We start from the raw sequence: 72,089 nt of genomic DNA, 5'->3' as shown, positions 1-72,089 counted from the left end.
TAGCATTTGAAGTTCTTCTGTTATTGGTTCATAATCATTAGCCATGAGTGCGGCTAACATTTCAGCTTTATCAATTGGTTCAGTCCCTTTTCCTAAAGAACATTCTCCTGTTCCTTGTAATTCTGGAAATTCTTCTAACAATTCTGCATGTGAATCTATAGTTTGAATATAATAACATGTATCATCTGCAGATTGTGGTTGTTGCATGGCTCTATCAACAGAAAAGGTAACACTCTCGTCCTCTATACTTAGGGTCAGTTTCTTACCAAACACGTCTATTATTGCTTTAGCCGTGTTTAAGAATGATCTTCCTAATATAAGAGGAACTCGAGAATCTTCTTCCATGTCTAGAATAACAAAGTCTACTGGAAATACTAAAGTACCAAGTTTAACTAGCATGGTCTCCATTATCCCTCTAGGATATTTTACTGATCGATCTGCTAGTTGTATGCTTATTCTTGTTGGTTTCAATTCTCCAAGGTCTAGTTTAGCGTATAGTGAATAAGGCATTAAATTTATACTAGCACCTAAGTCTGCCAATGCTTCTATTGAACTAAGACTTTCCAGAAAACATGGAATTGTGAAACTTCCTGGGTCAGAGAGTTTTTCTGGTAGTTTATTCAACAGCACTGCAGAACAATTAGTATTCATTGTGACAGCCGAGAGTTCTTCCATTTTCTTTCTATTTGTGATTAGATCTTTCAAGAATTTAGCATATTTAGGCATTCCTAAAATTACATCAATGAAAGGAAGATTGACATTTATTTGTTTAAACATATCCAAGAATTAGGATTGCTCGGCTTCAAGTCTTTCTTTTCTCATTTTACTCGGGTAAGGAAGCGGTGGTTGGTATGGTTTAACATAAGGTTTAGCCTTAACTGTGTTATCTTCATTAACCTTTTCAACTACCAGTTCTGTTTCCTTATCTTGCTCAGGCTGTGGTGCCTGTGTAGTAGGAATAGAGTCATCAGAAATTACAGGTATTTCAGGTGGTTTAAGTGTAATACCACTTCTTGTGGTAATGGCTTTAGCTGTTTCATTCTGGGGGTTAGCATTTGTATCGCTAGGTAGACTTCCCGATTTTCTTTCACCTATCAACCTTGCTAGGTTACTTACTTCTTGTTCCAGATTTTGAATAGAAGTTTGTTGATTTCTAAATGCTTGAGCATTTTGTTCATTAGTTTGTTTCTGAGATGTGAAGAAATGCGTTTGAGATTCAACTACCTTCGACATCATGTCTTCTAAATTTGGCTTTTTATCATCGGTTTGTGGTGGTTTATTTGGAAAAATAGGTCTTTGTTGGTTGTAAGTATTATTAGATACTTGTTGATTGCTAGGACCTTGTTGGTTGTTGTATGGAACATTTCGGTTATAATTCTGATTTTGATTGTAGTTTGGTCTTGGCGGTTGATAATTATTCTGATAATTATTTCCAGGCCTTTGGTTTATATATGAAACATTCTCTCTTTGTTCCATTGTTTGTTCAATACTGAGACAATCTTTTGTCAAATGTGGTCCTCCACACTGCTCACAACTAATTCATATTGCGTGAATATCCTTAGTCATCTTTTCCATTCGTCTCTCGAAAGCGTCTAACTTTGCGGAAATGGAATCAAAGTCATGGCTAGAATCGGCTCTAGCCGCTTTAGATGATCTAACGATATCTTTTTCTTGGTGCCACTCATGTGAGTGGGAAGCAGTGTTATCAATAATTTTGTAAGCTTCAGTTGCGGTTTTCTTCATAATGGAACCACCAGCTGCTATATCGATGTCTTTTCGTGTAGTAATATCGCATCCTTGGTAGAATATTTATACTATTTGATAAGTGTCTAAACCATGTTGAGGACATCCTCTCAACAACTTTCCAAATCTTGTCCATGCCTCATATAGAGTTTCATTTGGCTTTTGCGTGAACGTAACAATTTCTCCTTGAAGTCTCACAGCTTTAGATGCCGGAAAGAATTGTTTAAGAAATTTTTCAACTAAGACATCCCATGTATCAATCGCCCCTTCAGGTAACGATTCTAACCAATCTTTGACTTCTCCCTTTAAAGTCCAGGGAAATAACATGTGATAGATCTGTTCATTTTCAACTTCTCTGATTTTAAATAAAGTACAGATCCTATTAAAGGTACGAAGATGTTCGTTTGGATCTTCCTTCGGTGCACCACTAAATTAGCATTGATTAGTTACCATATGTAGGATTTGTCCTTTGATTTCATAATCTGGCGCATTAAAGTCTGGTTGAGTAATGGCATAACCTTGGCCAGTGCGTTTAGCTCTCATTCGGTCTTCCATACTTAGAGGTTCCAGATTTTCAATGATTGAAATTGTTGAATCTAAATCACTAGAGGATTCTGACTTAATGATTTCTTCCTCGACAATCTCTGATTGAATGATTTATGGTTCAGGAGGAATGATTAGTGGTTCAGGATCTCTGAATTGTCCCTGAATATCCTCCGGGTTCTCAATTGTGAGGTCGGGTTCAAAAAATGGATTATCGGAAATTTGAATTGGAGTACTTGGTCGACTAGATGACGATTCTAAAGAAAAATCAACGGCGACAATGTTGGCTAGATGTCTTGATTGAGTTACAGGTGGTAAACGTATGAAAGGTGGTGAACGTTTTGCTCGGTGCATTTACTGAATATCCTATTAGTTATAAAGATAAAAATTAATAGACTTTTCCGATTTTGCCCACATTTCGAATAGCCAATAGATGCAGCCGGTAGCCAGGTGTGACGACCCGAGAATTTCCGACTAAATTTAAACTTAATCTTTATATGATTTCGATACGATAAGCAATGTATGTAATGTTGAGTCTAGAAAATTTTGAAATGATGTTCATATATTCATTTGACCTTTGACTAATCCCGACGATTCACGAACAATTTTTTTGTAAATAAACATATGATTATATATATAAAAGTTTGTATTGAAAATGATAAAAGATAATTGAATTATTAGAAGTAAATATCAACAGTAATAAAACCAACATTATTAATATTATTATTTTAATAAATTGATATAAAACTTGAAACATGTAATTGATATATCTTTATTAGATATTATCATTTCTAATATCATTAAGAATCATTACTATTAAAATTTATTATTAAGATATAACTTAATATCATAATAAATTTTGTAGTGTCTATTTAATATTATCTTTATAAAAGAAAAACGAACCTGATGTCTGTGTTGTTTGTGATGTAGAGATTCATTATTATATTATTAAATGTTACATAATTAATAAATTGTAATATTAATATATGAGATTACAAGTTAAAATATAGTTATTATATTAACACAAAAAAATTGTTGTTACTACTTTCATTATTATTGATATTAATATCAATATTAAGATTATTAAAATTATTATTAGTATTAATGATGTAATTATAAATATCATTATAAGAATAATTAAAAATTATAAATTAGTTGTAAATAAAAAAAAAATTATTATTATGGTTATCATTATCATTATTATTATAAGAATAATACAAATGTATTATTATCATTAATGTAACTATTATTATTATTATTATTATTGTTATTATTATTATTATTATTATTATTATTATTATTATTATTATTATTATTATTATTATTATTATTATTATTATTAGTATTAAAAACATATTTAATAATTATTGATAGTAATTTAACATAAATTATAAAAATAAATAAAGGTACAAAATCTGTTCCCATATCTAATTAATTGAATTTTTTTCTGTCCTCTTCTACACCTACGAATCTTTTTGTCGATCATAAAACCTACCAATTTAACTTTGAGTGATTATTATTGAGGAATCAATCAATCAAACGCACATATACTCCAATACTGCTATTTGATAAAAATGGGTTCTTTATTAATTTTTATTTTTTTCTGTCATAACCGGCACTTTTAATCCTTCAAATGATTTTGATCGAATTGAAGAAAAGTATAATTGTAGATCTCTTCTCATTCATGTCGTGAAGATGTATGTGCAATCTCAAATACTAATTCAAAGAAACGATCAAGAATTTGTCGAGTCAAAGCTTAAAACAAGAAAAGTCAACGAGGTGTTCATCAAGAAATTAGCAATGGTTTTGATGTTATACATTAAATTAGTTATACAGAAAGTTTACCCGGATGATTTAAAGTCTTTTTCGTGTTGTAGCATTTTTCTAAAACATCACAAAAATTGAAAATCAAAATTTCTTTTTTTTTTTACATATCTGCGTCGAACAGCTTGTTGTTCTTTATTTTTTTATTTTTTTTTCGCTTTTTGATTAATCAAAAACACACTACATATGTTACTGGTTTTTATTAAGTCTTAAACGAAATATAATTTTGTTGTTGTAATACCTGTGATCGATTTTAAATTAGATGAAGAAGATGGGTTAGAGACGAAACGGAAATACAAGTTAAGTATATTAGAATCTGACTATAATCAGAAAATTGGTGATGGACGAATGGCAGAGGGTATAGTCGGGTGAGCGAGAGGTCTCGGGTTCGAACCTAGTCTGTGGTGTATTCTTTTTGAAAGCATGTTTCTTCAAAGGTTGTTACCCTTTATATTTACTATTATTGTTATTTGTATTATTATTATTATTATTACCAATTATTAGTTGTTATTATTATTAACACTAGTAATATGTTTATTAGGATAATTAAAAGTAATATCATTATGGTTGTTATTAAATATAACTATTATTATTATTAACATAATTAGGAATGATATTGTTATTATTATGAGTAGTTTGAAAATAATAAAATTTATTAATATTTTCCTTAAATACTAGTATTAGTGCCATTTTTTTAGTTATTAGTATTATTATTATCATTATTATTAACTTATCTATTATAAAGGGAATAAGTATTAGTATTAGTATTATTATTATTATTATTATTATTATTATTATTATTATTATTATTATTATTATTCTTATTCTTATTATTATTATCATTATTATTATTATTATTATTATCATTGTTATTATTATTAGTATTATTATTATGATTGTTATAAGTATTATTAATAGGTTGATTATTATTAAATTGTATCATTTACGAGATATAGATATTGTTACTAGTATATGTATTAATATTATTATGATTAAGGCTATTATTATTATGGAATATAATACATGTTATCATTTTTCTCATTAATATTAGTACTAGTATCACTTTTGTAACTCTTAGTATTATTAATATTATTATTAAACAAAGGTATCATTTTTATCAATATCTTTATTAATATTAGCATTGTTAGCAAAGTTATTATTATTATTAATAGTAAATCATTAATATCATAACCACCATAAACAGTAAAATTAATATTGTTACAAGTACTATTATTAATATCATTGTATTATCACTAATAGGGTTATTATTGACATATGTATATTATTAATGATATTATCATCATTTATCTTTACTAATATTAACTTTGTATAATAAAACTACTGTGTGATAAACAAACTAAATACATACATAAATATACATATTTAACACATATAACATAACAAAAATTTAATATCTTTATATACAAATGAACATATAAAATATATATATATATATATATATATATATTATTAATATAAAAATAATATAACTAATACATTATTATATATTTGTATTCAATTACAACTATGAATATTAATAAATATACAAATGATATAGGTTTGTGAATCCGAGGCCAACCCTGCATTGTTCAATATTGTCATATGTATTTTTACTACAAAATACATTAGGTGAGTTTCATTGATCCCCTTTTACTCTTTACATTTTTGGGGCTGAGAATACATGCAAATGCTTTATTAACTGTTTTACAATATTTATAAGCGTGAGTTTCATTATTCCCTTTTTACATATATTTTGGGCTGTGAATACTTGCAAATGCTTTATTAACTATTTTACAATATCTATATGAGTGAATTTCATTTGCCTTTTTACCCTTTATATTTTTGGGACTGAGAATACATGCGCTTTTATAAATGTTTGACGAAATAGACACAAGTAATTGAAACTACATTCTATGGTTGAATTATCGAAATCGAATATGCCCCTTTTTATTAAAGTCTGGTAATCTAAGAATTAGGGAACAGACACCCTAATTGACGCGAACTCTAAAGATAGATCTATCGGGCCCAACAAGCCCCATCCAAAGTACCGGATGCTTTAGTACTTCTAAATTTATATCATGTCTGAAGGAGGATCCCGGAATGATGGGGATATTCTTATATGCATATTGTGAATGTCGGTTACCAGGTGTTCAATCCATATGAATGATATTTTTGTCTCTATGCATGGGACGTATATTTATGAAGAATGAAAATCTTGTGGTCTATTAAAATTATGAAATGATTGTTTATGATAAACTAATGAACTCACCAACCTTTTGGTTGACTCTTTAAAGCATGTTTATTCTCAGGTATGAAAGAAATCTTCCGATGTGCATTTACTCATTTTAGAGATGTTACTTGGAATCATTCATGACATATTTCAAAAGACGTTGCATTCAAGTCGTTGAGTTCATCAAGATTATTATTAAGTCAATTATAGTTAGATATATTATGAAATGGTATGCATGCCGTCAACTTTCGATGTAATGAAAGTTTGCCTTTTCTAAAACGAATGCAATGTTTGTAAAATGTATCATATAGAGGTCAAGTACCTCGCGATGTAATCAACTGTTGTGAATCGTTTATAATCGATATGGACTTCATCTGGATGGATTAGGACGGATCTCTACAGTTGGTATCAGAGCGATGGTCTTAGCGAACCAGGTCTTGCATTAGCGTGTCTAACTGATAGCTGTTTAGATGCATTAGTGAGTCTGGACTTCGACCGTGTCTGCATGTCAAAAGTTTTGCTTATCATTTCGTGTCGAAAATTACCTGCTTATCATTTTTAGAGAATCACTTACTTATCATCCTTAGTCTAGACACATCTTATTGCATTGATTACATGATTAGTGTATAGACAAAATTCATATCTTAGCATATCTGCTAATTCATATCTTAGAGTATTTGTTATTGTAAGCTTTGCCTGTCATTTTCTGTAGATTCCTCCGTAATTTATGGGATTTTAGTATTATATATGCATATCTAAATTATGTATTGCAGGGTACTAATCTAGATCCTATAATTTATTTCTTATCGAAAATTCTTCATCTGATCGTACGAGATGAATCCCTCAACAAGTTCGAGTCCCTCAAAATTCGATAGCTATTCCGATAGTTATTCCGACAGCTATTCCGATATGGATATTCACCTAAGCTCCGAAAGCGGTGTCACCAGAATGAATCCATTAATCATCCACCCCCAATTCATCTAATGGGTTCGTAGTCAACTTAATTAATGGAAACGCGCAGAAGGCAATTCCTTCCACCAACCGAATTCACCTTTTGACAATGAACCTGAAGCGTTTACCGGCGAACCTGTTCGAGACACCATTTTCAGTCTCAGTTTCAGGGTAACTCAACAAGATTATATTCTATCCACAATTTTGAACCTTATTCATCCGCTCGTTCCGACCGACAATCTTCCTGGAGTAATGAGTCAACGAACTTCGCGCTCGAATAATCAATTCAGAGAATATGGTGCAAAATGTACCAGCTTCAGCAACATCACCGGCACAACAGTACAATCAATAACAGCACCAGTACCATCAACAATCCATGTTTCAATATCATCATCTGTACTTTGAGTATGATCTTCGTTCTATGTATCGTTCTACCTCATTTATCTTCGTTCGACATGGCGAATATGTAATCTCTAAAGTTTTAGAGATTATTTATTCTAGTTTCAACCGAAAAGCAAATGAGTTTAATATCATATTAACTCATTAAATCCATGAATACATCTGAAGAAAATATATATGTATATATGTTTTCATAAAGATTGTAATTAAAAATTCTCTTGTACAAACTGTTAATGGTGAAAATATTTTAACGGGTAGGTAATACCCTAGGAATATTTAGATTTCGCATTAATAAGTTACACTGTACATTCTTCGAATTTGATTCAACAGTCATTTACTATCCTACTTGCAACCACAGCTATATGAATCCGTTCATCACAGAATAACCATTTTCATTCAACTTCATATTTGGATTTTGACCTATCACAATCCGACAAGTGGCATAATGAAGAAAACATTGTACAAAATAAAATTTGTTAGAAACAAACAAATTAACTATGAGAAATTTTTTCTTAAGAATCCATGCTAACAAAAATCCTAGCTAACTGTTCCTAGCTAACTGATTACATTTTATTTATCGCAATTTATTTTATCGCAATTTACATTCTCGCAATTTTATTTATCGTCATTAAATTTCTGTTATTTACTTTACGCACTTTATTTATCGTTATTTAGTTTTCTGTTATTTAATTTACGCACTTTAAATATCGAGACACGTATACAAGGTTTTGACATATCATATCGACGCATCCATATATATTATTTGGAATCACCATGGACACTCTATATGCAGTAATGATCGAGTTCTCTATACAGGGTTGAGGTTGATTCTACAATAATATATATAGTTTGAGTTATGATCGAGTCTGAGACGTATACGGGTCACGACACGTATTAATTAATTCGAATATTATATATTAAACTATATATGAATTATTGGACTGTCAACTGTAGACTATCGACTGTGGACTAATAACATTGGACAATTAAAATGAATTAAAATATTGATTATAACATATGAAACTAAACAATTCTTCAAGTTGCCACTTGATTTCATCTTAAACATCATTTGTATCTTCACGATTACATTCTGCATTCAAATCTTTCATGATTCTTGAAAACACCTCAATCGAGAGGATGAACCAACCACACTTCATTTACGGGAGAAAATATTGATGCATATAGTTATGCACCTGAAAACACTCGGAACCTGAGTAAACATTTAACACGTAGCTGTGCTAATTCCTTTAGCGTTATTATTACCGAAAATAACTTTACATCTGCTGTTCGAGGTAGCCAGTTTTGTCACAGCTCCAGCAAGACAACTTTGACTTTTCGTAAGAAACATCCTTAATATAACGTGGATATATACGCATGCTCTTTTATTGTTACCAAGGAACCTTTCATATTCCACCATATTACCATCAGCGTTTAATCATCTAAAAACAAAATTCTCCTGAAACCACCTTGGATTAATAACCGATGATTCAGATATCATAGCATTAAATGCAGAAGAGACAGAAAAATGGTAGATGGTATAAACGGCCAAAAGTTTGATGATAAAGAAAGGAGTGTTAGGAACGCTCGATAGAAAATTGGGTATAAAAAAAACAGATTGAGCTACCCATGAAGGAGACCAAGGACAAATACAAGGACCAAACCCTATATTCAAAGAATTCAGGTAATTATGGATCCGTTGAAATCTTTAGAGAATATCTTGCTCCGAAGTCATGTTAAAATCTTGCGGAAAATTTTTCTCCATCAACCATTGAACTTAGAAATTCCAAAATATCATCATCAATATCTTCGATATTTCTGAGGATATTTTCATAAATATTCTTGTCCGAAATTATATACCTCTTCGTGCTTCCTGTGTATCATTATATTGGAAACATTCAATAGAAAATTTAGTACCGAAAACAGATTATGCGAAACTATGAAGAAAGTCGTGGACTAATCACAAAGAATAAGTTTGACTTCAAAGAATCCAAATGATTCAATGTCTGCTAAAGTCTTTAGTGAATATCTTGCTCCTTACTCTAAACCCTTGCAGACAATAGTTTCTATCATCCTCTGATCTTAGATATTCAAAGATATTATCTTATCTTTCATTATAAATATCCTCCATATTCTGAAGATATTTTCATAACTATTCTTATCTGAAATCATAAATCTCTTCATGCTATCAGTGTTACATCATATAGAAACTGTTAGTTTCTATATTCTGTAAACTTTTGAGCTTAAAATATGAATGTTATTGAAGTAATGTTGGGAACTGATGCATGAGTTAGTATAATATAATAACACTTGATCAACGTGATTATATTACAGTAAGTCATGCTGAGTTTCTAAATGGGAAATGATGATTCACAGATTATAACATCATCATGTGCCATGTTACACGACTCATACATTTTATCTGATATATAAACATATCAAGAACATATTTTCTTGATAGTTCTATCTTTCCTGGATATTCTGGTAATTTGATGAATCCAGATCGTGTTATTACCGTTTCCTTCTTAGAACATTAACTATGTTCATTTCAAAATTCATATATATAAATTCTGAACCGTTACTCATTTTACTAGAGATCGAGAGGAGATTAAAAAGACAAATAGCTCCAAAACATAAGAGAAGATATAAAACTCGACAACAACACTGTAATTACAATAATTAAAAATTAAAACATCACGACAATTAAAAATTAAAAGATTACGATAATTAAACTAAAAATACAAACTACTCGTCGTCGTCGTCATCTGCGATGTAGCGTTCACCAGTCATTTCACATCTGTGAGGTACTCTGGAGACATCGGTATTTCTCTTGATGCTTCAGCTGATTCATCGAGGTAACGATAACCCAACGTCTCTTCATCTTCAAGAACCAGATACAGAGAAATGCGTTTACCGCGATCTTCAATGGTATCTTTTATAAAGTACCAATGATCATCGGTACACAGAAAACTTGCCCTACAATCCACATCATAATAGTCTTTATAAAAGAACACAGACGTGAATGCACACGGAACTTTTTCCTTCAGAAAGGATGGAAAGTCTTGTAAACCAACATCACGAATGTCGATATCTTCAAACGAAATTCTGTCGCCCCACTTATATTCCTTCATTTGATTACGGAAATCACCTCCGTAACGAACATCGAATGAAACAATCATTGGGGGAAGTGTTAGCATTTTGCAGTCTGGGAGTGTTTGACTTTGATTTTGAGAAAGGTGGAAATATAAAAGAAATATATATTTGAGTGTATAAAATGAAGTCTATGGTTGGTGTTTATATAATGTAAAAGTAGCCGTTGGGATAGCCGTTGGGATTTTTTTTTATTTTATTTTTATTTTACTAACTACTAAAAATTTGGGCGAGTTTTTGGGCGGAGGTGGACGATGCCGTTGAGACCTCTCTTATGATAAGTTTCATTCGTACTCTTCGAATAATTGAATTATTTTATCTGTATTACTCCATAATGATAAAACTCAATTTATCAACTCATATTCGTCATGAAACCAATTTTATTGTTAACCATGACCACCTCACTCAAATTTTGGGACGAAATTTCTTTAACGGGTAGGTACTGTGACGACCCGAGAATTTCTGACTAAGTTTAAACTTAATCTTTATATGATTTCGATACGATAAGCAATGTATGTAATGTTGAGTCTAGAAAATTTTGAAATGATGTTCATATATTCATTTGACCTTTGACTAATCCCGACGATTCACGAACAATTTTTTTGTAAATAAACATATGATTATATATATAAAAGTTTGTATTGAAAATGATAAAAGATAATTGAATTATTAGAAGTAAATATCAACAGTAATAAAACCAACATTATTAATATTATTATTTTAATAAATTGATATAAAACTTGAAACATGTAATTGATATATCTTTATTAGATATTATCATTTCCAATATCATTAAGAATCATTACTATTAAAATTTATTATTAAGATATAACTTAATATCATAATAAATTTTGTAGTGTCTATTTAATATTATCTTTATAAAAGAAAAACGAACCTGATGGCTGTGTTGTTTGTGATGTAGAGATTCATTATTATATTATTAAATGTTACATAATTAATAAATTGTAATATTAATATATGAGATTACAAGTTAAAATATAGTTATTATATTAACACAAAAAAATTGTTATTACTACTTTCATTATTATTGATATTAATATCAATATTAAGATTATTAAAATTATTATTAGTATTAATGATGTAATTATAAATATCATTATAAGAATAATTAAAAATTATAAATTAGTTGTAAATAAAAAATAAAAAATAAATTATTATTATGGTTATCATTATCATTATTATTATAAGAATAATACAAATGTATTATTATCATTAATGTAACTATTATTATTATTATTATTATTATTATTATTATTATTATTATTATTATTATTATTATTATTATTATTATTATTAGTATTAGTATTAGTATTAAAAACATATTTAATAATTATTGATAGTACTTTAACATAAATTATAAAAATAAATAAAGGTACAAAATCTGTTCCCATATCTAATTAATTGAATTTTTTTTCTGTCCTCTTCTACACCTACGAATCTTTTTGTCGATCATAAAACCTACCAATTTAACTTTGAGTGATTATTATTGAGGAATCAATCAATCAAACGCACATATACTCCAATACTGCTATTTGATAAAAATGGGTTCTTTATTAATTTTTATTTTTTTTCTGTCATAACCGGCACTTTTAATCCTTCAAATGATTTTGATCAAATTGAAGAAAAGTATAATTGTAGATCTCTTCTCATTCATGTCGTGAAGATGTATGTGCAATCTCAAATACTAATTCAAAGAAACGATCAAGAATTTGTCGAGTCAAAGCTTAAAACAAGAAAAGTCAACGAGGTGTTCATCAAGAAATTAGCAATGGTTTTGATGTTATACATTAAATTAGTTATACAGAAAGTTTACCCGGATGATTTAAAGTCTTTTTCGTGTTGTAGCATTTTTCTAAAACATCACAAAAATCGAAAATCAAAATTTCTTTTTTTTTTACATATCTGCGTCGAACAGCTTGTTGTTCTTTATTTTTTTATTTTTATTTTTTGCTTTTTGATTAATCAAAAACACACTACATATGTTACTGGTTTTTATTAAGTCTTAAACGAAATATAATTTTGTTGTTGTAATACCTGTGATCGATTTTAAATTAGATGAAGAAGATGGGTTAGAGAGGAAACAGAAATACAAGTTAAGTATATTATAATCTGACTATAATCAGAAAATTGGTGATGGACGAATGGCAGAGGGTATAGTCGGGTGAGCGAGAGGTCTCGGGTTCGAACCTAGTCCGTGGCGTATTCTTTTTGAAAGCATGTTTCTTTAAAGGTTGTTACCCTTTATATTTACTATTATTGTTATTTGTATTATTATTATTATTATTATTAGCAATTATTAGTTGTTATTATTATTAACACTAGTAATATGTTTATTAGGATAATTAAAAGTAATATCATTATGGTTGTTATTAAATATAACTATTATTATTATTAACATAATTAGGAATGTTATTGTTATTATTATGAGTAGTTTGAAAATAATAAAATTTATTAATATTTTCCTTAAATACTAGTATTAGTGCCATTTTTTTTTAGTTATTAGTATTATTATTATCATTATTATTAACTTAGCTATTATAAAGGGAATAAGTATTAGTATTAGTATTATTATTATTATTATTATTATTATTATTATTATTATTATTATTATTATCATTATCATTATTATTATTATTATTATTATTATTATTATTATTATTATTATTATTATTATTATCATTGTTATTATTATTAGTATTATTATTATGATTGTTATAAGTATTATTAATAGGTTGATTATTATTAAATTGTATCATTTACGAGATATAGATATTGTTACTAGTATATGTATTAATATTATTATGATTAAGGCTATTATTATTATGAAATATAATACAAGTTATCATTTTTCTCATTAATATTAGTACTAGTATCACTTTTGTAACTCTTAGTATTATTAATATTATTATTAAACAAAGGTATCATTTTTATCAATATCTTTATTAATATTAGCATTGTTAGCAAAGTTATTATTATTATTATTAGTAGTAAATCATTAATATCATAACCACCATAAACAGTAAAATTAATATTGTTACAAGTACTATTACTAATATCATTGTATTATCACTAATAGGATTATTATTGACATATGTATATTATTAATGATATTATCATCATTTATCTTTACTAATATTAACTTAGTATAATAAAACTACTGTGTGATAAACAAACTAAATACATACATAAATATACATATTTAACACATATAACATAACAAAAATTTAATATCTTTATATACAAATGAACATATAATATATATATATATATATATATATATATATATATATATATATATATATATATATATATATATATATATATATATATATATATATATATATATATATATATATATATATATATATATATATATTATTAATATAAAAATAATATAACTAATACATTATTATATATTTGTATTCAATTACAACTATGAATATTAATAAATATACAAATGATATAGGTTTGTGAATCCGAGGCCAACCCTGCATTGTTCAATATTGTCATATGTATTTTTACTACAAAATACATTAGGTGAGTTTCATTGATCCCCTTTTACTCTTTACATTTTTGGGGCTACATGCAAATGCTTTATTAACTGTTTTATAATATTTATATGCGTGAGTTTCATTATTCCCTTTTTACATATATTTTGGGCTGAGAATACATGCAAATGCTTTATTAACTATTTTACAATATCTATATGCGTGAGTTTCATTTGCCTTTTTACCCTTTATATTTTTGGGAATGAGAATACATGCGCTTTTATAAATGTTTGACGAAATAGACACAAGTAATTGAAACTACATTCTATGGTTGAATTATCGAAATCGAATATGCCCCTTTTTATTAAAGTCTGGTAATCTAAGAATTAGGGAACAGATATCCTAATTGACGCGAACTCTAAAGATAGATCTATCGGGCCCAACAAGCCCCATCCAAAGTACCGGATGCTTTAGTACTTCGAAATTTATATCATGTCCGAAGGAGGATCCCGGAATGATGGGGATATTCTTATATGCATATTGTGAATGTCGGTTACCAGGTGTTCAATCCATATGAATGATATTTTTGTCTCTATGCATGGGACGTATATTTATGAAGAATGAAAATCTTGTGGTCTATTAAAATTATGAAATGATTGTTTATGATAAACTAATGAACTCACCAACCTTTTGGTTGACACTTTAAAGCATGTTTATTCTCAGGTATGAAAGAAATCTTCCGATGTGCATTTACTCATTTTAGAGATGTTACTTGGAATCATTCATGACATATTTCAAAAGACGTTGCATTCAAGTCATTGAGTTCATCAAGATTATTATTAAGTCAATTATAGTTAGATATATTATGAAATGGTATGCATGCCGTCAAATTTCGATGTAATGAAAGTTTGCCTTTTCAAAAACGAATGCAATGTTTGTAAAATGTATCATATAGAGGTCAAGTACCTCGCGATGTAATCAACTGTTGTGAATCGTTTATAATCGATATGGACTTCGTCCGGATGGATTAGGACGGGTCTCTACACCAGGACCCTTTAAATCGGAAGCCCACAACTCGCCACTAACAAATCCAACTGTTACTACGAACCAGAAAATTTTGGATGTCTATCAATTTAACCGCTTAAAATAATTTTTCGTCGAAATTTAAAGAAAATAAAGAAAATTATATGTCCTAAAAACTAGAGCGTAGAAATGAAAAAGAAAAGCGCGTCGAAAAATAAGAGGTCGAAAAATAAGCGTCGAAAAATAAAGTCGAAAAATAATAAAAAGAAAGTAAAGCATCGAAACTTAAAAGTCTAAAAACTAAATATTAAAAGTTGCGTCTAAAGGCATTAAAGCTTAAAGGAATTCTATATCCAAAACGGTAATAACTTAAATAGGAACTAAAATCTATTAAATATTTAAACGGTAATAACTTAAATAGGAACTAAAATCTATTAAACGGTAATAACTTAAATAGGAACTAAGATCTTGGACCAGTTAAGAACTTTAGGGACTAAAGAAGGATTACAAAAAGGTAAAAATAAAAAAAAAACAAAAAAAAAACCATGAGTTACGGTAAGTCGATAACATGGTACCTTCAAAATCCATGAGTTATAAAAGGAGATCATTTATCTGTGGAAAAATGAAAATAAATTTAACTAATTCTATAAGATGGTACCTTCAAATTGTTACGGTAACACTCACCCCTCACCCTTCATAAATGTAAAAGTTAAAAAGTTCAAAGAATATACATTTAAACCTCATGTTAATCAAACCTAATTATTTCAGGTTGTAAAATTGTGATAATTTTGCAATACAGCAGAACAATGGACACGGACATGTGTACAATCCCCCAAATGTTAATATCTTGCCTATACACCTGTTGAAACCAAAAAATAAGTGTAAAGGAATAAGTACCAGAAATGCAGGTGTAGTAGAAACAGAAATGCAACGTTGAAGAGGATACGCATCAGTAGAAGAAGGTTCAATAGTAAACATACCACTACGTGAATCGATAATAGCAGTTTATTCGAGTTGATTACGCTGAGACAATCTATGCCTCTTTGTATTTCAATTGACGGTCACATAAAAAGACTCAGAAGCAGCATCACATTATCATCCACATTAGTAACACACATCTATCAATCACTAATTTCTTTTGCTTCTTTGCAATGGACATTATCTAAGATATTTAAGGAGTAATCTTTATTTTATATATTAATATATATACTAATTCACGTAAATGATGAACCAATACGGATCCGCTAAATACCCCTTTTTCACTGTTATACTGTAGCTATTTTTTTTTTGACTTTTTTGCTCCGTTGTTCCTTCAATTGTACACGAAATTGCAATCCGAGTCCCTCAAGTTTTTTTTGGATTTTCGAGTCCTTAAAATTGCAAAATTTTGCAATCCGAGTCCCTCCGTCAGTTTTTCGTCTAAATCAGCCGTTAACCCTTGACATGTGTCATGCATGTGAGGGTAAATCGTCTTTTTACTCTGTGACAACCCGGAAATTTTTGACCAAATTTAAGCTTTATCCTTAAATGATTTAACGTTTCCGACACGATAAGCAAAGTCTATGAAGTTGAATCTCAAAATTTTAGAACTGTTTCATGTATTAAATTACATTTGACTGCTCTCGAAGATTCATGAACAATTATATGTATGTATATATATATATATATGTACAAGTAAAAACGACTTTCCTTACAGTAAAATACTATTTGCTACAGTAAAAGTGACTTTGCTACAGTGAAACACTATTTGCTACAGTAAAACACTATTTGCTACAGTGAAACCGTACTTTGCTACAGTGCTACAGTGAAAACGACTTTGTTACAGTGAAACCTTACTTTGCTACAGTACTACATTGAAAACGACTTTGCTACAGTAAAACACTATTTGCTACAGTAACACTATTTGATGTCGACGAACTAGCAAACAAAAACGGATAAGGCGGTCATGTGATCACATGGCAAAAACACTGAAAACTCATGCGATCGCATGAGGTACTGTAGCAGGCCACATACTATAAAAGCTCGATTCATTCCTCCGTATTATTATTTATTATATTATTATTATTATTACTATTATTATTATTATTAAGATTAATATTATTATTATTAATCTTATTATAATATTATTATTAGTAGTATATATACATAAAATACTACGACGAGGTTATGAGCGTGTCACCTTCAAAATGGGTTTTTGAGCGGGATAGAGCTAAGAAAATTATGGGTTATTGCCAAGGAGGTTATGGGTAATGTTCGAGGGTATATTTGTGAATCAAATCTAGTGTTTATCATCTCTGTTGCGTCTACGTACTTTCCTACAATATTGAATCTCAATATTGATACGTAAGCACTCATATTTTATCTTTTATACATTAATTGTGTATCCATGTCTAGTGCACAAGTATATATATTTATATATGCTTATATGCTAAATTTCGTCGTTAAACAGTTTATAATGAATCACGAATTAAATACATATATTACTGGTAAAAGGTATATGATATACATGTTTTTGAAATGCTGGCGAAAAATCAATAACTTTTCATTTAGATATCGGTTAAATTCGATGAACGGATTAAAAGATATGATCAACTGAATTATGATTGACGTTAATTGAAATTGCTTTTGAATCTGCAATTAAGATTTAAACAACTTGTTTACGAGATTGATAAATTGGATTTTTGAATATTACCAACCGAGTAAATGAATCCTTATATAAGGTACGTCTCGTTTTGTTAAACAACTGTCAAAATTGACTTTTTGAAACGACTTTGGATAACTTTGTATGTCGATCTCGAGCATTAGGATTATGATACACTATGACCTGACCTAGCTTGATAGACATTTATTGACCAACATATGTTCTCTAGGTTGAGATCTACGGTTATTTGGTAATTCGAGTTTCGATCACATTTTGGTGAACGACTTTATATGCTGCTAAGGTGAGTTTCATTTGCTCCCTTTTTAATTGCTTTTGCAATCTATATTTTTGGGCTGAGAATACATGCACTTTATTTTAAACACAATGGATACAAGTACATACTAAATTCTACACTGAGTTTTAACCGAAAATCCCTTAGCTTTGGTAACTAGTAACTGCCGGTTATAAGAACTGGTGGGCGCGAGTAGTAGTATATGGATCCATAGGGCTTGACATCCCCGTCCGAGCTAGAGCACTAGCCTTTTAACTGACGTATGCTATTTGAGAAGCGTATACGTTGGTTTGCGTGTATTATTAAGATGATTATACAAAGGGTACAAATTATATATACGTTAAGTTTAGTTACCAGGGTGCTCAATTTCGTAGAATATTTTGATAAACGTTTCTGGATTGAACAACTGAAATCTTGTGATCCACCTTTATATACAGATTATGCGCAACATTAAAACTATGAACTCACCAACCTTTGTGTTGACACTTGTTAGCATGTTTATTCTCATGTTCCCTAGAAGTCTTCCGCTGTTTGCTTATATGTTAGACAAGCTATATGCATGGAGTCATACATGGCATATTTTTCAAGGAAATATTGCATTCACCAAATCATCACCATGTATCTTATTTTGACTGCATTGTCAGCGAAATTATTATATTACAGTGATTGTCTATATGTAGAAATCATCAGATGTCGAAAACCTTTGATTTAAATATTCATTTATGGTGTGCCTTTTCAAAAGAATGCAAGGTTTACAAAACGTATCATATAGAGGTCAAATACCTCGCAATGAAATCGATGAATGACGTGTTCGTCCAAGTGGATTTAGAGCGATCGTCACATACTCTTTTCTTCGACTTTTTTGCTCCGTTGATCCTTAGTTTATAGACAAAATTGCAATTCGAGTCCCTCAAGTTTTTTTTTTTTTGAAAGGCCAAGCATAATATATTCCTAACATCATCATCATCATCGATCGTTATCATCATCGTCATATTCCTAACATCATCATCATTGAAACCGTAGCCATCATCATTATCATTATCATAATAGTCTCATCATCATCTTAACATCATTTATCATCATTTTCATTTTCTTATCGTCATCACACATCCATCATCATCATCTATTATACATCATCATCATACGGTTCATCATAATACTTAACCATATCATACGCGTATCATCATTCTAACATAAAATCACGATCATCATCCTCCTTTCTCACTTGAATCATCATCACGTTATCACCATTATCACGGTCCATCATCGTCATCATATTCTCATCCCATTCACCACATCCGTATCATCTTCATCATTATATATCATCAATCATTAATTTCGTTCATCATCATCGAAAAGAAAAAAAAATACAAAGCGATGGTGTTTGGTTTCGTTTGGCTCGAACAGAAATAGAAAAAGAGCAGCAGAAACCACTCGATGTTGCAGCTGAAATAGAAACAATAATCGCAACAGTAGTCTTCGATAGAATAATAGCAACAAGTGGTTGTGGTTTTAGATGGAAGTTCGAGTTGTACTATACCAGAAACAGAAAAAGAAACATCAGATATAGCAACAGTAATCTAGCAGCGGCAGTGGGTTCGACAGACTGAATAGAAAACAGAAGTAAGTGACATTTAATAGCAGTGAACGAGTAGTAAAAAGGGTTCGTGGTGGTTGGAATAAAAACAGAAAAAAATAGCAAGTTCTGTTGGTGTGTTGATGGATTTTTCGAACACGAACATGAAACAGGAAAGACAAGTAGCAGCAGGAACGAGCAGTACAGCAGGTGGTGGTGATTAGTTTAATGAAGGTGGTGGTTTCGCTGGTTCTAACGAGCAGCAGTAGCGAGTTGCAATTTGGTGGTGATGTATTATGCTTGGCCTTTCAAAAAAAAAAATTGAGGGACTCGGATTGCAATTTTGTCTATAAACGAAGGACCAACGGAGCAAAAAAGTCGAAGAAAAGAGTAAAAAGATGATTTTACCCTCACATGCATGGCACATGTCAAGGGTTAAGGCTAATTTAGACGGCAAACTGACGGAGGGACTCGGATTGCAAAATTTTGCAATTTTAAGGACTCAAAAATTAAAAAAAAAACTTGAGGGACTCGGATTGCAATTTCGTGTATAATTAAAGGACCAACGGAGCAAAAAAGTCTTTTTTTTTTTGCAAATACATAAAAATCTAATTCCAATTTACTAATACAATCCTATCGTAATATAAGCCTAAAAAATATAGGTAAAAAGGGTTATATTTTTATTTTTCATCACCTTTTTCAATATACTGTATATTATTTGATTATTTATCTTTTAAAAAACCTACTAAAATTATATGGACCATAAGATTTTGCCGAATAAGTAATTTGCTTAGAAGCCTCAAAACTTAATTTGTTTTGATTCGTTTTGCTGTTAAATTGAGCATTGCAACCCAGACTGTAACATATATCCAGTAGTTTACGTATTTTTCATTTATATAGTAGAATATTACCATAACAGTTGCCGGCCATTGCGTAAATGGTCTGAAAAGAAAGGACAACATTTTGATGACTTTCAGGCCGAAAACTGTCTAACGATATAGTAGCGTTAAAACGACACTAATCCGCCGCGAAACGCGGACCACAAATCTAGTTAAATATAATTTGTATATATCTATATATGTATATATAATAAATTATAATGAATAATTAATTCAGTTTAATTAGAAAATTACACATGAGCAAATACCATTTTGTTTTATATATATATATATATATATATATATATATATATATATATATATATATATATATATATATATATATATATATATATATATATATAATAATTAATGATAATTAATAAAACATGGGATACGTCATCTCGGTGAGCAAGTGTTCACTATAGATGTTTTTGGAAAGCTAAGTTTAGAATCAGGAACGGGGTCAAAAACCACGCACTCGATTATTTTATTTTTTACGTACATACGTGTTTTGGGACAGAAAACTCGAACCGCATAACATAGACTTGATCCATCAATTCATATGGGCAAGTGGATTGAGCCGAATTCCTACGTACGAGTCGGTAAAACCTGCTTCACAGAATTTTTACAGAGTCGGAGATGGAACGCTTGACCTTTTACCGTGCCCAATACTCAAGGTATTATAGTTGAAACATTGAGCCACAAAGACGGTTCTAGTGTTCACTATAGATTAATGAAGTAAAAGATTTTATTATATCGAATCATAAAAAAAAAAAATATATCATAATTATTAAAAGAATTACCTTAAATATTCAATTTAATCACCTTCATCAACAACTTTTACAAATATTAGATCAACGAGTTTTATAGCAAGTACGAATAGATTTTTCAAGGACGATGGGTAGGAGGTTATAGATGAAAAGGATCAAGAGTCTACCCACCTTGTGATCTAGTGGTCATCCAACACCTAATTCAAGTCTCATCTCTTAAGACATCTCAGGCTATTTACTCGATTTATTAAGTAACTTCAGAAATATTTTATCGGCACGTATTCGAGGATTCAAGTATTCCGGGGTGGTCAGCATTTACGCCGTCAATAATTCTATATACTTACATTAACAAAAAAAAAAAAAAAATAAATAAAAAAACCTTAAAAGAGTGACTCATTTTTACTCCAGCGAAGCATTGGTTCAATGGCATCCCCTTCATCTTGTGTGTTGGGGCTGATAGTTAGGTAATGGGTTCGAGTCTCGCTCTGCTCATCCTATAATCTGCCTGAAATATGGATATCCAGATTGACCCCAAGAGGGTTTTCTCCCGGATCCATTCAGGATTTAAACCTGGTCCGTCAGCCCCAGTGGCGAAGCTTGAACATAAACATTGGGGGGACGAAATAATTCAAACAAAACACATGGTCCTTTTATATAGATAAAGCATACGCAAAGTTCAAAATAAGACATATATAATGATTAATGTTGAGCACAAAAATACTATAGCTGAGCTCGACGACCCTTAAGGTCTTAAAACTCATCGATTACAGTCTTCGAATCAAACAATTCTGCAATTTCTTTTTCGACGTAAACCACCAAGTTCGATGCAAGTAAATCATCAGACATCTTCGATTCTTACATAACTTCATGGCTGAAAATGCTCTCTCGGTTGTAGCAGTGGAAACCGGAAGTGTCAAAATGAGTCGGTTATCAAGCCTTTCAGCAGGATGCTCGCTTGGTTGATTTTGATGTTGTGGCTCATCCGGTTGATTTGGGTGCTCAACTTGCTCCTCATCAGTGGAAGCTTTGGAACGTTTAGCCTCCTAAGTTTCATCTTCTATAATGTTACTAGATTGTCTCTTAAAGAATGAAGTAATTTTTTTTATTGTGTCTTTTTACCTCCTTACAAAATAAAGGGTTAAAAATATCAGTTAAAGCAAATAGAGAAGATTGTGAAAAAAAACATACATAGAGCATGAAAAATCATAAGAACTGTATCAATATCAATATGAAAATATAATTAATAATTAATAATAATACTAATAAGTAACAACAATCGTCATCAACTCATTATCGTTGTTAATTGTTAATTCTTATAATTTAAATGGGCAAATGGCTAATTAGGTTAATGAAGACGAGTAGACAACTAAATAATACTATACTTATATATATATATACTATAAACAAGTAAACAATAAACAATAATACTATAACACTAACAAACATACTAGAAGATAAAGGAGAATAGGAGATGAACCTGTAGACATTTTTAGGTGGTCTGCACTTTAAACGATGAAGCAAGAGCAAAGGCGATAAAGGAGATGGGGTTTTATTTTTTAACTGGATGCTTATTAATTTTGTTAACTGGATACTTATTAATTAAATTATAATTTGGGAGGGCTAGAGTTCAAACTTGCTACATATAGTCCCTAAAAAAATTGCTACTTAGTACTAAAGTTTTTGGGGTGGCTGGAGCCCACCCCTGCCCTATATAACCTTCGCCACTGGTCAGTCCCTCGGGATGGTTAAAGGATCGGGTTCCTATAATGCGATTCGAGTTTCCTCCCGAAGGCGTGTGTGTGTGCAAATGATGAGTGTCGTTGAAATAAATGATACACTGATGAAAGTTTAATGTTAAAAAAATAATAGATTACATAATTTGTTTTGAATAATCATTGGAGTAATGACGTCTTCACCAGAAGTTTCAAGTACAAAAATCATCAACATTTAGCATCATATTTAAATTACTCGTTACAATAATTGTGTTGTGGAAATAAATTTGGAGTTTTTGTGAGTTTTTGTAAGGATTTGAAAGTTTTTGATTAGGACGTGTTAGTTTTTGATTAGTTGTAACTAGTTTTTGAACCCAAACTTCGCGTTGGGGTTTGGTTTTCAATGTATTTTATTGCGTTTAGTTTGTAAAATTATTTCGTGGCTAACGATGATGTCGTTGAAGCGCAACTCGATTCGAACTAAAAGGTATAACCCGTGAAAGATTTAAATGTTATTTAAATTAACAATATATGTGCATCTCCGCGTTTCGCTATGGAATTGTTGACTTTTAAAAATTTAACGCAAAATCAACGTGTATGAAAAGTACCCCGAATATTTAGCATTTTTTAAAAAACGTCCGTTTTGCGTATAGTTAGTGACATTGTGTTCCTAAAATTATTTCGAGTTTAACGATGGTGTCGGGAAAATTTAACTCGTTGCGAGCGAGAAGATATGACCTGTTGAATATTTGGGTGGTGTTTATTTAAGATTTTTTATGAAAATGGTTATTTGACACTTTACCCCCCTGTTTGGGGGTCGATTTGAATTTTTGAAAAAAGTGTGGGGGCTTTGTTGGTGAAATGAAATTTGATTAAAATTTAAAAAAAAAAAAAAGGTGAAAAGTTAAAATGACCCTGGTTACTATTCATAACTTTTGTCTATTACATATAACCCTCCTGTTTGAGGAGTCGATTTGAATTTTTTAAAAAAATGTGAAGGGCTTTGTTGATGAAATGAAATTTAGTTAAAATTAAAAAAAATGTAAAAAGTTGAAGATGCCCCTGGTTACTATTCGTAACTTTTGTGGATTAGATATATGTATAATATAATTATAATATAATATAATGTTGAAAGTCAAATTTGAGTTTTAAATTTTTATGAAATGATTTTGGGGTAGTAAAATATTATTAAAAGTTGGATAAAAAATAAAATAATAATATATAATTGAGGTGTTAAAATTCAGTCGAGTATTTTTACCCGTTGATTATTTGATCGACGTCCAAACTAGATAAAATTGAGCATCATTATCGTCATAAAACTACCACGAAGCTTTGATGTTGGAATCTAACAGCCATAAGGGCTCATCTTAAGGGTGACTAGACAAAATGATGAAAATGGTCACGCGATAAGTTTATTAGGTAGCTTACATTCAAATAAAAATAATCACTCGAGACCTCACTAACGTTATCTTTTAAAAAATAATTTGTTAGATCGTGTAAATCTGAGTACGAATATTTACTTCACGAAAAGAAAAAACAGTAACAAAATAACTCAGTTAAAACGTGTGCAACATTGAATTCAAATACACATCCTCTTGGACAGTGGTGGAATCAAAAAAAATTTCACTTGGGAAAAAACATTTAAAAGCGTACCAACTTTTTAATGCAAAATATGGAAGTTTTTAAGTAAATTATGAAAGTTTTTTTTGCAATATATGAAGATTTTTTTGGCAAAATATGAAAAAAAATTTGGGAAAAAAAAAATTCACCAGAAGCAAAATTCAAAATTCAAAATTTTTGTACTAAAAATTACAAATGGAGTGAAATCAGGTGACCCCACTCTCTGGAATATGTTATTATTTTTAGAAAAAATTACGCCGATGGTATCTGTGGTTTGCTTACATTATCATGACAACACCTAAACTTTTATTTTTGCATAGTTGATACCTAGGTTTTGTTTAACTTGCTTGATTGGTACCCCTAACTAACTATAGTCAAATTTTAGTGGTTAACCCCTCACATGTGCCACACATGTAAGGGTATATTCGTCCGTTTATACAAATATTCCCAAAAATGTAAAGACGAGATATAAATATATTCCTCTATCCCTCTTCTGCTTTAAATTCTAAAACCGCCTGCTCAAAAGCTACTAATAGATTTGGATCAAAAAGAGTTCCCTAATCCAAATCTGGTGGTCGGAAAGACGAGATATTAATCTTCGATAAAGGGGTAACACAAAAATCTGTGGAACCCCTGTTTACCAATTTCTGTTCAGCAACTGGGTCACTCTCGGGTTGAAAATTTTCTTTATCCGTCTCTGATTCGGATCCATAATCATCTTCAAGATCTTTCATGACTCATGAGTTTTGATACATCAGTGACTTCATGTTCTTGAACCAACACACTACTCTGTTTTTCACTTTGTTTTTCTTCTTCTTTAGAAACCAATTTGAGATTTACCTATTGATTTCACAAAGAAATTATCAATAAACCCGCCCGCTGTATTAACTTGAAGAATTCGATCGGGTTTCATGTACTGATCATTTTAATCGTTTTCAGTTTCTTCAAGAATTTTCCCTTCACACTGTTTATATTGTTGTACCAGTTAACCTATACAAACGAAATTTATATGTATATAATTGTTTAAAACATTCATTTAAAACATTTATATGTCATATTTTCAATGTCATTAGTTGTTATATGAACTTCTTGCGAAAAAGATGTATTTTTATACTTATATCTATATGTATTTGTTTTTGTATTTGTATTGTCACAACTTCAATTCGCAAATAAATAAAGATACTGAGAAAAACTTTATGAAGATTCGTATTATAACTAGACTGAAGTAACATTAGTGATAATGTAAACAAAATAGATTGAAGGTGTCAGAGCACCACCATTGTTTGATATGGCCACCGTTAAAGATAGTAGCGGTGGGCGGTGGAGGTCAGCGACGACGGATCTCGTGGACGGTGGTTTGTGTGGGTGATGTTGTTTTGTTTGGGTCTGATATCATTTTTTACCGGGCATCTTGCATCGTTCGATCTTCAGTGGCATTCACATAAAATTGTTCTTACCATGTAAACTGATATTCTTAAGATCTTGAGAGTGTAATTTTTTGTGAACTGACGAATATACCCTCACATGCGTGGCACATGTGAGGGGTTAACCACTAAAATTTGACTGTAGTTAGCTATGGGTACCAACCACGCAAGTTAAACAAAACTTAGGTACCAACTATGCAAAAATAGAAGTTTAGGTGTTGTCATGATAATGTAAGCAAACCACGGGTATCAACGGGGTAATTTTTTCTTATTTTTATTTTATTTTTATAATTTGTGTTAGATAAATTGTTGAAGGGCATCGACACCATTTAGTGATTGTTTTCCACGTTACTTGATTAAAAAATAAAATAATATAAAATAGACTTACTAAACAAAGAAAGAAAAGAACGTCTGAAAGGGTTAGAAGGAAGAAGAAGAAAAAAGAAGTAGACGTTTCCTCGTTTTTCAGTTGTTTGATATTCTTTCTGATAGAGTTTTGATATAACAAGAAGCATCATTCTCTTTTTGTTTTTCCTATTAACTTATTTTAATTACAAATTCAAATTATAATAATTTTAAAAAAAAATATTTGACGGGGTAACCCATTACCAAAAAAAAAAAAAAATCCTTCTATTCAATTTTATTATATATAACTAAATAAATAATTAAATACTTATATCCCTTCACCTGCTTCTACTCTCTCTCTCACCTAAACACACACACATCGACATCTTTTGTGATTGCTTTCTCCTTTCTTCAAAAAAAGCTACTAGTCTTTGTTTCTACAAGTATATTTACCCGGTTATATTCATCAAATGATTTGAATAAGCAAAGTTAAATCAAGTCAAACATACCTTAATAATTACAGTAACACTCAATTCCATCATTAAGGTATACATCTATCTATTAATCTAACTTTCTATCTCTATCTGATTTATTTATTTATTTAATCTATAATTCAAGTTTCTTTATCTGATTTATTTATTTATTTAATCTATAATTCAAGTTTCTTTCTTATATAGAATTCTGATATATATGAATGATACGACTAGCTTATATTTCCGTCATTCCGTGTTTCTAAAGTTCAGACATTCACCAATTCTTTCTATCTTTATGGATAACAATTTACAATTTATTACTGTTAAATAAAACTTGTGCCCATACGTACGTACAAACATACATGATACATACGTATGTATACTGTTTGTACACACACTTTTATACATGTGGGTATTATCTTTATTATATCTATGCATGAACTCTCTCTTTCTCACACACATATACACTCTTTCTCTCTCTAAAACTTATATGATATGGGTATTATGTTGTTATGATTTGTATATTCCTGAAAATTAATATATTCTTTTGCAGCTTTTAGATGATGATGATGATGGAAACACGTGCACAATCATCACATCTCCATCACTAACCTCTCTTCAGGTACCTCCCCAATCCATAAATATTTAAATATTGAATATTATATATATTAGATATACATATACATATACACAAATATCATCCCTCTATAACACTAGTACTAAAAGTTTACTTTATTAATTGTAGTACTATGGTAACTTTTGTGAATCTGATCATTCTTGAATTCATTTTTCAGGTTCTCACTGATCATAATTCAGATCAAGCACATATCTTTTTCACTTTCCACCTGATTTTTATCTCCATTATTAGTTGCGTATGGGTTGAAAAAAGTCTCCACTTTAGGCAGGTAAAAAAAAACCTGTTTTATTCCTGTTAATTATCTATAATAATTACAATCAACGAATCGTGTGCTTACACGTGTCGAATACCTTACAGATCAGAGAAATTTCACCCAAATTCATCAATAAATGGCAACATACTACAATGGAAATTCAAATATTCAAGGTGGAGACGGGTTACAAACATTAGTTCTAATGAATCCGGGTTATGTTTATTACAACTCCGATTCACAACAAGAATCAACTCAACCACAATCTGGTAATTACATGTTTCTTGATTCTAGTCAACCCGGAAACAACCAAGTACCAAACCAGCACCAACACCAACACCAACACCAACACCAACACCAACACCAACACCAAGGAAATATATTACACGGGCACCCGCCCATACCGCCACCAACGCAAACACAACAATTTGTCGGTATACCGTTATCAGCATCACCACCATCATCGGTCCATTCACAACACGATGTTTCATCGCTACACGCGTTTATACCACGAGCGCAATACATGTACAACCCGGTGGAGCTAGTGGCGGCCCCACCGCGTGAAGTAACGCCGTTTCAACAAGGTTTGTCTTTGAGTTTATCTAGTCAGCAATCAAGGTTCGGGTCCCACGCTGCAGGAGATCAGGGAGGTGGTGGATCGACGTCATCGGCGTCTGGGATGTCGAACAGTGTCAACGGTATGCATAATATGTTGTTAAATTCCAAGTATTTGAAGGCTACACAAGAAATTTTAGAAGAAGTTGTGAACGTTGGTAAAGTGGCTGGTAAGGATGATCGGAATTTGAAGGCTGTCGGTGGCGGTGATGGCGAATCACTGCCACTGATCGCCGGAGAAGGACTTGGTAGGGAGGAAACCGCTACCAAATCGGAACTTACTTCAGCTGAAAGACAGGAAATTCAGATGAAGAAAGCAAAACTTATTAATATGCTTGATGAGGTAATTAATTAACTAAATGATTGATCAAACTTATAAATTAAGCAATTGTCCCCATCAGAAAAGTTGTTATCAAGCTTTTTTGAAATTACTAAATTAGTAATCTTAACAACTTCATTTTCATTAAAATTCTTCACTTTTTTCTTGTTAAAAATTGAAACTTTTTATGATTTAATTTGTGGGTTTTGAAGGTGGAGCAGAGATACAGACAGTATCATCACCAGATGCAAATCGTGATTTCGTGGTTTGAACAAGCAGCAGGAATTGGGTCAGCGAAAACTTACACAGCACTAGCTTTACAAACGATTTCGAAGCAATTTAGGTGTCTAAAAGACGCGATTTTGGGACAGATTAAGGCGGCTAGCCGAAGTTTAGGAGAGGATGACGGTTTAGGTGTCGGCGGTAAGGTAGAAGGCGGTGGTTCGAGGCTGAAATTTGTCGATAATCAACTCAGACAACAGAGAGCGTTGCAGCAATTGGGAATGATCCAACATAATGCTTGGAGACCGCAAAGAGGATTGCCTGAACGCTCTGTTTCTGTTCTTCGTGCTTGGCTCTTCGAACATTTTCTTCACCCGTAAGAATCAAATCAAATTTTATACTAAGTCTTTCGATTAATCGAATAATTGGTAACGAATTTGTTGAATATGATGCAGTTATCCGAAGGATTCGGACAAGCATATGCTTGCAAAACAAACAGGGCTTACTAGAAGCCAGGTAAATGATTAATAATTCCACTGTTTCGGTCACTTTCGTGCATTACACTAATTCTTTTTGTTTTGAATTTGATTGATTGCGTTTTTAGGTTTCGAATTGGTTCATCAATGCTCGAGTAAGGTTATGGAAGCCAATGGTGGAGGAGATGTACCTAGAGGAAATCAAGGGACAAGAACAGAACGGGATCGAAGATCATAAATCGAGCATAAACGAACAAACCGAAGATAATTCATCTTCGAAACAAGAAAAAAGCTCTTCACCGGAAACTTCAAACCGGGGATTCCGAACCGCTAAACCGGAAATGCCGTTCTATCCTCCGCCACCGTCAATAACGGTTTCCAACGCCATATCGACATCTCCAACAGCTACAGGAATAAATTTTCAAAACCCGACCGGTTTCAGCCTCATTGGATCCCTAGAAATGGAAGGAATCACACAATTCAGCCCGAAAAAGCAACGAAACGACGACCGACAGATTCATAACCAGCACCAGAACCAAAACGAAGGAGGTTTCACACTAACCGCCAGCAACCAAACCGACTTCATGGGCGGGCTCGGTGGTTATCCGATTGGTGAAATCGGAAGGTTCACCACCGAGCAATTTCAGCAACGGTATTCAGGAAACGGAGTCTCGTTGACTTTAGGTCTACCGCATTGTGAAAACTTATCGATTTCTGGACCCCACCAGAGTTTCCTCTCGAGTCAACTCGGTAGAGGACCGGAATTAGGGGAAGAAAATGATTACGTGGCGATGACTCAAGCATCATCGTCGCATTCATCGGCAATGTATGATTCGATGAACATTCAAAACCGTAAGAGGTTTGCTGCACAACCTATGCCAGATTTTGTTGCTTAAACAAGATCAAGATTATATCAAGAAATAAGAACAAGATTTATTATTACTCTAGAAACAGATATATACTTTGATGAATTGAAGAACCGAATCAGAAGCATTAGAGTTCTATATAGATACAGATTAGGTAATTTTCATGAAGCATTAAATGATTTGAGGACTGTATATTAATTTTGTATCATTAGATGCATATAGATGGATTGGAAGGTATATTGTACGTATGTAAAACTAGTTATATATCTTTGGATTGAATTTTGGGGGTATACAAATACAATAATTATTATCATCATCATTTTTCCTATGCATATTATTATCAGTTAAACAGGTTCGATTATTAAGGATTCATACGGTAAATAATCATAATCAGATAATCAGTTTTACTATACGCAAACGCAAAGTCAAACACCACTAATTTTAGGACCAATGAGTGGTTCAGATAAGGTTCTTTTAGGTTACTTTCGCTATTCGCTTAAGGGTTCTCATTAGTACGATCTTACTTAAGGCATTCAATGTCTTGAAAGTGGCCAACGGTACCCGCAATGCCCAGATTAACACGCAAAATAAATTATTGCAATAAATATGAACTGCAGGTACATAATTTCTTTTTGCATAACATGATAACAGACATAGATTATGTTAGAATTTCACATATATTAGCCAATGTCTCTATAGAATGGTGACTAATTGTTACTATGAGAGTTCATATGACCATTCCTAATGGTGCCTGTGATATCCCTGACAGTTTATGCACTTTTTGACCAAAAAGTGCAAAATGCGTGTGATTAGGCAATGTCAGTTTCTGACATTTTATAACCGTTGTGCCAGTTTTTTGTGTCAAATATTGGGTAGAGTGATGTGGTAAAATCTGATTGGAAATTGGGTGAGAAAAAAATAAATTAATTATAAAAAATATATATTTATTAAATTAGAAAAAAATATGATTGGTTGAAGGCAAAAGTGACGGGTTTTTTTTTGCGTCAATGGCCCAACTGACGCCCCCTACTGACGAAAACTGACGCCCCGTTAAAATCTGCCAGTTTCCGTCAGTTTTGACACGTAATCTGACGGAGGGTGTTTGACGCACGGTTAGAATAGGTCTATATGAATCTATATGTTGAATTGGTACTGCACATTCTGTAAGGTTAATAAAGGTCATACCTGATATCTGCAGACTGCAGGCCACCCCAATTATTATTGAATAATATCTGACAAATGGGTATGGCCCAATCAAGTACTTGACCTATTTTGAAACAAAATTTTTGAAGTAATAAAACAACAACAGTAATCGAAGAAACACAGATCGGTAGCTATCTAGCGTAGGTGTGGCAAATATTGATAGGATGGCACTATAAGCAAGTTTAGGTTGAGGAGGTATGGGTTTGGGTCGAAATGGGTTAGACAACTGACCCTTTATCTTTTTGAATAGCGTTCGATGTCAACATGTCCAACACATTTCCGACCCGTTTAACTTCCAACTCCATGTCTACCCTAATAGTTGTACATGCACATATCACTTGAGATTTTCGTATTGTAACTAGTGAGATAAAAGAATAGCATTTATCGTTATTATTATTTGTTGTAATTTATATTATAAAATAGTGTGGGTGCTAAATTAAAATACCAAATTCAGTTCACAAAAACACAGAATACAATCCTTACAAACCCTCTAGCCCTATTTATATACACTTTCCTGATAATAATAATTTGTATCTCATTTCATATAAATCATAAGTGGTACAATGTAGTTGGTTAATACAACAACAAAAAGTAATGAACATACAATTGATAAACTATATGGCAACAGATATTTAAATGTAGTGAAGATAGCAACCAAGTTATAGCATTTTAATCATACCATTGGAACCCGTTGCATGTGAAAGTCTTCGATTAGCAACTTTGGATCGATAACACCACACCTCAAATACTTCTGTAAGATCTGGATACCTAATATGCTTATTTTGTAACCAATCGCTCAAAATATTCGCCTGTTCGCCAGATGGCAATGCAAGAATTATTGAAACGAATGCAGATTCCAAAGATTGCCATATTTCACCGTCAAATTTAATTACTGAACAGCCATCTTCATCAGTTTTTACACAATCGATTGAAGGCTTCAAGATTCGCACAAATGGAAGCCAAATTCTCACCATATGAAGTCGTTTTACAGTAGGCAAAATCACACTGCCATATCCGATAGCCTCTAAAACCTTAGAAGTTACCTCAACAACTTTTAGCTTTGTCTCGAGCATTTCCTCCTGTTGACTTTGACTAATCTGGTCAACAACTTTGACTACGTTTTCTGATGCATCAACCCAATTCTCCACAAAATCCTTTAAAATTTCCAATTTGGCCAATATCTGACACGCCCAAGACATATCTACCAAAAAGCATCGAAATTTATGCATTTCGCCCGTTTCACAAGCTGAATTCACAACGTTATTAAATCTTGATAACAATTCCTTAAAATATTGTCTTACTTTGGATTTTATATCTTCATCAGCGGTTAGTAATGGAGCATCATCATCTTCGGTAAGCATGTATTCAATTTGTTCCAAAGCTGATGTTTTCAAGTCAAGCATCGTTTGTGGCAATGCTGACGTGGCAAATTTAGTTGCGGAGAGAAAAATATTGACTATTGTATTATGATTCACCGGCTGAAGACGTGCGAGTATCGGTTCGGCTAACGAACCCATACTCGGGATAATTTTCAAAATCTCTTCTTCTTCAGATTCTTCCCATGGAGAAGCTTCTAGAAAGTCTACACAGGCGGTTATAATTTCAGGGCAACCAAGATTAACCGCCACTTGAAGAATACCGAGCGCGTTTTTTACACCATGCCACATTTCGGTTGGGGAGCATTTAGTAGTGATGTAAAAGAGGCGTAAGACAGTTATATGGTGGTCAAAATCGTGTTCTTGGCAATAGACATCGACACAATTGCGGGAATCAAGAATTTGACATGTGGGCCAGCTCTCGGATAAACGGTCTGCAAAATATTTGCTCTTTTTTACAAGAATGTGGGAATGACAATATATCCACTCATCACGGCCATCGGGTGTTCTTAGTCTTGCAACAACGTCACTCGTTAAACGATCACCAATCGTAAGACCCTTGGATAGAAACAAAAACAATGAATAAGTATACAAGTGATGGGGGTATATAGTACTGTAATAATCTAAATTTGTAGCAAAATTTGTGACATGAATCCTCACCATAGCCACCAGAAGACTTTCATTCACTCAATGTTCTAAATGGTTCATCATCTCTGTAATAAACCAATTAAGTTAACTTTAAGCATGAGTAAAATAAGTAAAAGGGGAAAGTGGAAACACCTCATTGAATATAATCAAGGATTTAACATACTATCTTCTTTTAGATATTTTCACAAACACCTTGTGGGCATCAAAACTTACAACAAATATAATGATATTATGTTTGCTTGTAATCCAATTCATACAGGTTAATTCATATGTGAGGTTATCAACACAGACACATTCATAAAAGGGTAATCCGAGATCAGATTTGTGAATGAAAAAGGTACTGTATATATATATATATATATATATATATATATATATATATATATATATATATATATATATATATATATATATATATATATATATATAACTAGTGAGAAATTCAAAAAGCGGATTAGTTTACCTTGTAATTTCGTCTTCCGTTATCCAAGAGAATTTAGAGATACAAACTTCAGGATGGGTCCGGTGGATGTAGGGAATGTTATGATGATCGGGTTCAACTTCGGGTTCGGGTATCTGGAATAAACATGTGGGTGGATACAGATGAAAATTATTTTAAAACTATTTTTTTTGTTATATCAAAATATATTTAATTTAAGAAATTTGCTAACGACGGGCTAAGAGTTATCGTTATAATGCATAAAAAATATGTACACAACGGTCATGTTTAACTTTAATTTGGCAGTTATTGAATTGTAAAAAAAAAGAAAAATTATGCACTTTAACGACAGTCACAGCTCTAAAGGCTGTCGTTAGCATTTTTCTTAATTTAAATATTTGCCTTGATTACTAGATGTGTTGATTATTTGGTTAATTTAAGATAAATAAGAATCAAATTCGTTGTGATTTTGGTTTGTAGTGAATTGTTGTTAGATCGGAAGTCGGCTTAAATGTTGTTAGAATTTTGATATCTCGATTGATGTTTTAAATGTTTGTTTGTTCGTTAGGTGGTTTTGTTCAATAGGATGATTATAATTAGATTTGTTAGTATTTGGTTGATTTGTAGTTCAATGCTTTGGTATTTAATTTAGTGATTGTTACATAAGTAAAAGCGGATTTAATATATTGACACGAGCTACTAGTAAAATACGTGATGCAGTAGAAATTTTTGGGAGCTTTAACTAATGATATCATTGGATAATATACGGAGTAATATTTTTTAAATGACATCATTGAATATTGTAGATTTTTTTTTGAGCTTTCAACTAGTAAGACCTGTGACCACAATTTTTAGATCCGCCAATGTACATAGGGTCTAGATCGATTGTTGTTACAGGAGATCTTTAGATCTTCAATCAATCGATGGTTTCTGTAACAAAATTTGATCTTCAGATCTCCTTTAATTTGAATTTCTTGTTTCTTTCGAGGGAAATAACAATCAAATTTGAGGCTCAATTACCCTTGCCACCACCGACGGAAAGTGAACATCTTCAATTAGGGGTCGGACTCATTACACTATAAAATTTATTGTCTAAACACAGAATAAGCTCGGTTTCTTTCCCGTATCTCAATTTTGTGAGCTGCTAGTATGATTCAAGTGCAGATGAGTTAATAATAAAAATGTTTTAACTTTTAATTACATGTTCATGCCCAAAAAATAATAGTTTACAACTAATAATTCTGAAAAGCGAAATACCCATAATGTTCAGTAATGTAGAAAGATTTAAAGAATTTAAAGAAAAACACCCGATGGCTCCAAGCACTTCTTTTAAAGTTTTGGAGGTCAGCCTACAGTTTGTCCTGCAAATTTATGTTTACAGTTAAGTTATATAATAAGAACATGTGATAAGGACTTGTGTAAAGGTTTATAGAAATTAATAGAATTAAACTAAGATAATGGTGGCATTACTTAGAGATGGATGATCCACTCAGAGGACTCCCAACGGAGTCACCCTCCAATCGTTCTCAAATTTTTACCCTCAATTTCGTTATAAGATAGCAATTTTGAGAACGAGAAAGTGAAATAAATAGTTGTGCGATTAGCTTTGAAAATTGTAATTTGTTTAATTAGTTAAATATAATGAGTCCAGTTCTTTTAAGGAAGTTTTTTTAGCAAAGAAAAGGATTAAAACCAATAGCAGGACAAGTTTTTCCCCGTCACCTAACAGTTTCTACAATAAGAAAAACCATCTGAAAGCAATACTACAAAATAATAATTATAATTATTAAATAGATTGACGTTTCTTGTCCAAATTTTCACTCTCGCAAAACTATCAGGTTCTCACATTAAAGACCAGCAATTTGTCTATAAAAGCAAAAGTATGATGGTTTATAAACCTTTGGCTTATATACAGATCAATGTGTGTTACATATAATAATAATTCTAAATTCTACATATAATACCTATAAAAGCAAAATACGATTAGATGGGTCAAAGGCTTGAAGGTCACCCATTAGTTGTTACTAATCGTAAAATCTTCATAATCAATTTTATTGATAAAATATATCATTGAAATATACTCTGTAATAATTAGTAATCAGATCAAATGTGACTAATTATTTTATAATTAAAGGATGTCCCAAGAACATTAAATTAATTAAAGGATGTCCCAAGAACATTAAATTAAATTTCTGAAGGTGCAAACTAGTATTTGACCACTAACACTATACATGCTACCTCATAACTAGCTGCAAACAACTACCAAAACAATGAAGAGTACTAACTAGTGACTTGAAACATCTCACGCCTGACTGGTCAAACTCAACAAAATAATGTATGACTACTTACTCCGTATTAACTACGCTTTTATAGTCACGTATTTCATTGAAATAATTAATGTAATAACTTTACGTAGTTCTAAAGTAATAAGCTCATGATAAGGAAATTTATTACTTATAAAGTTTTAACTAAGAAAAGTATAAAAAGATGGTGTCTAGTATAGGTAGCAATTTATACCCATTTACTTTAAGCAGGTCAATTTCCAGGTAATGTTCTATCTCTAACGGGCCAAACGAGTAATAATAAAAAAATCAACTTGAAAGAGAACGGGTCAAAGGGTCAAATAAGATTTATCTACTGGGGATGCAGTGGTTCAAATTGCAAGTCAACCTAACGCTTACCAAAGTTACCCGTATTGACCCTAACCCATACTATCACCTCTAGTAGATACGTTGGCAGTTACTAAAACTTAGAAAAACCTATGCATTAAACAAGTAATGTATTTAGGAAATCAATAGTTAACAAAACCTCCGTAAACCACACAACTATAAGTTTCATAATAAGCTCACCTCTGGAAAACGTGCAATAGCTAATAAATCCTGGTGTCCACAATCAGACCTACAAACCCTGAAAACAAACCAAAACGAGCATCAAACAAATCGCATTGTGTTTATCACGAGCCAAATATGAGTTTTTCATTTTTTTTATTGCTCAATCTAACAACAAATGTCCGCCTAAACAACATCAACTACAACTAAACAACACCTACAATACAATTATATTACATACCGACACGCAATATAGCCAAGAATAGATACACGAACACCAAATGTTCGACGGAATAGTTGTAATAACTAATGAATCAAAAAAAGCGAAAGTAGTTTTACCTGTTTGTTTGCCATTGTTGAAGATATATTATTATCCAATTTCTTGATCAATTGACTTTTATACCAAGGATTCACGAATTTTCGTTCGAAAAACCCGTAAGTGAAGTTTTTGGTTCGTGCGTGTTAACAGGGGTAAATGGGTATAATCACGGTTGTTGTGTAACTGTGATCGAGTGAGTAACAAGCAAAAAAACCTGATAGGAATTAAACGAATTTTAGCAAATCGCATGTTTAATTCTTGAGACGTTTAAAACTAAACTCGGCGCCTTTTTAAATGAGCAACAAGCATGATGCGTGTTACTAGTTGGTGGTGCGTTGATATTTTTTTCTCGCACCGTGCGTGGTCAAGTAACATATTTGCGATTTCGTAATTAAAGGGCATATTGTTAAACACATTGAGATGAGAGCATTTTCACCAATTTCACTATACTATATATCAAACCTAACAATGGCAAATCCCTAACTCTTAGGCTATACTCTAGACGTCTAGTGTTCCACGCTCATAACTCACAGTTTTTAAGCTAAATTAAATCATGTCCCGAGGAGATAAAAGTAAAAGACGCAAGGCAAAAAGTCATACGTATACACATTTAATGTTAGTAGGTATTTACAACATACAACGAGGATATATATATAGACCCGAGATACAAGACCTGACTGCTCAATAAATGCACCTGCCCAACTAACTACATTAATTGCACCGACTCAACTAACTACATTAATTGCACCGACTACTTACTAACATTAAATGTGTATACGTATGACTTTTGTATTGTAACACTCCCCCTCAAGCTGGAGCATAGATATTGATCATGCCCAGCTTGTCACAAAACTGACGGATGCAATTTCTAGATAATGCTTTGGTGAATAAGTCAGCCAACTGTTCATTACTTTTGATATGAGGTGTTTGAATAATTCCTTCTTCTAACTTTTCTCGAGTAAAATGACAGTCAACTTCAATATGTTTGGTCCTTTCATGGAAGACGGGGTTGCTTGCAATATGAATGGCTGCTTTGTTATCACACCACAAATTCATTGGTTCGGACTGAGCAAAACCAATCTCGCTAAGAAGGTTACGAACCCAAATAAGTTCACAAGTTGTCTGGGCCATGGCTCGATACTCAGATTCCGCACTTGAACGGGATACCACATTTTGTTTCTTACTTTTCCAAGATACAAGATTTCCTCCAACGAAGACACAATAACCAGTTGTAGACCGTTTAGTTGCAGGATCACCATTATAATCAGCATCAAAAAATCCTTCGATAGTGTGATGACCATGATTCTGGTATAAAAGACCACGACCAGGTGTACCTTTTAAGTACTTTAAGATATGAGTGACAGCATCCCAATGTGAAGTTCTCGAAGATGACAAGAACTGACTCACAACACTCACCGGGAAAGCAATATCAGGACGGGTGAGTGTAAGACAATTTAGCTTGCCGACAATCCTTCTATATTTTTCTGGGTTCATAAGAAGTTCTCCTTCTTCAGTTTTTAACTTTATACTAGGTATCATTGGTGTTTCACAAGTTTTTGCGTTAATCATCCCAGAGTCACTGAGCACATCAAGACAATACTTTCTCTGAGATAAGAAAATACCTCTTTTATTTCGAGAGACTTCAATACCTAGAAAATATTTCAAAGGACCAAGGTCCTTCGTTTGAAATTGAGTACTTAAGAATGTTTTTAACCTGTGAATTCCTTCTTTATCACTCCCAGTAATTACAATGTCATCCACATAAACAACAAGCAAGATGCACCCAGAGTTTGATGAAGTGAAGAATACGGAGTGATCATATGCACTTCTTCTTAGGCCAAAGTTTCTAACTACCGCATTGAATTTTCCGAACCAGGCACGAGGAGATTGCTTCAAACCGTAAATTGCTTTTCGTAATTTGCATACTTTACCAGACTCCCCCTGAGCAACAAACCCAGGTGGTTGCTCCGTATAGACTTCTTATTGCAAATCTCCATGTAAAAATGCATTCTTCACATCAAGTTGGTGAAGAGTCCATTGATATGTAGCAGCTAAAGAAATGAATAATCTGATAGATGTGAATTTAGCAACAGGAGAAAAGGTCTCAGAATAATCCACTCCATATGTTTGAGCATATCCCTTAGCAACTAAACGAGCTTTCAACCGTGCCAAAGAACCATCAGGATTAACCTTTACCGTGAAGACCCACTTACAACCAATTGCCTTTTTAGAAACAGGTAAGTTAACTAATGCCCAAGTGCCATTATGATCGAGTGCATTCATTTCCTCAATCATAGCAGCACGCCATCCAGAATGAGCCAAAGCTTCACCAACAGTTTTCGGAATGGAGACAGAGTCTAAGGTGGCAACAAAAGCACGAGAAGAGACGGACAATTTATCATAAGAGACAAAGGAAGCAATATGATAAGTACACTTACGTTTACCTTTTCGAAGAGCAATCGGTATATCAGAATCAGAGTCGGAAGATTGAGCATCATGAATATCACTAGAAACATTACTCGGTGACTCACCGGGAGGATCTACCGACGAGGACTGTGGCTCAGGAGCGGGCACTGATGTAGGACGGGGACGTCGACTGTACATATATTGAAAATGGCTAGTTTGTTCTGATGGTGGCTCTGGTGTGGGATCTGGTGTGGGATCTAGTGTGGGACCTGGTGTGGGATCTGGTGTGGGATCTTTCATGCTATATCTTAATAAGTCATCAATAAAAGTAACACAATATTTAAAACCAGATTTTGATGTCACAGAACACGGACCCCAAACATCAGAATGTACTAATTCAAATAGGGACGCAGCCCGCTTATTGACTCTAGGACTTAAGTGGACTCGTTGATGCTTAGCGAACTGACAAGACTCACAATATAAAGAGGATAAACCGGAAAACTCAGAACATAGTTTCTTCAAATTTTGTAAAGAAGGATGACCTAGCCGACAATGCATTATAAGAGGAGAGGATGACTTTGAGCATACTAATGACCGGGGAATTTTTGTTGTAGTTTCAAGTATGTAAAGTCCATCAGATACCCGTCCTTTACCAATAATCTTTTTCGTCGAGAGATCCTGAAAGATACAAGAGTCAGGAAACAATAAGGCTACACAATTTAAGTCACGAGTAAGTTTGCTGACGGATAGCAGGTTAAATGAGAAATTGGGTAGACATAAAACGGATGATAAAGATATAGATGGAGTGAGGTTGATAGTGCCAGAACCAAGAACAGGGGAGGTGGTACCATTTGCAATTGTGACATAAGATGAGTGTGTATTGAAGTCAGAGTAAAGATGGTTATTACCTGTCATATGAGCTGAGGCACCAGAATCAATGACCCATTTGGAGGCTGATGATAAGAGACACGTGTCATTACCTGTTTCGGCAAAAGCAACAGTTGAAGTAGTAGGTTTCACAGATTCACCATTTGCAACGGTTGAAGATGCAGCATGTGCTGAGAGATTATTCCTCATAATTTGAGTTTGCAATTTCTTGCAAAATCGTTTAGTATGTCCAAGTTCATGACAATAAAAACACTCCACACCAGAATTAGTGGGTTCTTCTGTTGTTCTATCAGTATGGCCTCCTCTTGAACTTCCTCGATAACTTCCTCGATAGCCTCCACGAGACCTCCCTCCTCTAAATCCTCCACGACTGACAAGAGCAGTGTTGTGCTCAGAAACTTGAGGTGTTTTAACATCCTCGTGACGGAGGACACGAGCAAATGTTTCTTGAAGAGAGGGAATCGTAGACTCGTTCAAAAACTGGGACTTAATAGCATCATGTTCTGGTCGTAAACCAGTTAGAAAGCTCATGACCGCTATTTGCTCACGTTGTGTCTGCATAGTCTTAATATCAGCACTCAAAGGCATCACAGAGTTAAACTCCTCATATGTTTTCTTAAATTTCATAACATAAGCCATTAGAGATCGATCGTGTTGTTCACCGCAATGAAAAGATTTGCACACATTAAATATTCTAGAGATATTGCTCTTTCCAGAATATAGAAAATCGAGATACTCCATAAGCTCTTTTACATACTCACAATGATTTACCAACGAAGTAACCGAAGATTCAATGGAATTCATAATTTGAAGAAAGAGTCTGGCATCATTTTGTAGCCACGGATCCCGAGTATCATCTTTAGGAGGTTCGGAAGCAAGATGAGAAGCTTTTCCCATGCTCCTAAGATATACACGGATTGTCTTACTCCATTCAAAGAAGTTAGACCCATTAAGTTTATTGTCGGTCAAGCGGGCTCCAATAGGAATAGTCTCGCTTAAATTACTATCTATTTTCTTTTCATCGCTCATTTTTTTTTTTTTTTGGTAAAATAAAATTAAAGATAGCTTAAAATAAAAAAAAAATACGGATAAAAGAAAGTTTAAGTAGTTGGTGAAAATAAGGATTTTCTGGAAACTAAATAAATATCTGACTCTGACTCCACTTAGTATAGTGGATATAAAAGACAAACCATGAGACTCCACTTAGTAGTGGATATAAAATACAAACCAGACAGTTAGCAATCGACCTTCTTTTTTTCTTTTTCTTTTTTCTTTTTTTTTTTTTCCTTCTTCAACTAGCAATCGGAGTAATATTCAGAAACGAGCAATCGGAATCACGAGACTGACGATCGGACAAGAAAACCGGCGGTGGAGAGTGATTCACGCACCCTCACGCGCCGGCGAGTGGCGGCGATTGGTGGTGATAGGGAGGCGCGTGGGGTGGCGTACGGCTGTCGGAAGTTTTTCGTTTTTTTCAGAAATACAATTCGGGATCTTCTGGGACGTTTGGCGGGGGTGGTGAGATCTGAAAGTGACTTCGAAACGTTTCAATTTGGAGACTGAAGTGATAGCTGCGGGTTGGGCTGCGGGTGGTTATGGTGGTGGTGGTGACTTACAGACCAGACTCAAACACTCGTAGGTACGCTCTGATACCATGTAAAACATCTAAACTCTCTGCAATTTCATTTTTTTAATTGATACGTATTTACAACATACAACGAGGATATATATATAGACCCGAGATACAAGACCTGACTGCTCAATAAATGCACCTGCCCAACTAACTACATTAATTGCACCGACTCAACTAACTACATTAATTGCACCGACTACCTACTAACATTAAATGTGTATACATATGACTTTTGTATTGTAACAAAGTAAGATATCCTGTTAGTTACGAGAACGAGAGATTTTATAATGATTATATTTAATTTAATTTTTTGTTGAAGTTTCAAATGGTTATTTTATTAAAGCGTACATATCGCAAGCCCGGGTTACTAACGCGATATTTGTATCGGATGAAGGCAAAGGAACGGAACGGTGCTCCTTACTGTCATTAGGCACTCGATTGGTCTTTACCTGATTCGTTGGATTTATGATGTCGGTAGATATAAAGCGAAAAAAGAATCCCAATGATTTAACGAGTTTTCACGAGTTATATCTTATAACTTTAGATATGAAGATTCAGTAGAATTGTATGTAAAGTTTTTTCTTTGGCGTAGATAATCTTTAAACTGCAGACGACGACAATTTTCAAGCCACACACAGTAGTTTCCATACCACGATTGTGCTCGTTTCTGAAGCATGCCGATTTATTTGGATGTCTGGGTATTTGTATCAACAATTCAGGAAAGTTGATGAATCTAAAATAGTTAAAATTGAAAAATGGTTATAGTGCTTAGTCAACACATGATCTCGCATTTCTAAATTGGCTTTGAAGTAGGTGAAGGTAAAAAAACCCGACGATAATGGTTACGATCATTTATAGTGTTAATGTCATTATCGTCGGATTTTATCTACCCCATCCATTTCAAAGCCAATTTATACATGTGAGACCAATTGTTAATGAACCACCTTAACCATTTTCGTTTTTAAAAACTTTAAATTCATCAACTTTCCTAAAGTTTAACAATCCAGACAACCACGCAAAGCGGCACACTTCAACAACAATTACAATCATGGTATGAAAACTATTGTGTAGAGTGTGAAGATTGTCTTCGTCTGCATTTTAAAGATTTTATCTACAGCAAACAAAAAACATTTCACATACGATTCTACATAATGAACCTTAAGATTTGATGTTATAAGGTAGCATTGAAAACCGTTAAATCACCGGGATTCCCCCTTTCGCTTTATATCTACCAGCAACATTAATCCAACCAGGTAGGAACACTATTTCATTGTCAGTGGACGCTACAAATATTGTGTTCAATAATCTAGGCTTGCGTTATGTACGATCTTTTAAAACAACCGTTTGAAACTTCAAAGGAAAATTAATATAATTAATACAAAATCTCTCATTTTCGTAACTAGCATGCAAACTTACTTAAATCGGCTTTGGCGACTTTGACTTGCGACTTTGACTTGCGTCTTTTACTTTTAGCACCCCGGGGCATGATTTAATATTAAGAAAGAAAACGTGATTTATTGTATATTATGGGCCATTGCTAATGGCCCATAATAGATTTAATATATAGTACGGGTAAATTGGTGAAAATGTCCATCTCTCAAATTGTTTCACAATATGCCCATGAAATTTTGTAATTGCAATAATGATTCTTGACCATGCACAGTGCGTGTTGTTTGGTGCGTGGTATGCGTTACCGAGCATCTAAGTGAGACAAAAAATTAACACAACACGCACCAACCAACGATAAACACGCATCGTGCTTGTTGCTCATTTACAAAGGCGCCAAGTTCAATTTTAAACGTCTCATGCACAAAAAACATCAAACACACACCAAACGTGCGATTTGCCAAAATTCATTCGATTCATCGCCGATCCTAGTTACACTTCAACCTACAACGATGATTATACCTGTTTACTCCTGTTAACACGCACCCACGCGCCAAAAAAACCCACTTACGTGTTTTTTGAACGAAAACTTGTGAATTCGAGGTATATAAGTCGATTGATCAAGAAATTGGACAAATAAATATCTTCTACAATGGTAGAAAACCATGTAAAACTACTTTTACCTTCGTTTAATTCATTTTTTATTACAAACATTTCGTCGAACACTTGGTGTGCGTGTATGCTTTTTTTGTTTTTAGCTCTATTGCATGTGTGTTTGTAATATATACGTATTGCAGGCGTTGTTTAGTAGTAGATGATGTTGTTTAAACTTAGATTTGTTGTTTGATTGAGCAAAAAAACGAAAAACTCGTATTTGGCTAACGACTAGTTACAGACCACACAATGCGAGTTCTTCGGCAACACGCAACTCGCATGGCGCGCATTGCATGGTGCGTGTTGCTAATTGTGTTGCTTTTTTGCATTTTTGATGCTCGTTTTAGTTTGTTTTCATAAAATTGTATATACGAATGGATTATAGTGGTTGTAAGTTCATGGTCCAGAAGAAACATTAAGCCTGATTGATCTCACATAAAAAAAAAAGTATAATTAACCCATTAGTACACATATGACATATGTCTATATTTGTTGTGCATGTTTATCTCATATATTATCTAACATACAAACCTTCAATATAGAAAATGATAGTAATAATGGCATGGCATTATATAGGATTTACGTACCTGAGCGACAGGAAGCAAGTAAAAGAATTATGGATGCAATGTACTATGTAATATCCATAATTAGATCCTTCGCATGGCTGACTTCAGAACGCAATGTAGAGGATGATAGAAGCGCGGAAAATAATGAAAGAAACCCCTTTCGTGTGGAATGAGATACACTGAAAAACATTAAATCTTAAAAATATATACTATGATCGAGAACCAAAACAAGAATTATTCAGAACAAGCATCAAGAGACAATGAAAACACTATGGTAATATTAAATCAACTTTCTGTCCTATCTAAACGGATAAAAACATCAACGAACTGTTAAAGATGGTGTATACCAACTTGGCATACATGGTCGTTGGTTAATTTAAAGGGTCATGTTTAGTAAGAAAAAAAAAAAAGTGGTCATTTGTATACGAAAGCTTTTGACATCTAAAGAAGTGAGTTCAATAATACTACTCAGCAATGTAACTTTATTAAGACCGTATAAATAAATGAACCATACAATATATTGTAGATTTGTATATTGAGCCCCATTGGATTTTGAGTCTTGTAGCCTGCCCTTAAATCGAGCCCTCTTGGCAGAAAAAAACTGGCATACCTAAAGAAGAAAGAGAATGTGCGAGTCAATATCCGGATCGAAAAAACGACAATTTGACAAAGGAATCAGCTTGCTACTAGCTTTGTATGACAACAAGCCCTCTGTTTCACCAAGAATAAGTGACCTGCTAGCGCTCGAAACGGGAGAAGGATCTTCAACTGGCGAGCTGACACTTGTTAATATAATTTGGTCAGAAAAATCTAAGGTAATCAACAATTGTGCCACCTGAGGTCTGCTAAAGTGGAGAAAAATAGACAACAAAGGATTGTTTCTCGTGCTTAAGTTAGAATGTCAGTGTTCAGGCCTGTTTAAAGTATATTGCGCAAGATAATTTAACAACATCAATAATCACAATCAATCAACCATATAGACAGTCGTTTGCGTGTAAGTTTACAAACAAAAACGAACATTCTAATTACTGTATTTATTAAAGTATGATAAAGACTTTCCCATCTATAGCGGGTTATTAAATGATCTTAGTGTTTGTTATTTTAGAAACTTTGTTGCACCTTCATCATATAGTAGTGGCGACGAACTAGCAAAAGAATACAAGGAGTCTTACAACAAATGGCGAAAAGAAAATATCGTTACTCACAGACACTGGTTCCAGTTCTTTCGCCAAATGTAATGCAGCTATCATAACTGAAACAACCTAAAGATAACAGAAATAACTATCAACCATAATAACTTTTTAACACATCCACAAATAACTAACATATTACTCGATAAAAATTGTGCATATGACTATACATGCTGCCTCATAACTAGCTGCAGACAATGACCAAAACAGTGAAGAGTAATACTAACTAGTGACTAAAACCCGTAAGTTATTTAAGCATGACTGGTCAAACTCAATAGAATAATGTACGACTACTTACTCCGTATTAACTAAGCTTTTATAGTCACATACGGAGTATTTCATAAAAATATAAGATAATAACTTTAGGAAGTTCAACGTCATCTTTAGCTATTAAAATCAAGATATTTCACATGCCTTGAAGCATAGTAACATACCAACAATTTTTTAAAAGATCGAAGCTGACCATGACAAGCTTGTACAAAGAATAGAAACTTATATAATTTTCGGGACTGAAAATGGGTATAGATATCTGACTTGAGTGATAGTTTATTATAACCAGAAGAATATGAAAATAAACTAGCTAAAGCAGATCTTTTCCACCTATTGTGGTTGGAACCATATACGTTCGCCTTTTTCACCTGGAGAAAGTGAAAGTTTGGAACGAACGATTTAGGGTTTGTGAAGACTGAAGATGGTATCGTAAGATTGTGGATGGAATCGTTTGGTGAACTAGGGTAACTAGGGTTTATAATTGATCGGCTATTGGGCTAACGAAGTAGTTGTTGGGTTTATTAGTGGGTTTCCAATATGATGAAGCTTTAACCCAAAGTCTAAAGCCCAACAATTTAGGCCCAAATGGTTTGTTGACTTGGTCAAACATTTGAGGGCATTATTTTGAATTGTGTCCAGCTATCTTCAATTGATACGAGAGAGAGAGATCAGATTGAGATCAAGAAAAAGAGTGAAAAAAACTCCATTTTCGTCTACAGTGACAGCAGGACAGAAAAGAGACGATCCCCGGAGATCTAACCGTTGGATCTTCATCAAATTTGGGCTGTGTCTTCCTGACATCAGTGCCAAGGTTTTCACCCGTTGAATTCGTCTAAAGAGGTCTGTAGCTCAAGTTACAGCAGGTCGAACAGTAGCAGAATTTTGGGTGATGTTATTACTCTTTTGTCTTTAATTTCTTCATATACTTGTTGATTATTGTTGTTCAAGAGTATGATGATGTTGTATACCTCTAGTTGATCTAGAGAAGGATTATTGTATTGCTCTCCTTGTTGATGATAGTGGAATTTAAGTGGCTTACGAGTCCCGTAGTTTTTACTCTCGATTTTGAGGGGTTTTACACGTAAAAAGTCTCGTGTGTATTGTGTGTGCTTTGTTATTTCGTATTTGCTGATTTGGGACAGAATTGGGGCTGATTTGTGGTGATTGTGGTATACCTTATTTGTTAGTTTCCTCACGGGTTCATACGGGTCGGGAAATGCTTGTCAAACGGGTTTGTTTCCGCTTTGTAGTTTGCCCGTTGTGACCATTTTCCCATCAAATTGGTATCTAGAGCTAGGTTATTTGATTTGACTTGTGTGAAAGATGGAAGATAATACAAGTAAGATGATTAGTTTAAATGGTTCAAATTATCATGTTTGGAAAGGTAAAATGGAGGATCTTCTTTATGTGAAAGATTATTATTTGCCTGTTTTTACTGAGGATAAACCTGAGGAAAAATCTGATGCTCAATGGAAAATTTTGCATAGACAGGTATGTGGGTATATTCGGCAGTGGGTTGATGATAATGTAGTGAACCATATTATTGGGGAGACTGATGCTAAAGCCTTATGGAAAAAGCTTGAGCAGTTATATGAACGAAAGACTGGGAATAACAAGTTGTTCTTAATTAAGCAGATGATGGCTTTGAAGTACCATGATGAGACTCCTATTACAGATCACCTAAATGCATATCAGGGTATTATAAATCAGCTTGCAGGTATGGGCATCAAGTTTGAGGATGAGATTCAGGGTCTCTGGTTACTTGGTACATTACCGGACTCTTGGGAGACTTTTAGGACATCTTTGTCCAACTCTGCACCGAATGGTACTATCACCATGGAATTGGCTAAGGGTAGTATTTTGAATGAAGAGATGAGAAGAAAGTCACAAGGTTCCTCTTCACAGTCAGATATCTTGGTCACAGAAATGCGGGGGAGAAGTCATAGTAGAGGTCAGGGTAAAAGAGGCAATCATCGTAGCAGCTCACGCAAAGGCAAATTTGCTAATGTTGAGTGTTATAATTGTCATGAAAAGGGGCACACAAAGTGGTATTGTCCAAAGTTGAAGAATGAGAAGAAAAAGGCATATGACAAGAATAAACAAAAGAAAAGTGATGGTGGTGATGATGATAAGGTTGAAGTTAACGCTATCACAGATGAGTTCTTTATTTGTATTGATTATGATATGATCAATCTTACTCATGATGACACGAGTTGGATTGTTGATAGTGGTGCTACATGTCATGTTGCAATTTGTAGAGATCACTTCTCATCTTACACTCCAGGTGACTATGGATTTGCTAGGATGGGTAATGCCGGGTTATCAAAGATCGTTGGTATTGGAGATGTTTGTTTGAAATTTGACACGGGAATGGAGTTAGTTTTGCATAATGTAAAACATGTTCCGGATATGAGACTTAATGTTATTTCAACAGGCATTCTTGATGATGATGGTTATTATAACGGTTTGGTAATGGTATTTGAAAACTAACTATTGGTTCTATGATAGTGGGAAGAGGCAAGAAAGACTCAAGATTATACATCACGCGTCCGAAGATCATCCAGAACATTGTTAACGCAGTGGACAATGTTGATTCTACTGAGTTGTGGCATAAAAGACTTGGCCACATGAGTGAAAAGGGGATGTCTATCTTGTTTAAGAAGAATGTGTTGTCGGGTGTTAGTGATATTAATTTGAGTAAGTGTTCTCACTGTTTGGCATGGAAACAGACCAGAGTTGCGTTTAAGAGTCATTCTCCTTTTCGAATGGAGAACATACTTGATCTAGTTCATTCGGATGTTTGTGGGCCTATGAAGACTAGGACACTTGGTGGATGTTCCTACTTTGTTACATTCATCGATGATCATTCCAGGAAGGTGTGGGTTTATACCTTAAAGTCAAAGGATCAAGTATTTGAAAAGTTTAAGGAATTTCATACACTAGTTGAAAGGCAAACGGGGAAGAAACTCAAGTGTATTCGGACTGATAATGGCGGTGAATACATTGGCAGATTTGATGCTTATTGTAAGGAGAATGGTATTCGACATCAAAAGACTCCACCAAAGACACCTCAGTTGAATGGCTTAGCAGAGAGGATGAACAGAACTTTGGTTGAGAGAGTTAGATGTTTGCTTTCACATGCAGGGTTGTCCAATTCCTTTTGGGGTGAGGCTTTAAATACGGCAGTTCATATTATTAATCTAACCCCTTGTGTTCCTTTGCATTTTGATGTTCCTAACAGGGTTTGGAGCGGCAAAGATGTTTCTTACCGTCATTTACGAGTTTTTGGATGTAAAGCTTTTGTTCATGTTCCCAAAGATGAGAGGTCAAAGCTTGATATGAAGACTAAGCCATGTGTATTCCTCTGCTATGGTGAAGATGATTTTGGGTACAGGTTATATGATCCAGTTCAGAAGAAACTTGTACGAAGTCGAGATGTTGTTTTTACAGAAGATCAGATGTTAAAAGATGTTGAGAAGACAGATTCAGTTCCTCAACCTAGTACTGATCTTGTTGATTTGGATCCAGTTACTCCACAACATGTTGGAGATGATGTTCAGAATGATGAACATGGTACTGATGTTGGTGATGCTCCGGAGCAGGTAGAGATTCCAGTACCAGATGTGCCCCCATTTGTCCTACTTAGGCGGTCTACCCGAGACCGTCATCCTTCTGTTAGATATTCTGCTGATGAGTATGTATTAGTTACTGATGGGGGAGAGCCAGAATGTTATTCAGAAGCAATGAAAGATGAGCATAAGAAAGAGTGGGGTGAAGCTATGCAAGATGAGATAAATTCTTTGCATGAGAACAATACTTATGAGCTGGTGAAGTTACCTAAAGGCAAGAGAGCTTTGAGAAACAAATGGGTATTCAAAGTGAAGACTGATGAGCTTACTTCACAACCAAGGTACAAAGCTAGGTTAGTTGTTAAAGGATTTAGCCAGAAAAGAGGTATTGATTTTGATGAGATTTTCTCTCCGGTCGTGAAGATGGGATCTATTCGAGTGGTTCTTGGGTTAGCTGCTAGTCTTGATCTTGAGGTTGAACAGATGGATGTCAAGACTGCTTTTCTTCACGGTGATTTGGATAAGGAAATCTACATGATGCAACCTGAAGGTTTTCGGGTTAAAGGTAAGAAAATTATGTTTGTAGACTTTAGAAAAGTCTATATGGGTTGAAGCAAGCACCGAGACAGTGGTATAAGAAGTTTGAGTCGGTTATAGGAAAGCAAGGCTACCGAAAGACAACTTCAGATCATTGTGTTTTCTTTCAGAGGTTTGGTGATGATGATTTCATTATATTGTTGTTATACGTTGATGATATGTTGATTGTTGGTAAAAATATGAAAAGAATTGCATAGTTGAAGCGAGAATTGAGCAAGTCTTTTGCTATGAAAGACTTAGGACCAGCAAAACAGATTCTTGGCATTCGGATTTTTAGAGATAGAGGTGCTAAGACGTTACATATATCACAAGAGCAATACATTGAAAATGTGCTTAGTAGATTCAACATGGAGAATGCTAAAGTGGTTAGTTCTCCTCTTACTAACAACTTTAAGCTAACAGATAGAGATTGCCCTACTTCAAAGGAGGATGTTGAGGAGATGGATAAAGTTCCATATGCTTCAGCGGTTGGTAGCTTGATGTATGCTATGGTGTGTACTAGGCCTGATATAGCTCATGTGGTAGGTGTTGTTAGTCGGTTTATGTCAAATCCGGGTAAGAAGCATTGGGAAGCAGTTAAATGGATTATGAGATACTTACGAGGTACTTCAAAGCTGGGTATCACATTTGGAAATGGAAAGCCGATGCTTGTTGGTTATACAGACTCAGATATGGCAGGAAACAAAGATAACATGAAATCCACTTCTGGATATTTGATGACTTTCGCAGGGGGAGCAGTTTCATGGCAATCAAGGTTACAAAAGTGTGTTGCATTGTCTACAACCGAGGCTGAGTATATGGCAGCAACAGAAGCGTGCAAAGAACTACTGTGGATGAAAAGATTTCTACAAGACCTTGGGTTTAAGCAATCACGATATGTGGTTCTTTGTGATAATGAGAGTGCGATTCATTTGGCTAGAAATTCTATGTATCATAAGCGGACAAAACATATAGATGTGCGGTATCATTGGATTAGAGAACGTCTTGAAGATGGTTCGTTTGAACTTGATAAAGTTCACACCGATGATAATGGTTCCGACATGTTTACAAAGGCTTTAGCAAGTGAGAAGCTCAAGGTATGTTGCTCGATCGCCGGGATGGCGAACTCTTCCTCATAATTGGAAAGGGGGAGATTTGTTGGGTTTATTAGTGGGTTTCCAATATGATGAAGCTTTAACCCAAAGTCTAAAGCCCAACAATTTAGGCCCAAATGGTTTGTTGACTTGGTCAAACATTTGAGGGCATTATTTTGAATTGTGTCCAGCTATCTTCAATTGATACGAGAGAGAGAGATCAGATTGAGATCAAGAAAAAGAGTGAAAAAAACTCCATTTCCGTCTGCAGTGACAGCAGGACAGAAAAGAGACGATCCCCGGAGATCTAACCGTTGGATCTTCATCAAATTTGGGCTGTGTCTTCCTGACATCAGTGCCAATGTTTTCAACCGTTGAATTCGTCTAAAGAGGTCTGTAGCTCAAGTTACAGCAGGTCGAACAGTAGCAGAATTTTGAGTGATGTTATTACTCTTTTGTCTTTAATTTCTTCATATACTTGTTGATTATTGTTGTTCAAGAGTATGATGATGTTGTATACCTCTAGTTGATCTAGAGAAGGATTATTGTATTGCTCTCCTTGTTGATGATAGTGGAATTTAAGTGGCTTACGAGTCCCGTAGTTTTTACTCTCGATTTTGAGGGGTTTTTCACGTAAAAAGTCTCGTGTGTATTGTGTGTGCTTTGTTATTTCGTATTTGCTGATTTGGGACAGAATTGGGGCTGATTTGTGGTGATTGTGGTATACCTTATTTGTTAGTTTCCTCACGGGTTCATACGGGTCGGAAAATGCTTGTCAAACGGGTTTGTTTCCGCTTTGTAGTTTGCCCGTTGTGACCATTTTCCCATCAGTAGTTTGGCTAAATTGGTTGCCTTAGCCTACACTTCGTTCATTAGAAATTTTTTTATTCAAGTCTAACTATGAAGTAGAGGTGAAAAAAACCAGTTTTTTCTTGTTTTCGGTTATAGAAAAATCATCTGTTTCTTGAAAGAAAAAAAAAAAAAAAAATTGTTGCGGTTTCAGTTTTTCCGAATCCGTTTTTGTCGGTTTTAATGTTCGGAATTGGTTTTTTGGGTTTTCAACCGGTTTTTCGGTTCGATTTCGGTTTTATTTTGGATTCGAGCTCGGTCTTTTCCGGATTCGATTTTAAACGGTTCGATCAATACTAGTTCGATTTTTTTTTTAATTTGATTTTTACCGTATAAACAACTATAAATAATACTACGTATAAACAACATAATCGTATTATAATCATATTATAGGGATAAAACTATAAATAGGTTACATATTTTCACTTTTGTTCCATTTTAAGCTATATAGTCTAAATAATGTCACTATAGTGTTCCTATTAATTTTGTTTATTGGTTGCTTCATACTCCTTATAACATCTTAAACTTCTACGCCTTCTTTTTACTGTCTCTTGATTAGTGGATTGCACAATTCCTTTTTCCCATTTGTAGTCTCTCTACTATTATGAATTCAATTTTCTTTTCTCATCGTATCATAGAGTTTTCTTCATTTTCTTCATCTTTATCAGGATCTTTTTATCTTGTTAAGGTTTTTAATGACGTTATTTAATTATTTGACCTTGCACATCCTTAGAGTTTTACCATCATGTAACTGATCCCAAACTCAAATGGTGCACATGTTCAACCTCCATCAAGAGCTGTCCTTGAATAATCTTTATTTTATAGCTACTCTTCATATTTAATATTTATATATAAATATATGTAACATCCTAATTTTTATAAGGTATATTTTATTGTTTAAAAGTGTTAATTAGCTTAACATTGGTTTGAAATAGGACTAAGAGTGTAAGATTTTTTATTGGGCAGGAGTAAAATGGTAAATTGCCTTAAAGCATGTTTAATAAAACAGCCCAAACACTCCCTTATTCTCCTAGTGTAAAATTTTTTTAGAGAAAGAGTGTAGAGGGAGAAGGTGGCAATTTTGGGTGAACTAGCTCATATCTCTTGAATCTTTCTCATGGAACTAATCATATGATGGAATCAACCTTGTAGACACTTGCTAGCACCATTGAAAGTCTTGTTTCTCATATTTTCTTCATCTTCTTGTGAGATTTGGGGGTTTTGAAAACCCTAGCTTAAGGTATGAACAATTAGTTCTTTTAACTTGGAAATTCGTAGTTAGATGATGTGGTTATTGTTAGAATTAAGGGTTTTGACATCTTTGAAACCCTAATTCAAAATTAGGGTTAGGGCTCATGAAATTGGGTCTTGTGCAAAAGATGAACTAATCAAACTCAAAGCTAGTGACTTGTGAATTATTTGAGTCTAAGTCAAAAACTTGATTTATGTATGTTTTCTTTGAGAAATTGATTTGTACAAGTTGAGTTGTTGGAACTTTTGATTTGAAAGACGTATGTATACAAGTCTTTGTTTGGTCTAGTGATAATGCTAAAAACGAACATATATTTCATAACATTATCCCTCAAGAAAGACAAGCTTTTAGTTGCAATTGTTCTATTTACAAGCAATATTCGTTTAAATAATAAAAGGTGAAGACAAAAGACAGATTCGACGAATTGAAGACGCAAACGATCAAAAAGCTCAAAAGTACAAAGTACAATCAAAGTGGTTCAAATTATTGATGAGAAACGTCTCGAAATTACAAGATTACAAGACGCAAAACGCAAAGTACAAGATATTAAATTATACGCAAGGACGTTCGAAAATCCAGAACCGGGACCAAAATCAACTCTCAACGCTCGACGCAACGGACTAAAAATTACAAGTCAACTATGCACATAAATATAATATAATATTTAAATAATTCTTAAAATTATTTATATATTATATTTATTTATAAAAACCGTCGGCAAGAAAGAAAACAAAGCAAGTTGAGCTGTCCCAGCTGGCCATGCGATGGCATGGCTTTGAAGAAGGATTTCCATGCGATCGCATGGGCCACTTTTTGTGGCCACATGCCTATAAATTTCGCAGTTTTGAGCGATCTTAAAATATCTTTTCCATCTATCTCTCACTCGTATACATATATATATATATATATATATATATATATATATATATATATATATATATATATATATATATATATATATATCATATTTTAATTTTAAATTCTAATAATAAGGGTATGTTAGCGAATGTTGTAAGGGTGTAAGTCGAAATTCTGTCCGTGTAACGCCACGCTATTATTAATCATTGTAAGTTATGTTCAACCTTTTTAAATTAATGTCTCGTAGCTAAGTTATTATTATGCTTATTTAATGCCGAAGTAATCGTGATGTTGGGCTAAATATTAAAATTGGGTAATTGGGCTTTGGACCATAATTGGGGTTTGGATAAAAGAACGACACTTGTAGAAATTAGACTATGGGCTATTAATGGGTTTTATATTAACTAAATAATACCTCGTTGATTTAATATATAGACTTATAATTTGACGTATTTATATATAACCACATACGCTTGACTGGGTACGGTGGGCGGGATATCTATAAATACCAATAATTGTTCATTTTACCGGACACGGAACTGGATTAATAGTTAATAGACTTGTTGAAACAGGGGTGGATTACATTCAAGGGTAATTGGTGTAATTGTTAACAAAGTAGTAAAACCTTGGACTACACGCAGTCGATAACCTGGTATATTCATTAAACAAAGTATTAAGACCTTGTTACAATTCGAATCCCCAATTAGTTGAAATATTTGACTTCGGGAATAAGAATAATTTGACGAAGACTTTCGCACTTTATGATTATGACTGATGGACTATTATGGACAAATCCGTATGGACATATCGAATAATCCAGGACAAAGGAAAATTAACCCATGGTAATAAAACTAAAATCAAACTAAAATCAACACGTCAAACATCATGATTACGGAAGTTTAAATAAGCATAATTTATATATTTCATATTTAATTGCACTTTTAATTATCGTATTTTTATTTATTGTCATTTTATTTAATTGCATTTTTAATTATCGTACTCTTTAATTATCGCAATTTTATTTTATCGCACTTTTATCATCGTTATTTACTTTACGCTTAAAATTAAGTTATATTTATTTTTAATATTTTACATTAGGTTTTAACTGCGACTAAAGTTTTAAAAATCGACAAACCGGTCATTAAACGGTAAAAATCCCCTTTTATAATAATAATACTACTTATATATATTTTTATATTTTTACAATTATAAGTTAAAAATATAGCGTTAAGCTTGGCTAAAGATCCCTGTGGAACGAACCGGACTTACTAAAAACTACACTACTGTACGATTAGGTACACTGCATATAAGTGTTGTAGCAAGGTTTAGGTATATCCACTCTATAAATAAATAAATCACTTGTGTAAAATTGTATCGTATTTAATAGTTTTTCGTAGTAAAAATATAACTATTTCCTAGTACGCCTCGCACACATCATCTAGAAAGTGTCAAAATGAGTTTTGTGAGTTTTAAGGGTAAACCCTAATTGTAATTGGTCTTGGTTGACCAAACTGGAGTAAATTGTGTTTTGAATGTGAAATTGAAAGACTCAAGTTGTAAGACCTGTGTTCTTGTCTAAATGGTGTCAAAATGATTATGGGTCAATAGAGTAATCCCTAGTGAATTTGGGTCTTGAAGACTATGTATGAGTAAGTTGTGATATTTGTGTATGTATATGCTTATTATTAGGTGGAATTGTGCTTGATGACGGATACGTTGACTTCTTGATCGAAAGTCTTTGATAAATGGTTGTTGAATATTTGCTTGAAACTCGTTTGTTACGTAAATTACTCGAATTTGAGGAGAGCACAATGTGTATTTACTTGTTAATAAGATTTGTATTGGTATGTGATTGTTTGTATGGTGGATTGTTTGATTGTGGGGAGCTAGAGATTCAAAGAAGTTCCTACATCATATGGGTAGTTATTCAAATCATGATATACAAACCAAAAGGCATTCACAGCGGATATCTAGGGGAAGGTTACTCTATAGTGATCGATGGAGATTGAAGTTGATGAAAGCTAATAATTGATTCAGACTTTGAAAGAAAGAGCCCATGTACTTTCAGGGGGAGCTTCCAGAGTTTCGACACTTTACCTCAAGTCAAACAAATTCTACGCATTCACAACAGATATCCAGGGAGAGGTTACTCTATAGTAATCGACAGAGATTGAAGTTGATGAAATCTAAAAATCTATCACAACTAAGCAAAATGGGAGGTTACTCTATAGTGATCGACGATGATGAAGTTGATGATATGATGACACATTCCGTTGTGCGCTACTCAAAGACCGTTGAAGAATCAAGATGAAGTTCAAATCACAAACAAAGTCAAAAGAAGATTGTTAGCGTGACAATTCGAGGATCTAGAGGGAGGTTGAAGCATAATGCTTGACCGAGACAATGTTAGTGATGAGAATTCATTGAAGATTCAAGATTCTATGGGACATACTTAATTTGTATAGGAGTTAGTTATTTAGCTATAGTGATTCCTTTTATGTACTTTTGTATGTAATTTTGACAGGGGGAAATTTTTGAAACACAATCTATCTCATGGGGGAAATTGTTGACACCCTGAAATGAGCCAGATTGTGTTTCCTAGCCTTGTAATGAGGGTCCTATATACGAGGCTATATATAGTACCTAAAGGCTCCCTTTGTCAATGCTTGCACCATTCAAAGCCACATAATAATAAATGAAGTGTTGAGAAGTTGTGATGTGGTCCAGCGGTTGGTGGCCTGCCTCCTTTAGGGGAGGTCAGGAGTTCGACCCACGTTGGCTACATATTAACCCACAATATCATCCCTGCCATGAAGTTCCACCAAGTGCGCCGGTGTTGTTTGTAAAGAAGAAATACGGTACTTTGAGAATGTATAGATTATCAAGAATTGAATAAGAGAATGGTTAAGAATAAGTATCCGTTGCCTAGAATCGATGATCTGTTCGATCAGCTTCAGGGTGTGTCGTACTTTTCAAAAATAGATCTTAGATCTGGTTATCATCAGGTTCGGGTTGCAGAATCAAATATACTAAAGACAACGTTTAGAACGAGATATGGGCATTACGAGTTCTTGGTTATGCCATTTGGGTTGACGAATGCTCCAGCAATTTTCATGGATCTGATGAACAGGCTTTGTAAACCGTATTTAGATTAGTTTGTTATTGTGTTTAGCGATGATATATTGGTGTATTCAAGGACAGAGGATGAACATGCGACATATCTTCGATTAGTGTTAGAGTTATTAAAGAAAGAGCAGTTATACACTAAGTTCTCAAAGTGTGAGTTTTGGCTTCGAGAGGTGCAGTTTCTGGGCCATGTTATCTGTGAGGCAGGTATTAAAGTGTGTGACGCCCCGTACAAAACCATAGTGTACGATTCGTCAACAACAGGATCTTTACACGGTCAAATACTACATGCTATTTGAAAACCAGTTTTGCATTCATAAAAGATAGTGTTTACAAAAGATAACGTGACACAAAGGTCGTTACAAAGTCATTATTTGAAAATAACATAAACTACGAATGCAAAAGAAAAGTTCCATGATTGAGACATCTCTAAGTAATGCAGCGGGAATCTAGCACAGCAGGTCCTTAACAGCAAGTTTAAACACCAAGACAGCAAGTCTAAACAGCGGAAGCAACAAACCTCTAAGCACCTGAGAAAACATGCTTAAAAGGTCAACACGAATGTTGGTGAGCTATAGTTTATTTGTAATCAGTAATGTAATGTAGGCCACGAGATTTCAGTGCTTCAACCAGCAGTTTAAATCAGTAATTCAAATCAGTATGATAAAGTATATGCTTATCCGTGGGCACTTGGTAACTAACTTAACGTTTATAACCCCCTAAAAGTACACTTGGCAAGTGCGTATGTTTACGAAGTATTAAACACCCGTTAAATGCTAGCGCGACTAGCCCGAGTGGGGATGTCAAACCCTATGGATCCATATCTAAGATTCGCGTTCACCGGTTCAAAAACCAATGACTAAACATTACCGAGCTAATGGGAAAGTTTATGCCGTTGTATAACCCACACATATATAAAGTTTAAGTACTCGTGCCTAGTATGTAAAACGTAAAAAGCGCATGTATTCTCAGTCCTAAAATAATTAAAGTAAAAAAGGATGCTATAACTCACAGTGATAAGAGCTGTAAAGTCGATAATGAAAGTATGCAAGTAGTAAGTCGGTCCGAAAGGTCATCAACCTAAGTCAAAGGTTACTAGGTCAGTATGTTGTCCCAATAAGTTTAAAAGTGAATAAATTAAGTTTAAGTGTCATCATCATCATCATTCATTATCATAAAAGCTAAGTAAGTTTGATAAGAATAGAGATCGAAACAATAGGCTGACTTCGGTCAGCTACTACGACCTCTATACAAAACGAAAAGACGCGTAGTCAGTGGCTATGGCTCCATATATGAGTACCCTAGTTTCTGACCAATTTCTAGAACCAAAATCGTCTTCGTTTGACCGTGGCGACGGTTTAAGTGCGAGTAGGTCAGAAATTTCAGCACAACGGTAATAGGGTGTAGTGACTTTCGGAAGGCCATAAATCCTAAACCGTAACTCGGATTAAGATGAGGTCTAAACGGAAAATCATCTACTCGAACCGAAATAATTGAAAATTAACTTTCCAGTAGCCCAGGTGGTCTGATCAGATCCCAAAAACAGTAAGCAAGGTGCTCCAGTGGGGTTCTTAGTGCTTGATGCTCATCACGGTTCTCATCCTTGATGCTTGTAGCTTCAAGTGTACAACTCGTTGATGGGTTAGCATCACCTTTCCCAAGATTCTACCATCAACACACAATATGTTATGACCAAGTAAGAACACAACTCATTTAAGAGTCTTGGATGGATGATGAACCATCATATCCTTAGTCTTAACACAATTACAAGTTACATTTACAACTAAAGCTACAAACTTTACTTCAATCAAGCAAGTATGAACATAATCTAGGTCAAATGAAGTGATAGAACCCTAAGCTAGAGAGCTTGGATCGATTTCACACAAGTTATAAGGTCACAAAGCTAGAAAGCTTGAACCTTTGGTGTTCTTGAAGACCTTGAAGCATAAAGCTTAGATCTTTAAGTTACATGAAGACCATAAACACAAGTTTTGATCTTTATAACAAAGTAATGAGATCATAAGTTAGAAAACTTAGATCCAACAAAAGATATGAAGATTCAAGCTAGAAAGCTTGCATCTTGGTTGTTCTTGAAGATCTTGAAGCATAAAGCTTGGATCTTTAAGTTACGTGAAGATTACAAACACAAGTTTGAATCTTTATAACAAGATAACAAGATTAAAGTTAAAAGATTTAGATCTACAAAGTAGGTGAAGATTCAAAGCTAGAAAGCTTGAATCTTCCATGTTCTTGAAGGATTCAAATCCATGTTTGAATCTACAAGATGTAATCAAGATCAAAAGCTAAAAAGCTAGACCCATGATGATGATGATGAATTCGTGAAAGAGAAGAGAAGAAGAAGAAGAAAAATCAAATACTTACACTTTTTAGAGCGAGAAAGACTAGAGAGAGAATTAGAGAGTAAGTGTGTGTAAAATGCAAATGAGAGCAAGTGTAAAATGGATGGAATAAGGCTTGTATTTATAGGTGGTGAGGGTGTGGGAGGGTAATGGTGGACGTGGGATATGGTGGGGGACAAGGGGGACAACTTTTTGCTTTTTGGTTAATGGTTGTCTAAAGTTGGTGCTTATGTTAGGATCTCATGCAACATTAAGGATAATACTTGATAAAAATGCTAGTATGTTCCCTCTAATAAATGAGCATTTGTCTTTCATTAATATGGATCACTAACTTATTTAAATTGGGCTAATTAAATAGTCCACTAACTAGTGTAGGGTGGGCTAAAGTCCAACAAGGTAGAAGTAAACATGAGTAAATTACTAAGCGTAATTAAGCATCCAAAAACCCAAGTAATTGTTATTATAAAATAACAATTAATATTTCGTAGTCATAATATTCCGATTACGACAAAAGTTAAACGTATACGCAGTACGCAGTTTGTTCGAAACGTCAAGTGACACTAACTGTCATAAAGGCATCCGGTGATCAAGTTAAGTAACCTACGTACCTAAAGGCACGTTTTAATATATAAATGAAAGTAATCCATATGTAGTAAGATTCCAGAGTATAAAATAGCACAGTACGCACAAATATGCAGTTTCGCAAAAACACAAGGCACAAAAGCAAGTCGAAAAAGTCGGGTCGTTACAAAGTGGTTCCGTCGAAAATAGAAGCGGTAATGGGTTGGAATTCGCAGAAGAAGCTGACAAAAGTTAAGAGTTTCTTGGGTCTTGCGGGTTATTATCGCCGATTTATAAAAGATTTTTCTAAAATAGCGGGTCCGTTGACTAAATTGACCAGAAAAGACGTAATTTTCCGATGGAGTGACCAACAGGAACAGGCTTTTCAGACGCTCAAACAATTGTCGTGTCAAGCTCCAGTGTTAGCATTACCAAAGGGTTCAGATGACTTTGTGGTTTATTGTGATGCGTAAATTGCCGGGTTAGGGTGTGTACTGATGCAGATAGATAAAATTATTTCATACGCTTCTCGTCAGTTAAAGACATACGAACGTAATTATCCGGTTCATGATTTAGAAATGGCCGCAGTGGTATTTGCGTTAAAGTTATGGAGACACTACTTATACGATAAAAAGTGTGTGATATGTACAGACCATAAGAGCCTTCAGTATATTTTCACGCAGAAAGAACTGAATATGCGACAGAGACGGTGGATTGAGCTTATAAAAGATTACGATTGTGAAATAAAGTATCATCCAAACCGTGAAATTTATGAGAACCGAAATAGTTTCAGACCTTATTGAACAAATAAAACAAGTTCAAGCCCAAGCTTTATTGAAGGAGAATTTAAAGACTGAATTGATGACCAAAATAAAAGACCAATTGACTGGAGATTCTCGTGGACTTAAGACGTTTAAGAACCGAATTTGGGTGCCTATGCTTGGAGATTTAAGGAAATTAATCTTAAATGAAGTGCACAAATCGAGGTTGACCGTCCATCCAGGTAGTACCAAGATGTATAATGACTTGAAATCGATGTATTAGTGGCCAACGATGAAGAAAGATATTGCTCAATTGGTAGAAAGATGTCATATTTGTGCTCAGGTTAAAGCTGAACATCAGAAACCCTATGGTTCATTACAGCAGTTGAAAATTTTAGAGTGGAAATGGGATCATATTACGATGGATTTTGTAACCAAATTACCTAGATCTCAGAGAGGTAATGATATGATATGGGTAATTGTTGATCGACTGACAAAGAGTGCACATTTCTTAGCAGCAAAAGAGACAGCCTCGTTGAGTACTTTGGCAGAATTGTACTTGAAAGAGATAGTTAGTCCACACGGGGTTCCGTTATCTATCGTATCCGACAGGGATTCTAATTTGTGTCTAACTTCTGGAACAGTTTACAGAAAAGTTTGGGAACGAGGGTAAATCTGAGTACATCGTATCATCCACAGACCGACGGTCAGAGTGAGCATACAATACAGACACTAGAGGATATGCTTAGATCATGCGTGTTAGAGTACGGTGGTCCGTGGGATATCCATTTAACTTTGATCGAGTTCGCTTACAACAATACTTACGATTCGAGTATTTGTATGCCGCCTTATGAGATGCTCTATGGACGCAAATGTAGAACATCGACTTGTTGGTTAGAAGCAGGAGAGAAACAGTATGCAGGTCCAGAATTAGTTCAGATAACAGCAGACAAGGTAGCGATAGCGCGTGAAAAGTTGAAAGCGGCACGTGATAGACAGAAAATGTATGCCGATCCACGTAGACGTCCAGTAAGTTTTGAAGTGGGTGATCTTGTTTACTTGAAAGTTTCACCATGGAAGGGAGTTATCAGGTTTGGTAAGCGAGGTAAGTTAGCTCCTAGGTATATTAGGCCATTCAAGATCATTCAGAGGGTTAACGACCAGACTGTTGTGTTAGAGCTTCCAGCAGGGATACACAACACTTTCAACATGTGTTACATTAGGAAGTGTAAAGTCGATGATGAGACGCAACTGGTTCCATTGAGTGATTTGAGGGTGGACCTGAATCAAAAGTTAGTTGAAGAACCGGTGAGAATTGTCGATAGAAAGGTGACAAAGCTGATAAAGAAAGAGATTCATATGGTGCTTGTTGAGTGGAAGCATAGTTTAGGATCGAACCTTACGTGGGAGACCGAAGAGCTGATGAAGGCTCGTTATCCACGTCTGTTTGACCAAGACCAGATTCCGAGGACGAAATCTTCTTAAGGAGCTGGATTTGTAACATCCACATATCGGGCCTAGATGTAAGATGACCTTTTTGCCCTTAGGCATAATTGTGTGGTTAATTATGCTTTTATTTTAGTTGAATAGTTTATACTATTTTATTATTTGGTTAAGACCAGTTTGTGATAAGGGTCACAGAACAGGTTCGTTTATTTAATTTGAACTCCGTTAGGGCAGTCAAATTAAGTACGAAAGTTATCAGATAACTGGTAAATACCCGTGTGTGATGGAGTATGAGACTTTTACCTCAATTAAGTGTATTTTGCAGCTCTTTTTCTCTCATTTCTCTATCTCTCTAGAAATTTCCCTAATATACACCTGTACTCATTTCTTCTTCAATCTCAAACCCTAGATTCTTAATTAGTGTTCTAGAGCTCAAATCTTTTGTATTATCTTGTTCCTTACGATTTACTGAATCTTTTAAGGTAAGAATAAAAGTGTGTTAAGCTTTAATCTTTGAGAAAATGAGATTTTTGTGTTACGTTTGGTTAAAGTGAGTTTTAGTGTCAAATTGGTTGATTTTGATGTTGTTTGTGTCAAAATCTTGAGGGTTTATGCTTAGTGATGTTTAGTGTACTTGATTTGGTCAGTTTTGAGGTAAGAAACGATCTCTAAAGCAAGAAATGGCGAATTTTGGGTTAAACCCGTAGCTATGTTCATCTTCTTCATTAGATGAACACACTCGGCCGAGTGTCTCTTGACACTCGACCGACTGTGTAGACGATCGACCGGTTGAGTGACACACTCGATCGAGTGTGTCTGAGTTCTGACCAGATGAGTTAAACTTAGTCAGTCGACCGTGTGAGAGGACACACAATCGTGTGTGTTGAAACAGTCGACCGACTGTGTGAGTCAGTCGACCGAGTGTCTTTGTGGGCATAATATTTTACTAAGGGTTGATGTCTAGCCGTTATGCTATCCGTGTGAGTTATGATAATCAGGATGTAAATTATAAAAATGCATAAGTGTTTGGTGGACTTTTAGTGACACTTTTGTTACTGATTTACTGTATTGTGCTGTTTTGTGCTAACGAACAGAAACTAACTTGATTTGCCTTATGTTCAGGTGATAAGGATAAGGAAGCCGCTCAGTGATAGATTATCTAAGCTAGTTGCTAGTATTTGGTGAGTGGGTCTATCTCTAGATACAGTATTAAGTAGCTGACACGCTACTTGTTCAGACTCTTTACTCTTATGTTTATATCCAGTATGATTGCCATGTGTAGTTAGATATTGCCATGCTAGTTAGGACGATTGCATGACTAATTATCTGTGATATTATGTACGCACTGTTAGTTGGACACCAACCTAGGCGGCAAGGTTGGGAACCCACCGAGGCAGAAAGGTAGGGTTGGTGTAAGGTCGACCGTGGCAGCCTGGTCGGGTCATGATGTTACTGATTGTTCAGTATAGCATAGAAGAACACATGTGTTGTCTGTACGATTATGTAGTGGAATCAGCAAAGCGGACTATCGGTAGACTGTAGACTGATCAGCTAAGTCGTGTGCTCGTACAAGCCACCGATCCTCATATTGTCAGTTGTTGTTGTATGCTAGTTCAGGACGTTAGCATATATGTGACCCTTGCATGTTCAGTTGCTTATGCTTGGTCTGTTAGATAGTATCCATTCACTTAGCAGTTATGCTAATTCCCCCACATTTTCACCCCTTGCAGGTTTAGGTACTGCTGTTTAGAACGGGTGTTGCGGACGGGTTGAAGACATGTTTGACTATTGGTTGAACTCTGATGTTTTCTTATTTTGTAATGTTTTTACGTAAAATCGTCACGTAATATGTTGTAATGTATGTTGAATTATAAACTATGTTTTGTAAACTTTAACCAAGGGTGTTTTGGTAATTATGTAAATACTTCCGCCGTGATAATAATAATAAAAAAAATCAGGGTGTTACAGGAGAGATGGCTCAAGGCAAGTGGGAGTTGTTGGATAGGCAAGCCCTAGGGGTTGTTCGACTTTCTCTGACCAAGAACATTGCTTACAACATTGTGGGTCAAACCACAACCGCGGGATTGATTGCGGCGTAGTCCAACATATATGAAAAGCCATCCGCTTTGAACACAGTTTTCTTGATTTGGCAATTGGTGAATGCAAGGATGATGAAGGGTTCCTCGGCGGCGGATCATGTTAACGAATTTAATTCGATTTTAACTCGGTTGAAATCGGTGAATATTAAATTTGATGATGAGCTTGAGACGTTATTTTTGCTATCTTTATTGCCCGATAGTTGGGCCGGTACGGTTACGACGGTTAGTGGCTCATCCAGAACTACTTGATTAACTTTTGAAGTAATCCGGGATTTAATTCTTAGTGAAGGTATTCGTATGAAAGATTTTAATGGGGGTTCGTGTGATGACCCGGAAATTTCTGACCAAATTTAAACTTAATCTATAACGTTTCCGACACGATAAGCAAAGTCTGTAATATTGAGTCACGAAAGTTTTGGAACTATATTCATGTAATCAATTATTCTTTGACTGTTCTCGAAGATTCACGAACAATATATATATAACTTAATGTGCATATATATATATATATATATATATATATATATATATATATATATATATATATATATATATATATATATATATATATATATATATATATATATATATATATATATATGATTTCAAGTTATTTAGTAAACGATAGTAACATTCGATTATTGATTCAATTGATATTTAGATAAGTTAACTAAAACATTTAAGATGAACCAGTAAAACACTAATTTGCTACAATATTTTTGAATTGCTACAGTACCCGAAAAGCTACAGTGTTTTCAAAAATCACTATTTGCTACAGTAAAAAACTTTGCTGCAGTAACTTTGCTACAGTAAAACACTATTTCAAAATGAAAATGTATATATGTATATGTATATACTACGAGACGATGATTTATAGAAGCAAATAACCAAAACACTTAATTGATTAAAGCTACACTTCGAGTGACATAGTTTATCAATGATTAAGTTTAATTTTTGATAATGGTACACGTCGCGTAATGAAAAGTACTAGTTTTCTAAGCGTACGAAAATGCATTCGAGAAACCGGAACCGGGACATAAGTCGAGTGACGACGTACGACTTATCGGAACAAAAATTTCAAGTCAACTATGCATGTGAATTTAATATAATATATAATTAATTATATAAATTAAATATATTATATTTATAATTAAATAATATGTCGACAAACTAGAAGTTAAACGTTCCTGAGCTGGATTAATAGGCCATGCGATCGCATGGCCAATGCTCATCAAACCCATTCGATCGCATGGGGGAGCTGGTGACAAAATGTGCTATAAAAGCACTCGATCTGGTTCCAGTTTTATCAATCTATATCTCTCGATATCTCTCTCTATGTATATATTTATATATTATTATTATTATTATTATTATTATTATTATTATTATTATTATTATTATTATTATTATTATTAATCTTATCATTATTAGTAGTATTAGTATTATTATTATTTATACATAAAATACTACGACGAGGTCATGAGCGTGTCACTTTCAAAACTGGTTTTCAAACGGGATAGAGCTAAGGAAACTATGGGTTATAGCTATGGAGGTTATGGGTAATATTCATGGGTACTATTCTCAAGTCAAACCTAGTGTTTATCATCTCTGTTGCGTCTACGTACTTTCCTGCAATATTGAATCACAATATTGATACGTGAGTATTCATATCTTATCTTTTATATATTAATTGTGTATCCATGTCTAGTGCTCGAGTATATATGTTTATGCATGCTTGTATGCTAAATTTCATCGTTAAACAGTTTATGATGAATCACGAATTAAATACATATATTACTGATAAAAGGTATATGATATGCATGTTTTTGGAAAGCTGGCGAAAAATCAATAATTTTTCATTTAGAAATCGCGTAATTTCGGTGAACGAATTAAAAGATATGATCAACTGAATTATGATTGACATTAATTAAAATTGCTTTTGAATCTGCAATTGATATTTAAACAACTTGTATGTAAGATTGATAAATTGGATTTTTGAATATTACTAGCCGAGTAAATGAATCCTTATATAAGGCACGTCTTGTATTGTTGAACAATTGTCAAAATTGATTATTTTATCATATTTTAAAGCCTTTTAAAAACTATAGTCTAATTTTACAAGAATTGGGAAACTATGTGAAATGTTAAAATGTTTCGATTATCATAATCATTCAACTATAGTATTGAATCAGATTGACTTTTTGAAATGACTTTTGATAACTTTTGTATGTCAATCTCGAGCATTAGGATTATGATACACTATGACCTGACCTAGCTTGATAGACATTTATTGACCAACATATGTTCTCTAGGTTGAGATCTACGGTTATTTGGTAGTCCGAATTTCATTCACATGTTGGTGAACGACTTTATATGCTGCTAAGGTGAGTTTCATTTGCTCCCTTTTTAAATGATTTTGCAATATATATTTTTGGGCTGAGAATACATGCACTTTATTTTAAAAACAATGGACACAAGTACATACTAAATTCTATACCGAGTTTGAACCGAAAATCCCTTAGCTTTGGTAACTAGTAACTGCCGGTTATAAGAACTGGTGGGCGCGAGTAGTAGTATATGGATCCATAGGGCTTGACATCCCCGTCTGTTCCAGGTATAGAAACCCTAGCCTGAACTATAAAACAGACGTATACTATTTGAGTTTAGTACACATTGGTTTGTGTGTATTGTACATGTTAGTTGCTTGTATGTTAAAACAGGGGTACTTATTATAACGTTAAAGCTTAGTTACCAGGGTGCTCAATTTTGTAGAATATTTAGATAAACGTTTCTGGATGAAACAACTGAAATCTTGTGATCCACCTTTTTGTACAGATTATGCAAAACATTAAAACTATGAACTCACCAACCTTTGTGTTGACACTTGTTAGCATGTTTATTCTCAAATTCCCTAGAAGTCTTCCGCTGTTTGCTTATATGTTAGACAAGCTATGTGCATGGAGTCTTACATGGCATATTTTTCAAGGAAACGTTGCATTCACCAAATCATCACCATGTATCTTATTTTGACTGCATTGTCAACGGAAGTACTATTGTAAACTATTATTTACGATGATTGTCTATATGTAGAAATCATCAGATGTCGAAAACCTTTGATTTAAATATTCATTTATGGTGTGCCTTTTCAAAAGAATGCAATGTTTACAAAATGTATCATATAGAGGTCAAATACCTCGCAATGAAATCGATGAATGACATGTTCGTCCATATGGATTTAGAGCGATCATCACAGTTGGTATCAGAGCGTTGGTCCTGGTGAACCAGGTCTTGCATGAGTGTGTCTAACTGATAGTTGTTAGGATGCATTAGTAAGTCTGGACTTCGATCGTGTCTGCATGTTAAAAGTTTTGCTTATCATTCTTAAGTCTAGACACGTTTTCCTGCATTTATTGCATAAACAGTGTAAAGACAAAAATTCATATATTTCGTGTATCTGTTACTGTAAACTTTTCCTGACATCTTCCGAAAATTTCTCCGTAATTTATGGGATTTTGGTATTATATATACATATGTAAATTATGTATTGAAGAATATCAATCTAAGTTCTATAATCTAATTCATATGAAAAATCAAATCCCTAATTATATAAGATGGATCCCGCATCTAGTTCAAATTTCTTAAACTCCGACAGCTATTACGATATGGATATTCACCTAAATTCTGAAGACAGTGTAACCGGAATGGATCAACCAATCAGCCATCACCTATTCTGGATGAATTGGGGATGGGTTCATAGCTTACTTAATCATTGGAGACCAGAAGAAGGCGATCCCTTCCATCCACCACATTGCCCTCTTGGCGAAGAACCTGAAGCACTTACCGGTGAACCTGTTCGTAATACCATTTTCTCTCTCATCTCTAAAATATCTCGTCATGATCATATACTCTCTCAAATTCTGGATCTTATTCATCTGCTTGTCCGAACCGCCAATCATCCCGGTGTAGTAGAAGAAGTCAACGAGCTTCGCGCTCGGGTAGTGGCTTTGGAGAAAATGGTGCAAAGGTTACAAGCAAAAGCAGAATCACCGGCATCAACAGTACCACCGACAACAACACCAACAGTACCATTACAACCACCAATAACATCCGCACCGCAAGCCTCAACATCACAATATGTACCTTGAACATCAACGTTATACGCACCATAGATACCAAGGAGTACCAACAACAATAACCGATGAAGTATTGATTCATAACTTCATTGGATAAATATTCTGCGGCGAATATGTAATCTCTAAAGTCTTAGAGATAATCTATTCCAGCCGTAACCGTAAATCAGATAAGTGGATCGAAATGATAGAAGGAAAAGTAGAAACCCTGACCAGAATGGTGCACGATTTACAAGCTAGACTTGTTTTACCAACAGCATCAACAGTACCCTTAGCCTCACCAGCACAGTCAGTGCTGTCAACATCGCCTCTAACATCACAAGCTCCGCTAGTTCAAGAAAGCACCGTGGACATCATTAGGATTCAACAACGAGTATATTGTATCAATGAGTTATGAAGTAATAACTCAATTCCTCTAAAGAATTTATATGTATATCTTATATATATAAATTTTTAAACCATCATAAATCTTTTCGTACTAAGCTATTATGTATGAATTGAAAAAAGGTAAATACTACTCGGTTAATTCATATTACTAATATGCTACGATGTACATCCTTAGTTAACGACTTAACCATCGATAACTACAATCTCTGTTTCAACTCAATGAATTTCATTTCATAATAAACCAGGTGTATTATTCAATTACATAATTGATTTTACATTTTCATTTTCGATGTACTCAAAACTTTCCAGAAAACATCATCTGTGTCTTGTAAGGTTCACACAAATTTTCCACGAGCACCACACCCTTCACCAAGGAATATCAATAAGAATAAATAATGAAGTATTGATTTCATTAGCGAAATACTCCGCAAAGATTATGTAATCTTTAATATTTTAAAGATTAATCATTTCTAAGTCAAGCCGAAAATCAAATGAGCTTAATATGATATTAACTCATTAAATCTGTATTACATCTGAAGAAAATATACATACATATATTTTCATAAAGACGGTAATAAAAATTCTTTTGTACAAAATATTACTTGTGAAATCTTTAATGGGTAGGTAATACCCGGGAAATATATAAGTTCACAATTAATATGTTACATTGTACATTCTTCAACTTGATTAAAAAATCATTAATTATACTCACTACCTTAACTGCAATACACAATCATTCTCATACAAATTTGATTACATATTCTGATATTGACGGATCAGAATCCAAATCATAACTCTGAACTGGTGACATCACTCTTAGATCTCTACATCTTTCAAAGCTATATTTTGACTTCAAAACTGTGCAAGATCCTTTAACGTTGTTTTTTTTACCGAAAATAATCTTGCAATCCCTTTTCAAAGTATCCAGTTTTACCACACTTCTAACCAGTCAACTTCGACTTTTCAGATTAACCTTATTATAACCTTAACATATACGTTCTTGTTACTGGGGAACCTTTCATGTTCCACCACATTAGCAGTAAATCTACCAACAACTTCATTGATCTTTGACCTTTCGAAAAATCCTTATACTCATAGAAATCCTATCATGTACTCATCCACGTCTTGAAACGGTAATTGCCATACCAACTACCGGGAATTAGCAATCAGTATTTCGAATTTGGCAGCAATTCTACGCCAACAGTTATATATATACATATAATGTCTATCTTCTAGACTTACATACTTCGAATGTGAAGTTTCTGAAAAACACCCCAAACTACGAAACTAGTTCTCCGAATTTTGGAAAAATGCTGATGAAGCAGCAAAAACTGTAAACGACCTTAACAGTCAAAAGTTTGATGATAAAGAATAGTATAGTGGTAAATCTGAGAAAAGAGAAGGTTTGGAAATGGAAAACGGATTGAGCAGACCATGAAGGAGGCTGTGGAAAAATCACAAAGACAAAATCTACCTTCAAAGAATACAAATGATTCAGTGTCTGCTGAAATCCTTAGCAAATACCTTGCTCCTTACTCTAAAACCTTTGCGGACAATATTCTTCATCATCATCTTATCTTAAATATTCTAAGATATCATCGTATCGTCCATTATAAATATCCCCCATATTTCTGAAGATATTTTCATAACTATTCTTATCTGAAATCATTCATCTCTTCGCGCTATCTGTGTTACATCATAAAAGAAACTATTTTAGTTTTTAAAAATCTGAAAAATTCGAAAAATGTATGTTTTGGAGTAATGTTGGGAATTGAAGCATGAGTTAGTATAATATAATGACACTTGATCAACGTGATTATATTACAGTAAGTCATGCTGAGTTTCTAATGGAACGTGATAAAGGTTCACAGATTCCACCCTCATCATGAATCATGTTACATAACTCTTCCATTCTATTTAACCTCTAAACATATCAAGAAAATAATTTTCTTGATGATTCGGTCTTTTCCGGATATTCTGGTAATTTGACAAATCAAGATCGTGCGATTACCATTTCTTTCTTAGCACATTAGTTATGTTCATCTGAAACTTCATACCTACGAATTCTGGACCATTATTCGCTTGACTTAAGGTTGGGAAGAGAAAACGAAAGCATGAAGCTCCGAAATATAATGAAAAATATAAAGTCCGAAAACAAACTCGAAATTACAAACTGTGTATATCAATGCGTATAGCAATATAAAGACACGGGAGAATGAAAAACACTATAACCCCAAGGTAATGGTAGAAGAAAATAACTTCCTCTAGTGGTAGATGAAAAAGAAGAATGACAGATATGAAAGTTAGGAGTATATCAAGAATCAGAACTGGATGAAGCATTTCACAATCTTTTGGAAGTATGAAATAAGGAAGAAGATGTAGGAGTGGTGAAAATAATGAAACGGAAGTGGTTAATTTATAGCGAAATATCAGACATAGCAATCGAGGCAGATTACGCATTTAATCAAAGGAAATCCTAATTTCCGCAATTACCGAAGAGTCAAATCTTATTTAGATTATGAAGATTTTCTATTCCTTAAATTCCGAAAATCAATCGTTACTACGTCAAGAGTTAAAACGAATCTTTATTCTCCATTTCACTCTATTACGATAACTTCCCTCATACGCTTCGAGTAATCGGATTGTTTTGTCCATATTATTCAACGGTGATAAAATTCTATTTATCAACTCATATTCGTCATGAAAACATTTTTATTGTTAGCCATG

The 72,089-nt window shown here is 33.6% G+C and overlaps 2 protein-coding genes and 1 long non-coding RNA gene across 3 annotated transcripts; 1 reads left to right on the top strand and 2 right to left on the bottom strand.

Moving 5' to 3' along the window:
* The first annotated feature begins 26,985 nt into the window (after positions 1–26,985).
* LOC139886513 (BEL1-like homeodomain protein 1) lies at positions 26,986–30,801 on the top strand. Its single transcript, XM_071870348.1, has 7 exons — positions 26,986–27,176; positions 27,657–27,725; positions 27,898–28,008; positions 28,098–28,948; positions 29,137–29,522; positions 29,602–29,662; positions 29,751–30,801. Exons 4-7 carry the CDS (start codon positions 28,130–28,132, stop codon positions 30,516–30,518), a joined length of 2,034 nt encoding a protein of 677 aa, XP_071726449.1. The 5' UTR covers positions 26,986–27,176; positions 27,657–27,725; positions 27,898–28,008; positions 28,098–28,129; the 3' UTR covers positions 30,519–30,801.
* Positions 30,802–32,227: 1,426 nt separating this feature from the next.
* Positions 32,228–34,307, bottom strand: LOC139866177 (BTB/POZ domain-containing protein At3g05675). Its single transcript, XM_071854332.1, has 3 exons — positions 34,179–34,307; positions 33,728–33,780; positions 32,228–33,625 (listed from the first exon to the last, which is right to left on the bottom strand). The coding sequence occupies exons 2-3, from the start codon at positions 33,728–33,730 to the stop codon at positions 32,351–32,353; spliced, it is 1,278 nt and encodes a 425-aa protein (XP_071710433.1). The 5' UTR covers positions 33,731–33,780; positions 34,179–34,307; the 3' UTR covers positions 32,228–32,350.
* Positions 34,308–35,320: 1,013 nt separating this feature from the next.
* On the bottom strand, positions 35,321–46,083 carry LOC139866173 (uncharacterized). The gene is made up of 4 exons (XR_011765284.1): positions 45,349–46,083; positions 44,856–45,013; positions 37,004–37,061; positions 35,321–35,515 (listed from the first exon to the last, which is right to left on the bottom strand). It is a non-coding gene; the product is annotated as an uncharacterized lncRNA (long non-coding RNA).
* Between the last annotated feature and the right edge of the window lie 26,006 nt (positions 46,084–72,089).

The sequence above is a fragment of the Rutidosis leptorrhynchoides genome, chromosome 1 (assembly GCF_046630445.1).
Source record: "Rutidosis leptorrhynchoides isolate AG116_Rl617_1_P2 chromosome 1, CSIRO_AGI_Rlap_v1, whole genome shotgun sequence".
In the NCBI taxonomy this organism is placed as follows: Eukaryota; Viridiplantae; Streptophyta; class Magnoliopsida; order Asterales; family Asteraceae; genus Rutidosis; species Rutidosis leptorrhynchoides.
This window is presented reverse-complemented; position numbering and strand designations above follow the sequence as displayed.

Bases quoted from the DNA above. Each gene is read 5' to 3' on its own strand.
- LOC139886513 (XM_071870348.1), top strand. From the start codon at position 28,130: ATGGCAACATACTACAATGGAAATTCAAATATTCAAGGTGGAGACGGG. The intron at 28,949-29,136 runs GTAATTAATTAA...TGGGTTTTGAAG, and splicing joins TTATTAATATGCTTGATGAG to GTGGAGCAGAGATACAGACA. The intron at 29,663-29,750 runs GTAAATGATTAA...TTGCGTTTTTAG, and splicing joins CAGGGCTTACTAGAAGCCAG to GTTTCGAATTGGTTCATCAA.